This window comes from Humulus lupulus, chromosome 4, assembly GCF_963169125.1.
Source record: "Humulus lupulus chromosome 4, drHumLupu1.1, whole genome shotgun sequence".
Taxonomy (NCBI): domain Eukaryota; kingdom Viridiplantae; phylum Streptophyta; class Magnoliopsida; order Rosales; family Cannabaceae; genus Humulus; species Humulus lupulus.
The window spans coordinates 191,497,575-191,569,663 of NC_084796.1; the positions used below are offsets into that span (position 1 = coordinate 191,497,575).

The 72,089-nt window shown below is 38.3% G+C and overlaps 3 protein-coding genes and 1 non-coding gene across 4 annotated transcripts; 2 read left to right on the forward strand and 2 right to left on the reverse strand.

Moving 5' to 3' along the window:
* Positions 1–26,917: 26,917 nt before the first annotated feature.
* Positions 26,918–27,959, reverse strand: LOC133832755 (uncharacterized). The gene is made up of 3 exons (XM_062263062.1): positions 27,657–27,959; positions 27,449–27,575; positions 26,918–27,372 (listed from the first exon to the last, which is right to left on the reverse strand). Exons 1-3 carry the CDS (start codon positions 27,957–27,959, stop codon positions 26,918–26,920), a joined length of 885 nt encoding a protein of 294 aa, XP_062119046.1.
* A 648-nt stretch (positions 27,960–28,607) lies between these two features.
* LOC133833378 (small nucleolar RNA R71) lies at positions 28,608–28,714 on the forward strand. Its single transcript, XR_009892759.1, has one exon. It is a non-coding gene; the product is annotated as a small nucleolar RNA R71 (small nucleolar RNA).
* Positions 28,715–59,286: 30,572 nt separating this feature from the next.
* Positions 59,287–61,483, forward strand: LOC133831076 (putative serine/threonine-protein kinase). Its single transcript, XM_062261245.1, has 6 exons — positions 59,287–59,672; positions 59,760–59,875; positions 59,980–60,196; positions 60,318–60,549; positions 60,657–60,807; positions 60,907–61,483. The coding sequence occupies exons 1-6, from the start codon at positions 59,603–59,605 to the stop codon at positions 61,228–61,230; spliced, it is 1,110 nt and encodes a 369-aa protein (XP_062117229.1). The 5' UTR covers positions 59,287–59,602; the 3' UTR covers positions 61,231–61,483.
* A 1,378-nt stretch (positions 61,484–62,861) lies between these two features.
* Positions 62,862–65,497, reverse strand: LOC133831075 (serine/threonine-protein kinase-like protein CCR1). Its single transcript, XM_062261244.1, has one exon. It carries the CDS (start codon positions 65,370–65,372, stop codon positions 63,018–63,020), a length of 2,355 nt encoding a protein of 784 aa, XP_062117228.1. The 5' UTR covers positions 65,373–65,497; the 3' UTR covers positions 62,862–63,017.
* Between the last annotated feature and the right edge of the window lie 6,592 nt (positions 65,498–72,089).

Sequence of the window (72,089 nt, forward strand, 5' to 3'; positions counted from 1 at the left end):
ACAACTAACGAGGTCGATACACTGAATGTGGTCCCAGTGGAGTTTCTTCCAACCTCGAGTATTAGCGAGCCTGACGAAGAAGACGTATGCATGATTGACTCATAACCAACCTGGATGACCCCAATAGTTGACTGCCTAAAAAACTGGAAGTCTCCCAGCACACCGAAACGAGGCTAAGAAGCTGATGTATCAGATCCCAAGATATGCTATTGTGGAGGGATGGTTGTATAGAAGATGGTACTTTATGCCATTACTCTGATGTGTAACTCCACCCAAGGCAAAGAAAATTTTGGAAGAAATTCATGAAGGATTTTGTGGAGACCACACTGGGGGGCATAGTCTATCCCAAAAGGTGATACGACAGGGGTATTTCTGGCCCACAGTCAAGGCAGACTCGTTTGAATATGTCAAATGATGTGATAAATGTCAACATTTTGCCTCAGTTCCACAAGCTCAACCTACCAAACTCACTATGATGAGCTGCCCATGGCCATTCGTAGTATGGGGAATTGACCTCATAGGTTCATTGCCACCTGGAAAAGGTGGAGTAAGGTATGCTGTGGTCACAGTCGACTATTTCACAAAATGGACCGAAGCTGAACCATTGGCCACAATTACCTCAAAAAAATTCTTAGACTTTGTTGTAAAAAATATCGTCTGTCAATATGGGATGCCCAGAAAAAATAGTATCAGACAATGGAACCCAGTTTGACTGTGATCTTTTTACCCATTTCTGTTAGAAAAATGGGATAATAAAAAGTTATTCCTCCGTGGCCCATCCCTAATCAAATGGCCAGGTCGAAGCGGTCAATAAAACCTTAACGAGATCCATAAAGAAAAGTTTAGAGGAGGCAAAGGGGAAGTGGCCCGAAGAGTTGCTGCAAGTCTGTTGGGCTTATAGAACAACAGCACGAACTTCAATGGGACATACTCTCTTCTCCCTAGCTTATGGATGCAAGGCCATGTTTCCAATTGAGGTTGAAATCCCTACAATATGGAGCCATGCAACAATGAGGCCTCGAACCAATCCCAGCTTGAAGAAAGTCTAGACCTTATTGAAGAAAGACGAGATGAAGTGCAATTGAAAAATGGTGCATACCAGCAACGAGCTACTAAGAACTTCAACAAGAGGGTTCGAGATAGAAAATTCGGATTGGGAGTTCTGGTGTTAAGGCGTGTATTTTTAGCTACACGAGACCCGTCCACCGGGGTACTTGGACCTAATTGGGAAGAACCTTACCAGATCAAGTCTATCATTCGACCTAAAGTGTACAAACTGGCAAGGTTAAATGGAGAGTTGGTTCCACGAGCTTGGAATGGAGAACATCTATGACCTTATTATCAATAATGTAGGAATGATGTTTTCATTGTAACCAAGCATGTTCATTTTTTCTGCTTTTTATCAATCACAATTCTCTGTTTTGTTCAAAAGTTGTATTATCTTTTAATGTTATATTTTTTGCAAACCCTCTTATTTTATTAACCTATGATCACACTCATAGGATATTAAGGGGGGCATAAGTGGTATATGAGTCATACCATAGATTTGAAAAAATAAATAACATAAAATAAAATTTTTGGATCATTAACCCGGCATGAAAGTGCATAATTGTACACACGAGCTAAAAATCTCTGGATCATTAACCATACATGAAAGTGTATAAATGTACACACAAGCTAAAAATGTCTGGATCATTAACCCGACATGAAATTTTATAAGTGTAAACATGAGCTAAAAATTTCTGGACTTAACCTGAGCTAAATTAGTTTGGAACAAACCAACCTAATCGACAGTAAAAAAGTTGGAATTTAAGATAAACCAACTGTGAACTAAGTCGATTCCAAGGCTGGAAAGTTTTGCAAATAAGTCTCGACCTCGTAACCTCGAGGATATACTCGATGAAGAGAAAAATGGACTAGGAAAGCAAGATATAACTAAACTACTTAAATTACATGGCAATTAAGTACTTTTAAGTACATGGTGAAAAGTAAAGTTTGACCTTGATAGTAACGAAGTCGAACATGGATACTTTGAATAAACTGTGCATGAATGCATTGAAATTCAAGCTTAAATCCAATAGATATATTTGTACAAATAAACAAATATAAAAGCAAGATTTTAATATAACATGCTCGAAATATTTCGACCCAGAAATGTAGCATAATATTAAGGCAAAAAGCTGAAAATCAAATCAAATGCATAAAAGATTTTCGAGCCAGAAAATTGTATGCATAAAGATTAAAGTTACTATTTAATAAAAACAGCTCTAAATCAAGCTATATATTGTCTTCGCCCCAAGGGCGCATATATAAAAATATATATATAGAAAGATAGTTACAAAAGTTTAATGGGACGCAACCCATGAGCTCTCCTTCACGAAGTAGACACCTCCCCACCCGCAGTGCTGGGTGCCTTCGTCGCCTCCTCAGCCTTGAGCTTAGCCTCCTCTTCCTCAAGACGAGCTTGCCATTTGTCAAAAAATTTGACCTCTATGTTGGCCAAGAAGCTGGTTTCGAGGTTAGGATTGTTCAACCAGATCTGATACATCGCCATGTCTATGGCATGATCTTTCTTGGTCTTGAACTCCTCAAGAAGGTGAGCTTTCTCACCTTCGATTATCTCAAAGGTCTCCTTCTTTTCCTCCTCGAACTTGGCATTTAACTCTTGAAGTTCCTTAATCTTGGAGTCTTTCTCCTTGATCTCAGAATTTTTGGCCTCGACTTCTTTCAAGGTCACTGCCATTGCTGACTCAATGTGAGACACTCTCTGGGCAGTCTCCTGGGCAACCTCCAGCTTCAGGTCAAGTTCGAACACCTTAAGAATGGCTACCTCCCCTGCTGCCACCTCCAACTTCGCTGCTCTGAGCTTGTCTGCGAGCTTTAACTGGAGGTTCTTGTCTTCTTGAGCATGTGCCCTGCTCGTAGCCACCTCGTTGTTCAACTTAAAGTTGTGTTGAACAAATGCAGGGAATGCTTGTACACAAAATTGAATACAAGGTATTAAGCATGCGATGTAAGTCAGTATGACAAAGTCACAGTACAAATGACTTACCAAAGATAAAAGCTCGCCACCCTTGTCGAAGATGGTGTTGGCATCGCGACAGGAGGTGAGGAACTCCCATTGAGGGGCGCCGAGGTTGTTGAGACTTTGGCCAAAGCGGGACAGGACATCCGAGCCTAGATTGACTTCGTGCAACCCAGCTGCCTTATCCAGCACATACTTTGGGACGTGAGTTGAGATCGACCAAAGTCATTTTCGTGTGGGGGCTTGTCTCTTTTGGGCAGCAGGAGTTTGTTGGGTGGCTCGGACTGAAGGAGGAGGCAAGGGGTCTGTGGGCGCCATTGACTCAATTTCAGCAGTTACCCTTATCTCGGGATTAGGGTTAGCATCCTAGCGTGAGCCCTGAATAGCCAAGGCTAGAGGGATTGCCTCAGATTTCTTGGGAATTTTGGAGGGACGCCCCCCCTCTTTAAGACGCCCTTTGGCATTTGCTTGCCTTGGCCACCAAGGGACAGTTGAGCATGTTGTCGAGATCAGAGTCCATGTCACCTGCAAAAAACACGTCACACTTTAGTGATCGAGCTAAGGTTATTAAAAGAAATAAGACCAAGGATAAAAGAAACCTAACTGGTACACTCGATCGTGCTTGAGCTCGGCGACCAGAAAATTCCCCTATCTTTTGAGGACGCTGGGGGAGTGCCATCTCTATATGTAGGAGATAGCCTTGAAAGGTCTCTATACATGTTGGTTTCGTATTGAATGGCAACCCCATCCCAGACCTCATTCAGACTATACATGGTTTGATACTGACCTAACCAGCTATCAAACCTACGCACTCTATAATCTACCCATGACCACACATAAAAATTATCCTTAGGATCTAGAAAGAGGATAAGTACATCGGGTTTGTGCTTAAGCATAGAAGGAGACCACATAGAGGAGTCGAGCACAACTTTACCTCCATCACTCGAACTTGGTGAGGCTTTGTCTTGGGCTTAGTTTCCCGAGGAAGGTCAATCATGTCGGCGAGCCACCGGGCCTGCAAGCTCGAAGACCTCCGCCTGGGGGGAATCTGTCACTGGGAAGTGGCACGTGGTCCCACCTCAAGTACTTACGGTAAGCTGAGTTGTCCGTAGATTGGCCTTCCTCTAAGAGGCCGTAGGCTCGGAGCCAGTCTTCGTGGAGAAGGTAGGACATGGATCTCCGACCATAGGGCAGTTGGAGCAAGGCTGCCCTATGCTCCACCATCATTTCTCATGGAGTGGGATGATGGTAATTGGCTGCAGGAACAACTATGTATCAACATTCCAAGCCTAACTATTTAAAAAAAAAAAGAGGGGGATAAGTTTGGTAAGGTACTTACGGATACGTTGAAAAGAGTAAAATCTGGAAGAGGCGAGACCGTCCATCCAGAAGAAGGCGAGCTTGAAATTCGGGGGCTGATTTGCCATATCTTTAAAGAGCTTTTTCTCCTTCGGGTAGCTCGATAGATAATAAAATTCATGCCCGCCATGAGCTCGAGATGGGCTGCTTTTGAGACAAAAGAGATATAGTATCTCTTGAGGCGAAGGCCCTTCCCATTTCAGCTCGTGGTATAACGACCTGAGGGTTGATAGAACCCTAAAGGAATTGGTCTAGAGCTTGAATGGGGCAAGCCCAATGAAGTACAGAAAATCCTTGAAATATGGTTTCAAAGGTAGCAGAGCCCCTGCCCTCATATGCTCGCAAGCTTGATTTTTTCTATTGGGATTTCCATCTCCTGCGGCAAAGCAACTCTGTTCGTTCGAAGCCGCAGGCCGGCACATCAGGGTGCCAGAAAGTTTGAGTCCATGGAAAGCTAATATCTCGGATATCTTGCTGGTAGAAGTGATTGAGATCCAATAGTGCTCAGACTCGAAGAATTCTTTTTTCTAGGTGGGAATTGATGCGACTTAGGAGGTGGAAGGACTCTTTGAAAGATCTTCCATCATTTTAAATGAAAGCGCACCAGGCTCAAAGGCAACAGTGACTTTGAGCTTGGGATCTAGTGGAATAGGTCTAATTTCGGGGTCCGGATCTGGATAAACTACGACTCGGAGTATTTTTCTCTTTCTCTCCTCGACCTCGTCTATTTGGCGTCGAAACTGATCTCAGATATCTTCTTGTTCGCACCTTTCTCTATGCTCGCGTATCAGACGCTGGTTTCGTGTGAAGGGTGATTCAGGACTGGGAGTTGACGGGTAGTAAGGAATAGCGAGCACATGCCCCCACCAAGTCTCAGAGTATCGTGACATCTAACAAGAAAGAAAAGAGTGAGGGCCCAGTATATAGGAAATCACGTAAATTATAATTTTGACGATTTGACCTCGAAAGTTCGAGATCACAAAATTACCTTAATCGAGACTGAAGTCTCGAAAGGGTAAGATGAATTCGATGGTGAGCCCCGAACTACTGTAAAGTTCGGGCTTCAAGTGTGTACCCACACAAGAGAGTGGGGAAGTGGATACCAGTTTGAAGGAATCCCAAATTTTTAGGGATAGAGCTGACGGTTACCCAAAAAGGTGATATTATTGGGATTTGTACAGTTAAAACTCTAAACCAAAACCCTTATTTCTTGGCTTACACGAAACGCTACTCCTAACTAGAATAACCATATTGTTGCATTTTTTGTACTAAAAAAATATGGGTTAAATAACCGTGATTCCAAAACTTCAAATCCAAGCATTTGCTTAATATCAAATAAACCACCTTTGCAAAAACTAGAAACGAAACTAGTAAACATATTCATGATACAGAGAAGTACGTAAAAACATATGAAAAACAAAATGTGAGAGCCAAGAATAGAAACTTACACACAGAAGCTTGCGGATATAGAGAAATCGTTTATTGGAATATTGGTTGCAAGAAGGACCTCACGGAGTCGAAGGTACAGGAGTTGCTTTGTTCCTTCAGTTTAGAGAACATGCAGAGAAAAAAAAAAGGGGGGGGGGAGGGGGGGAAGAGGCTCTGGTTCGTTTTCTTCTCTCTGAAAGTCGGAATAAAAAAATGGGAGTGATGAAGATAAAGTGGATATATATAAACCTCAGGGGAGGTCAAAGGTCAAACAAATCATGACCCTTGATTTAATTTAAAGTATGATCTAATGGATGGGGTGCAAATATGATTATGGCGGCAAAAAGGAGATACGAAAAGACGTGGGTAGTGATAAAAAGTACTCAAGTACTTTGATTGGGAAACACTTGGCTGACACGTGTCCACACTCAAGTGTGGTAGGTGGCGCGATTTTTGAAAGTAGCAGTTCAAAAGTTTCCTTCTCATAGGATTCGAACCAATACTATTGAGGGGGCAAAATGTTATACCCAAACTTCGAGAATAGAAATTATGATCTCGAAAGACAGGCTTGTAAAGTGTAAGCTCGAAATAAGCAAATTGGTCATGTGATCAGCGTTAATGTGAATTGAGTTTGATAGTATCGCTCAATACTAAAACGACGATGTCGGAATTGGCGAGCTCGGAACCACGTGATCCTGAGGATGTCTCGAGGTTACAAGTTAAGCTCGAATCTAAAATGACAAGGGTTCAACACTTGTATAATTTTCCTAGTCTATTTTATTAGTATCCGTCGAGAAGGTTCGAGCTTGAGCATTGCGAGCTCGGAGAAGACGATCTCAATAAAGTCACTTGTTAAGACCGTGACAAGCCGAGGTAGCGAGCTCGTGATAGTTTGTCGATCCTGAAGATATGTAAGTTAAATGTTCGAGATCGATAATCTAGTGTGAATGCGGTTACTGTTTGAAAATCCATATATCTAGGGATTTGTTGTAATCTGTTAATAATTCCCAAATATCAGGGGATATTTTATATTTTATACGCTTTTAATTGCATTTATTTGAAAATTGAATAACAAATTCCTGAAATGTGAGGAGAGATATTCTGTATACCAGTCTATAAATAGACTGGAGAAATTCATTTGTAAGAGGACTAAAAAAATTGGCACTGGGAATACTCTGCTGAATTTCTTTTTAAAACCGAACAAACGTTGTCCGGGGGTATGATAAAAAGGACCAAGGCTCAGGCCTGGTACCGCCCCGGACAAACGTTGTCCAGGGGTATGATAAAAAGGACCAAGGCTCAGGCCTAGTCCCGCCCCGGACAAACGCTGTCCGGGGGTACGATAAAAAGGACCAAGGCTCGGGCATGGTCCCGCCCCGGACGAACGCTGTCCGGGGGGTAAAAGTATCTAGTAGGACGTATGGGCTAGCTCGTATCCTAACTGTCAGTCGACCATGCACGGCCCCAAACAACCGAGTACCCGTCCACGTCACTTCTGCAATAGCTCATGACTGCTAGGGCGCGGGTCCTAGGTGTAAAATTAGTATTATAAACGGCCTAGGCCGTGGGAGCCTAGTCTAGGTTTCGAAATAAGCTAATCGACTAAACCCTGATGGTCCAAAGCATCAGATTTTCAACATTTGGGACTGGACGACTAGATTCAGTGATAATTATCAACTCCCCAATGGCCCAGGCCATTGGAACCTGAGCAGTAGGGTTAGAGTGGGTTGATAAATTAAAGCCAGGAATAGTCTAGTCCAAGCCATTGGAACCTAAGCAATAGGGTTAGAGTGAGTTGATAAATTAAAGCCAGGAATAGTCTAGTCCATGCCATTGGAACCTGAGCAGCAGGGTTAGAGTGAGTTGATAAATTAAAGTCAGGAATAGTCTAGTCCAGGCCGTTGGAACCGGGACCAAACACTCGGCTCATTCATACATGATGGTGAAACGGGAAAGCAATAAGAAAAAAATAATAATAAAGTGGATAAAACACCAAAAATTGTCTTAGACGCATACGCGTCCGTAAAAGTATTGTAAAATTATAAACAAAAAAAAAAGATCCAGGTCTAGACTTCGCCAAGTACTGATGCCTCCGAGGTAGCTCCATCCGCCTCTTCATCATCCAGGGGCTCCGCGTCAGCTCTCTCCTTGGCCTCAAATTCGGCCCTCATCGCGGCAGGGTCAGGGTAGACCAAGAGGTTCATGCTCTTGTCCCAGATCCAAGCCATATAGATGGCCTCATCAAAAGTGACGCGCAGCATGTCATCCGCCTACTCTTTTTCGCGGCGGGTCTCCTCGTGCGCCTTCACCTCCTTGTGAAGCAAGTCGTCCAGCTCATGGATCTGGGCCTCCAGACCTTTGACCCTCTCCCGGTCCTAGGTGGACCGAGTCATCGCCGCCTCCTGGGAAGCCTTTACTCGGAGAAGCTCCGCCTCCAGATTGGCCATCCGCTCACCAGCCTCGGCTTCTTTCCGGGACAGAGCCTCTTCAAGCTGAAACTTGACCCGGTCAAACTCCGCGCAATCCGCTTTGGCCTGAGTAACCGCGTTGGTCAGGGACACTTTGGCCTGGGCTGTCTCCCTGGCCAAGGCCCCCTTGGCGGCTTCTCTTTGATTCACTGCCGCCTCCAGCTCCAGCTGGAGCATCTCCATCTTCATGGCAGCCTCGGCCACCAGGTCGGCATTCCGATGGGATAATAGAGCATCCTGGAACAAAGCAGTGTTAGAAGAGTCCTTGCTAAGCAAAGAAAAGGAGAAAGAGAAGATGTAAAGAAAACTTACAGCAGTGGCTTGGTCGCGGAGAGCTTGGGAAATGAATGGCATGTCCTGGTTGGCGATGGTGGCGTATCGTTTCAGTTGAAGATTAGACATGGTATTCCCCACTTGATCTAGCAGATCCACCGCGAACGGGGTCGTGTCCTGCCCCAGATTGGGGCGGAAACCTGTCTCGGCAACTAGCCGATCCACGATTGGCTGAGGGGCACTGAAGGCTGCCGAGCGATTAGCAAATTCAACCTGACGAAGAATCATCAGGGCCTTGTAAACCTCCTCCTTCCTTTCCTGGCCACTCTCTTAGGTCCGGGAAATGAGTTTGGACTGCTCGTCCTGCAAGACGGCCTCCCCCTCCTCAGGCAAGGCCGGGTGGACGGGAAGAGTCAGTGCTGCTGGAAGGTCTTTAGCGGCAATGTGACTGTCCCCGAATGACTCCCCAACCAAACCAGCCCGCCTCGTCTGGGTCCTCTTGTTTCTTGGTTCTGCCTCCTCTGTGCCCAAGTCCGCAGCTCTTTTCTCGGAGCTATGGCTTGCCGCTGGTGCCAGCTCCAGGTCAATCACCGGGGGGTGAGCGGGAAGCTCGAGGACAGTGGCCAGGTCAACGACCGCAATCGGAACCGCTGCCAGGGCCATGTTGCTGGGTTGAGGCTCTGGCCCTAGCGTCTCCTTGCTAGGTTGAAGCTCCGGCCCTGGCGCCTTCTTGGACGTTTTCTTGGCAGCCTTCCTGGCCGCGGCCCTCGCCTTGGCAACCCGGATCTCGAGGAGCTGCTTCATTTGGTCCACGGGATCAGACATATTGGAGTCTTCTGAAATAAACACAAATAAAATAGTTAGTACAATAAACAAGCAAACAAGGAAGTCAAGACTAAGAGTGACCCGGGACGAACCCTTATTTAGGCCCCGGACCTGACTCAATTCATCTAACGCGAAAGAATAGACTCGGTCCCCCATGTCATTCGGGTGTAGAAAGTTCCCGTATTGGAGAAACCCATACAAGTACATGAGGACTTCTGAGCCTACAAGAATGGGAGACGAAGGTCTCATTTCCCCGTCAGCCCCGAACACGGGGCCTCGGTGTACTAGCCTATCCCTAGCTAAGTCTCTAACTTGGGGAGCATAAGTCAAAATCATAGGTGAGTTACCTCGCCCTAATGCACTAGCCCCGGGGGACCCCGTATTCGGCTGCCCCTCGTTGAAGAGGACTTCCAGCTCCTTGGAGGTGGCCGCCTCCCTCGGCTGAACTTGGTCCCTCTTTCGCTTGGCTGTGTCTACCAACACCGCTTCCTCTACGGCCCTGATGTGTTCCTGGTCCAGCTCTTCCCCCAGCGCGGGGTATTTCTCGCATTGTATCCCCTGGAGGCTCGGGGCCTGGATCGTTTGGTGGGCTGCGAGCATTCCGATCACTCGGAGGCTGTCAGTGTTGACATAGCCCATGTCCAGGTCCTCTGCGCTTAGCTAAAGCTTCTGCCGATCCAGGATGAACTGGGTGAGGGGATTCTGGGAAAATGGTCCTGCCACCTGAGATGGTGTGGTGAGAATAAAAGAAAGAGGAAGAAAAGAGGACAAAGACAAGGAAAAAGGACGGGAAACCACTTACCCACTCGTTGGAAGTCCAGCATCAGTGTGGGGTTCTTCTCTATGAGGAACCCGGACATCATGAACCAGTAGTGTCGGACGTCCGGGGGATGCTTCCAGGCGCTAGTAGGAGTGGGGTAGTTGCCTCGCGGTTTGAGCCTGTAGATGCCGTCCAAGGTCTTGTCCTTGACGTTGTCCTGCGGCTCCATCTTGTAGAAGTACAAGATTTCTATAGGGGTCGGCTCTGGGATCTCCCTCGCGAAGCAGAAGACGCGCCATCCTACAAGAAATCGGTATGCTTGGGGCAGAAGCTGGAAGGGCGCGATCCCCATGAATGTTAGGAACCACATGAAGTAATCATGGAGCGGGAACGTAGCCCCCACGCTAATGTGGCCTACACTCCAAGCCCCGAACCCGTTCAAGGAGGTGTGGGCCGTCTCCTCTTTCCTGGCCAGGCGGTTATGGAACAGCCCGGGAGTCGACTCCACGCCCAAGCGCTTCTCCAGGGCGTACAGCATCCGATAGTTTCGGAACAAGTTCGGCACCACATCCATCTCCCACCTATTGCCTTTGGTGGTCTTGGGCCTGAGGAGAGTGACAGGGGCCTTATTAACTTCCTCCTCCGAATGAAGGGTGACGCCCGATGTCATGGCTGGTGATCTAGGGGCAAAACAGAGAAACAAACCAAGCAGTCAGTACCAAAACCCAAGAAGGTTGGTTAAGGTACGGGGGCTCTCCTATGAACTGATTGGAAGAGTCCCCTCTGGATCAGGTCCGGGATCACCAGGGATCCGCAAGAGCCTAATTGGGAATGAACAGTAGGCTACACTCCTAAGCCGGCCCATCGCCGCTTATCTGGGAATCACCCAGACCTGAAAATGGCCCAGAGCGACCCAGACCAGGTTGTCTTTCCTTAACACTAATTCTAAATGCAGGCAAGGTCTAGCAGCCTAAGCAGATAAGCAAAATGACAGGGATCCTGGTGCGTCTTCCTTCGGCCAGCCTGTCATCGAAGGATGTTAGCAAAATCACAAGAACTAGAGGCTCGGGTTGGTCAAGCGAACTGATTCATTTAATTCTTCGCCTAGTCTTAGCACCCACATAGTCAGAATGAGAAGGTTTTGATTCTGGGGTCAGCTGGGATCAGGATTTTACACTAAACAAAATAGAGTGCGAACATTATTAAAGTCACGTTTTCCTACGTATAAGAGTGCAAAGGCGAAAGGCAGAAAAACTTATTGTAAGTTGCTAATCATGAAAAATGGTGGTTGTTCGGTGGCAAGGACGGCAGAATCTCAGTCTTGAAATGGTGGAGACGATTCAGCAGCTCGTCAAAAGGGCAGGCTGGCGGCGTCTGCTCGGGAAAGGGTGCAGATATCAGAACCGTTGGAAAAAGGCGTCGGCGCTGCAGAGCAGACGGTGGAAGATATCATCGGCAAGCTCGGTCATAAACAAATCCTTCGAGTTCTTTGACTGACTCGAGAGTGTAAAGGTTCCAAATGAAAGCCTGGGGTATTTATAAGAGCCCAAGCGATGAATTTTGATCTAGCGGTTGGGATCGATCCACCCATCGGACGGCCCAGGATCGTGCAGGGGCATTAATGGATCCACTCGAGTGTTGTATCAAGGTACCCCAGAGGCGCGATCCGCGCCACTCTGATCCGACGACCCAGAGAAAGAGGCTCTTTAAAGGTCGCCCCATCCTACGGTCTTCCTTGTCGCAGAAGTAATAATGGAAAGCGCCCGTGCGGATGGGACGCCTCGTGATCTGAGCTGACATAATAGCCCTAGCCTAGTGACCCTTGAGGTGGTTTTTGACCTTTCAGGATTAAGTGCCATCGATGCAACAGTTTTTAGGAGACACATGTACCCCTCGTCATGAACCGGGGCAGTGGTAAATGAACCCGGACCCTGGTAAATGGTCCAGGCTCCACAATCGTCCAGCACGCAATGCCCCTTGCCGCGGACCAGTTGCTCTGAGAAGGAACCGGGAAGAATGCCGAGAGGATCCGGGACAGATACAAGCCTCCACCGCGCAAGCCCGGATGAAGTCTTGCGGGGTAAATGTTATTCCCGTTTCCTGTCAGGCGCCCGGATCCGCATTTCAGGCCCACGGGCTGGCCAACTGAGTTTGGGCCCAGCCCAAGCCCATTTGGCAAGAAGTATAATAGATATCTACGGCCCGATTCTGGGCGAGGCCCGAAGGGCGTCCGGGGAGTATTGTCCGGGACGGTCATCCCGAAAGTGGTATGTTTGGCTTCCGGATAACAGTCGAGATCAACGTGGGTGATCCTGAAGCCTAGTAAACGGTCCGGGCTCCTGGTAAATGGTTCGGGCCCATGGTAAACGATACGGGACCTCGACAAATGGAGAGGGACAGAGGTAAACGAACCTTAGTCGGTTCTCCAAGGTTGGCAGGAGAAAGCATCAGTGACCTTGACTTCGTCACAGAAAGTGTGGGAGTTGTCCCCTCGTTTCCCCGGTAGAAAAGGCCACCTCGGGATTGTACGCCATTGGTTCGGACCTGTGCAGCCACTGGTCTAACCGATCTTGTCCCCTGAATCTGCCTCGCAACTCGAAATGCTCAGACCAAAGCTCTAATTTGTCGCATGATAGATGTGGTTTGGGCTGGCCCAGTGGGTTCAGATTAATATTTTTCTTTTATGTTTTAATCCTTTGTATTGGGCTTTCGATAGAGGAGACAGCAGTATTTATACCTTTATTGGGCCCGGGTCAGCCCGTCCCAAGCCCAGTGCACCTGTGAACCTATAAATACATGCAACAGAGCACTGGAGAAGGGATCTCCTTTTGGCGTGTATATAGTTACTCTGCTGAAACTTGTAGAAAACTCCATTGTTTTAGATTCTCTAAGCTCTAATACAACTGTCTCGTGGACTAAGGCTCATTAACGCCCCAACCACATAAAAATTTGGCTTACAACTTCTAAACCCTTTCTCTCCAGTCTCTCTTAATTTTTATTATTATATTTTCCGAAAAACTCGGTAAACAAACCTATAGTTTAAGAATATTAATTATAACATAAGGTTTGATTAATATAGCTGATTATAGAGATGATATTTATTATACTATAAGGTTTACATAGAACTAATAAGATCATGACACTTGTCATGTGCATGTTTATTGAGAAATTAAGTATTTTTTAGGAATAGTTTTATAAGAGAAATATTTGAAAACCCCAGAATCTGCCAGCAGCTTTAAAATCGTTATATGACTCAGTCAAAGCTATTTATTCAATTCAAATTAGGCTGACAAAGTGCAATTACGTGTATAATATTTCAGCGTATGCCGATATTTTGCAGCTCTAGGGGCGATATATCGCCACACGGGGAATACGAAAACACGTAACTTCGCACGAACGCTTCGACGAGCCTCGAGGATATAAGCCCAGGCAATATATCGCCTACCATGGGCGATATATCGGCTCTAGGGCAAGATTTTTAAATGGTTTTCAAGTAATATTCATTATTTTTTATTCAAGCTAAAAGAAGATCTTTACACTCCTTGAAACTCTATAAAAAGGACCTAGTACCCAGCCATTTCTCTCATTCTTCAAGCTGAGTTCAGAGCCTTCAAGCTGCTAGGTTTACTTTAAAGTGATAAACACTTGGGTTGGGGTTATAAGCTTTATCATTTGAAGCTTTAAAAACACTTGGGAAGTAAGGTTAATTGTGTGTTTTTCGATATCAAGGTGTAGTTCGGTTCTAGTGCATTCAAAGGTATTCCTATTCCTAGTTTATTATTGTATGTTTCATTAGTTTCTTATAGTTTTCTTTACTCAAATCCTAACTCAATATTTTCCATTCTTGGTTAGGCATTTAAGTTCTTTGAACTTGAGGTTTCTTTTCGATAAGCTCTTCTTCTCGGTGGTTTAGACTCATTTCTTTTTCATTTCCTTCTTTTAGAAATACTCACCTTCTCATTGTTAGTTTTAGGAGTGTTCCAAAATCCCGTCCTTGTTCTCACATTCCGCTATTGGTAAGGAAAATATGATAGTTTTTATATGCTTATGTGTTACGTTTATGTATAATATGTTATGGTATGATTATGCTATATGTTATGTTTTTATCTAGGGCTCATAGTTGCTTAGTTAGAAAGCCCTAGTGTTTATCTTTTTCATGTGTTAGAGTTATGATTTACCCTACCTCAGATATTAGTCAGAGGACCTAGATGGGTTATCATATACTATCATGTGATCTAACCTACCTCAAATATTAAACAGGAGACGTAGATGGTTTATCACATGTCATAATGGCCATTAATATTGTATTCCTATATGGTATACGTCTTTATAGTCATATGTTCATATGTTTATGTTTATGTTTTATGCTTTTAGTATATTTTCCTTGCTGGGCATTAGGCTCATTCCTTTATTTCATATGTGCAGGAAAATAGTTATGGCGGCGGAAAGATTCTTGGCAACTTGGGATTGTGTATTGAGGAAGAATGGATTCGGTGGACTGCAAGAACGATTCGAGGACGACGTTGTTTCAGTCTTTTTATTATGTTTCTATGTATTTTTCCGCACTTGATTTTGTAACAAATTTATTTAAGTTAAAGCTATGTTTTATTTTTCAAACAATGGGATCCCATACCCCGCGTTTATATATATTTCAACTTTTACTTTATAGTTTTTAATAAAGTTATGAATGTTTCGTATGTATGTTTTTTTAAGAATAGTGTCTATGTATAGTAGTTTTAATGGTCCAAAGTCTTAGAATTAGTTGGGTCATTACAAACAACTAAATCAATATAAACCTTGTAAGTAACATATACATCAACCCTTAAAACTACTTGAGGAACCCTTAAAACAACCCTTGAAACTCCTAAGCAATCCTATATAGCAACATGTTAAGAAACCCTAATTCTAATACAACTGATAAAATAATTTGTTAAGAAACTTTTGAAACTCCTTAGCAACTCTATAAAGCAACTTATAAAGCAACATGTTAACAAATCCCAGATACCAACTTGATAAACAACTCGTACAACAACATGTTAAGCAACTTTTGAAACTCTTAAGAAACACATTAAACAACATATTAAAAAATTCTTGAAACTCTAAAACAACCCTATATAGCAACATATAAAGTAACCCACAATCCTCATAAATGAACATGGTAAGCAACTCTTGAAATTTCTAAGAAACCCATAAATCAACATGTTAAGCAACCATTGAAACTCCTAAACCAATCTTATATAGCAACATATAAAGCAACCCATAATCTTTATAAGTAAACATATAAAGCAGGCCTAAAAACTCTAAAAGAACCTATATAGCAATAAATGAATCAAATCTCAAACACCCTAGCACAAAAATAGAGCAAAAGAAGTAAGAACATAACAACTTAAGCTTCTAATTGATCAAAACAAAGAACAAAATCAGATCTACCTCCTTTCAAGCACTCCACCTTAAATCCCAAGAACTTGCAATTGCTTGTTATCCTACGAAAAGTCACTCTCTCCCAATTTCTTGTTTATTAAATATTATTGTAGCAACCCATTCAGATTCAACCAAATCAAGCAAAAAAATTTTCAAAAACCAAACTTCAATGGTGGGTGGCAGAAGTTTATTCCAATTTACATATGTTTTGGAATACATTATATGGTATTCATTTAAGTTGATTAATTAAATTAGATTTATAATTGAATTGAATTGATTTATAAGCTTAAATAGATTTTAAGCTTAGAACGTACCTGAAAGTTGGTGTGAGAGCCGTGAGATTTGAATGGTTGGGTTCAATTTTGAAGTTGAAATTCAATAGTATTGAAATCGTAGCAGCCAATTACATAGGTTGTCGATATTAGAATGGTTGGTTCTTTAAAAAAAATAGTTACAAACTTGGTTGATTTTTTTATTTGGGTTTATTGAGAGATTAATTTCTGGTTGTGAAGGTTAGCAGCTCTGAAAATGGTTGTTGAAAAAATGATCATAGGTGGAAGAGAAGATATGCCGTGAAAGAGTTGGTGGAGACTGATTTTAGTGCAAAACTTATTTTCGAGAAAATATTAAAGTTTTATATTAATGAATCAATTTATTGAATACCATATTTTTGCAATAAAACTTAACTATGTATATTAATAAAAAAAAAAACCAAAATTTTATTCCTAGATCTTCACTAAAAAATAAATTAATAAATAAAAGTACTAAATGAATCATTTAAAAAATCAAGAAGAAACTGCAGAAACATAATTTACCAAACTACACAAATTAAAAGCATGGATAAAATATGAATTCTCATTTTTAATGAGTAAAATAAGATTAACATATATTTGAATGAAAAAGCTAAAACAAAATTTTAGTTATGTAGTTACTATGATTATTATTTTAAAGCTTATGGTGGATATTAATGAATTAATTTTTTTCATTAAAAAAATGTGGATAATAATGCAACTTTATATAAATATATGGAAAATTATTAGGTAGTGATTGTATATAGGTATTTTTAGTATTTTTGGTACATGTATAAGTTGTAACTCTTTTTTTTTCACATGACGGTATATAATGTATTTACAAGGGACCTCCCACAAATTTTTAGAAAATTCTGAATAATTTAGGATGTCGAAATTATGACAAATAGCATGTTGCACGCGCGTATAAATATTGCAACAAGCACGCATACAACAAGCTGTTTGAATCTTGATTTTGACATTTTAAATTATTCAGAATTTCTTGAAAATTTATGGGAGGTCCCCTATAACTAAATTATTACCGTCTTGTTAAAAAATTAGAGTTGCAGCTTATCTATGTATCGAAAATACTAAAAATACCTATAGGTAGTGAATAAAAACAATCATACTACATTGGTACTCTATATATATATGTGAAATGTATATAGCAGGGGTGCCACTTTTGCTCCAACTAGTGATTTTATTACTACTTACTTTATTTTTCTCTATTAATTGATGACTTAGTAGATACGTGTCGGTTTCTTATTGATATGTGTCTCTATGTTAATTACAATAATGAGTTGACACATGTCTGTTGAGTGATTAATCAACATAGAAAAGTAGGAAGTAGTAACAAACTCAATATTTTGGTAACATTAAATATTTTTCTAAAGAAAAATTGGGTATATAACTACTGAAAACATTGGATATTTATGCCACTAATTACCTTATTATTATCATGTTATTGATCTTTAAAAAAAATTAAGTACATACTTTAGTTTTTAATATTGTGAGTTTACAAATAATTATTATTATAATATTATGTATTTTTATTGAGGTGTTTTTTTAAAATAAAACTAAACTAATCTATCCTTAAAAAGGTTAATATTATTTTTAGTTGCCATTAAATGCTAAAAAGGTTTTTATTTTTTAGTACAATTTTGTTAAGCTTTTATATATATATAGACACATAAGTCGTCCCTAATGTACCCCATTAGGTGCATTTTATTAGGGGCGACAAATCAAGAGCGACTTTTATCGTTGTTAGGGTCGACATGCGTCGCCCCTAAAAATGATTTTTCTTGTAGTGTGTAGCGCACCAATTTTTTGTATTGCTTGATTAATTGTTTTATTTTGTTTAATTAAATGTTAAGTTGAATAATTGTTTTATTTTTATTGTTTGTTCTTGAGTGGAAGTGTGTTTGATTGTGTGTGGGTGGGTGCATGGAAAGTAAGTGAACATGCATAGTTGTGTGTGTGCAAGTGCATGACAAGTAAGATAAGCATGCAAGAGAGTAGACTTTAACCTAGAATAAATTGTGGGAATGAGGATGTTTCCTTATTTGGAGAATTCTAGCAATTAAGGGGAAGGTTATAGAGAGACTTGTGTAGCGTACTAATTTTTTTTAATTTATTAATTTGTGTCCTTTATTTTTATTATTAATTGTTAATTGTTAGGAAATTATTTTTAATTATTAGAGTTGTTTGGTAGGAATTATGTGAATTTAATTTTTGTTAATTATTTTATTTTAAGAGTTTTCTTGAGTTTTGATTGTGTGCACCAAGGTGCATGGTTAGTAGAGATGCACGTGAGCACTTGTATGTGGGCATGTGCATGATTGCATGATGAGCATGCAATAGTTTGCTCATGCATTATTAAATCTCATTTATTTATTTTCCTTTTTTTTTATTTAATTAGAGAAAATAAGAGATTTAAGAGGTAAGGTCTTGCACCAATTTTGGAAAATTGGGAAATTGAAAGTAATAGAAAGGGAAAGAGATTGACGTGAGAAAGAGAGGGAATTTCTTTTCTATTTATTTATGAATTTAAATCAAATGATGATAAATAGAGTAGTAGCCTATGAGATATTAGTTGTCTTGTGATAAATTTGGAAGGTGACAAGTTGAAGATTTGGTGTGAGTGTGGCCTTGTTTGGCCGAGTGGTGAGGAGAGAGGGAGATTTAGGGCGTTGGTCAACTAGGGAAGGGACTTTCCCTTTTTTATTTAATTCATTTGCTTGATTTTGGTGAGGGAATTAAGGAAGGGAAATCAAGCCATTATTGGGAGATTAATCCTTTAGGGTTTCAACTATAGGTGATAAAAGGATAAAAGAGGAAACCTCAAGCTCATTTTAGGTTGTGGCCGACTGCATAGAGGAGCAAGGGAGAGTGAGAGAGCTCGTGAGGTAGAGAGAGAAGGAGAGAAAGAAAGGAACAAGGAAGAAGGAAGAAGAGAGGAATTGGGAATTCGAAAATCCCTAGGGGTAAGCCTTGGTTCATGAGGATTTCTTTTATTTTCTTCTTCTCCGTCATAAATCTAAGAGCATTTTTGTTGTTTTTCTTTTCTTTATTGATGTGGGTTTCGAAACCCTATGTTGATCAAAAGTGGTGGCTATTTTGAGTCTTTGATTTCTACGAAGGAAGGTAATGGATTTCTCTCAATCTATGGTTGTTGGATGAATTGATTCTTGGTTATGCCTTTGTAATATTTGATGGTTGGTCAAAATATGTTTATGATGGTAAGTTGTTGCTTTGGTTAGGAGATTGATGATTTGATCATGAGAATCCATGATGAAATTGATGGTGATATCTATTTAGAAGCATACTTAGAATGTTGGTATGAGTTTGGAATATTTATTTGGGGTTCCAATTGCCTATAGGTTTCGGCAATGGAGATGGTCATTGATGGTGTTGTTGTACCTTGGTTTAATCTTGTTCTTAGAAAGTATGTTAGAATTACTTGATGTTGTATTTTATTTTGAGTTTTGGTGTGTGTGTTTCGGCCTTCTTTCCCCTTAGCATGTTTTTTTTCTTCTTTGTTGTTACTTGTAATCTTAGAAGCATGCTAAAATTGAATTATTTAGATTATGAGTATGAGTATGAATATGATATGTTTTGCCCTGAGTTTATGATACGAATATGCTCTTCTTGCATTTTCTTTGATATTGTTGTATTTGTTTGTACTTCCTTACTAGGCTTTTAGCTTACGCCCTTACTTTTCCCATTTTCAGGTAAATAATAGGTTTTCTCCTTGGCATGCGCAGTGATGTGGGGAGTTCTGACGTTTGAGTATGTATGGTGTGGGGTGTCCTATGAATGAATAACGATCAAGATGAATGCCAAGAATAATTAAGAAATTTGTGTAATGAACTATGTTCAAATTACGTTAGTGGGACTATATATTTTATTTTATTTCCAAGTACTGCATAAAGACATAATATTTTTATTTCAAACTATTAGGCCCAAATTACATGTTTTAACAATGCCCCACTGAACTTTTCCTTAAAATGGTACTTTTTTCTAATTCATGTGAGATGAGCGACGTTTTATAAAGTAATAGATTAGGGCACGTTTTACAACTTGTGTTCACATAGAGAAAAGGGAAATAAAGGAATAGTGAGAAAGTAAAGTTGCCATTTTTTTTTAGTTCCCGTAACTTTGGACCCAACCTCAGTAAAACAGCCATAACTTGAGTTGTAGATGTTCAATTTATAAAAACTTAGTACCGTTGGAAAGATAATTTGATAACCTACAACTTTGTAGAAGAAACTAGTCTCTAATGCACAAGATATCATGGTTAAAAACGAGTTCCAAAGTGGCAGGATCTTAGAGCTATGAAAATTACACTTTCCTTATTAGTGTGGAAAGCCAAGGAAAGAAAGGGGGAGTGGACATTTGCAGCTGCCATTTTGGATAGATCAAAATTTATTTATTTAATTAAATAGTTTTTTTAATTAAATAAATTAATAAGAAATTAAGTTTTTTTATTATTTTATAAAACCTAGTATACACTATATATATAGAACCTTAGGACCCTGGAGTGCATTTTTCTCATCATTTCTTAGTTGTGACTATCGAACCCTAGAGGGAAAGAGAAGATAAAGAAGAGAGGAAGGGAGGGATTTCAAAAATTCTAGGAAGAAGAGAAGTTAAGTGCTCTTGTGTTTGTGAATTCCTTAACCTATTATTCTCTTCTTAATTCTAAGATATAGTTTTTGGGTTTTTGATTGAGCCTAGGTTATTGTGGTATCAAAAGGCTTAACCATAGTGCTAAATGTTGTTCTACACCATCAAGAGATAATGGAAATTTTGTTGTTTATTTCTTTTCTTGATTGGTGGATTTTCATAGAAAAGCATTCTAGAGTGTGGTTTGATTTTCTTTTTGCATAAAGGTTGTGTTTTGATATTGGTACTTTTGACTTTGAAGATAATTGAATCAATTATTGTTTTGGAAACGAAAATGTGAGTTTGATAAAATATATGTTCATATTGATATTGTTAAATTTTGGTGATTTTGAAATGGCAATAAGGATATGTGATCTATAGGGAGCATGTAATAGTCTTATATTGATAAATCTATTGTTTTATGCTATGATTTTATGTATGGTTTGATAATTTTAATGGCAAGCATATTAGGGTCCAATCTCTTTTGAAAGCTATGTTTTGATTTTGATATATTTATTTTGTGTTGCTGGTTTAAATTAATTTGATGCCTTGGTTTTATGTTTGATGATGCAAGTTTTGGTATTAAGAACATGCTAGGTTTGAATCTTGAAATTTTGTTAAAATTTGTGAGTGTTTCTATGCTAGGGATTTCGGCCAAGAGAGAAAGAAATAGGTTCTAATTGTTGTTGTATTTTCATTAATTCTCTTTTGATGTGATGAATGAAATGCATGATAAATTTTTGGATTTATTTTATTAATATAGTGTATGCATAATTTGGCCAAGGGTATTAAAAAGGATTTTAGTGTTTGTTTTGTTTCATTATCTTTATCTTGATTTATTAAGTGAAAATCATGTTAAATTTGTGGTATGTTTTGTTACTCCACTATGCTAGTTTCGGCCTAGACTATTGCATGTAATGTGATGTTATTTTTAAATGTGTAAATGAGAATTAAGGATATTAGGGTCTTGCTTAAGATGCTAGGAAGCATATGTTAAACCTATCCGAGTATTGTTGGAGTATTGTTAAGTGTTATTTGTTATTTTATGATTCCATGTTACTTGCTGAATTTTATTGTTAATATGTTTATTTTGCAAGCATGAGTAAAATAAGTTTTATGCCATGATTTCATGATATATGCTAAATATGAAAATATTAGTTTTACATATTTTATTCTCTCATTTATTTAAGAAAATCTATGATGTTATGTGAATTTGTATGATTAAAAGATAAAGGTAATAAAATGAGTTACATGCTGATTTTGTTATCAAATTTATGAGAATAGCAAGCATATGAATGTAATAGTAATTTTGTGCCATGAAGATAGTATGTGAATGATCTATAAAATTGTTAACAAGTTTTGAATTGTTATGAATACCATTATTTTATGTGATTTGGTGTTCTAGAAAGATAATTAAAAATAATTCACGTTTTATTTTTAATTTAGAAAAAAAATATGTTGTTTCTTATTTTATGGTTGAAATTGGAAGCATGATTAAAAAGTTGAGTAATTATTTTGAATTATGGTTTCTAAAATGAATTATGATTATTAAACAAGTTTATGCCTTTGTCAAATTGACCCATGAATTGTTGTGAGCTTGAATGAGATTTTCAAATTTAATCTTGATGCTTATTGTTGGAATGATTTTAAAATGACAAATAATAGCAAGCATGATAGGAGACTAATGGGAAATCAATTTCAAGGTTTAATTAAGCTTGCTGAATTTTTGTGAATTTGTCAAGAAATAAAGAGCATGATAATTACAACTTTGACTTAGTTTTCAAGAATGGTATCACGTATGCATGTTACATGCAAATGCATTTTTACGCATAATTATATGTTATTTGAGTAAATCTAAAGTCTCTGTTTGAAAACCATTAAGTCTTTAGGAGTAAAATGACATTATTTTTCATGGTTCTATGTGAGACTTGCAATCATGATTTTATGTATGATATATGCTAGGAGTTAGAAAGTGATGCAACTTATTGTGAGATAAGTTCCACGTGTGTATGGCTCATTCACACGTGGGATATGTTTGATGCAAACATGTGTATTTTACATGATATTAAGACAAGTGTTTCATTGTTATTTTAGGCTCATTGTGAAGTTGTTCCACTCTTGTAATTGCTTAGACTTGAGGTAAGGAAGTTAGATAGTACTTATTCTTGGATTGATATATTGTTGCTAATATTTTATGATAATGTATATGTTTGTGTGATTGATGCTAAGGCTACAACATAAAGGGCAGACATGCCTCAAGAGTGACCAAAAGGGTGTCACAAAAGTTGACCAAAAGGATATCATTAATGTTTTATGAATGTGCTTTTTGTTTTATGAATGTAAGGAAGTTATCTAGATTTCTATTTTTTTTAATGGAGTCTAGTTATGAGATATGTATGGATTTATTTGTGTTTGCTTACCCTAGTGCTACAACATTATTGAAGGCAGACGTGCCTAAAATCTGGACAATAGGGGTGCCATGTAAGTGACCAAAGGAGAGTCACATGTGATCTTGGACAATAGGGGCGACATGATCTTATGTTGTATGATTATGCTTATGTTTATGATTATGACTTACGTTGTTATGGTTTTTTTTTTTACGTGATGTGACATGGACAATAGAGGTGCCATGATCATATATTGCATGTTAATGCTTATTTTTTATATAATCTTATGTTTATGTTTATGTTTATGATTGTTACTTACGTTGTTATGGTTATGTTTTCACATGATGTGACATAGACAATAGGGGTGTCATGATCATATGTTGTATGTTAATGCTTATGTTTTATATAATCTTATGTTTATGATTATGATTATGACTTATGCTATTATGGTTATGTTTTCATATGACTTCTGTTGATAATGATTGCTTTAAGGAAAATATGTTAAGAATTTATGAGTTATGTCGCTTATGTTTTTTATGTTGTGTTTTCTTTTCTTGTTTGTACTTCCTTACTGGGTTTTTATCTCACCCCCTTACTTTCCTCCTTTCAGGTAGATGTTTGTAGCGCACCAAAAAATAAATTTATTTATTATTTAGCTTTGTTTTATTTAATTGTTAAGTGTTGTGAATTATTTTATTTATTTGTTTAAATTAATTGTTAGAATTTTTTGGTAGAATTTTGTGAATTTATTGTTAATTGTAATTCCATGATACCATTTGTAACACCCCATGTTGCGAAAATTAAAGCTACGCAAGTATACGTAATCGCTTTTGTAGTTTATTTCAGTAAGACCGATATCGTTCCCACAGAGATTGATTATCAAGTACCAATCGCCTATTTTATTTTCTATTTGGTAATCAAAAATTGGAATTTTTAAATCTAAAATAATAAATAACACAATTAAATAAAAAAAATAACAAAGAACAATAATCTTGCAGTAAACTTGATTCAAATATATATAAGAAATTAGGGATTCTAATCTCCTCTACTATCCACTTTATTATTCATTAATGCAATCACAAAGATAATTCTTCTCATTAAGATGAAAGACATGCAAAAGTGTTAAATATTCAGGTTAAGAAATATAAAACTCGACCTAATGCGAATTCTCTATATTTCTATGAGAAATCTAAACAATAGGAAGCAATGAACTCAGCCCTAAATCACATAGACTAATTTGATACTCTCGTTTTAAATTGAAATCTATGTCTATTCAATTTTAGCATATCCAAATCTCACTTCTCAGATTTTGATTTGAATTCATAAATAGCATGTAAAAGGTGCGCAATCAATCACATACATAATAAATACAAATTGAATAGATCTTAGATGAAGAAGAAATTAAAAACTTGCATTAATTCATAATAAAGATTCAAGAGATTCAATTAAAAACCCTAAATAGAATTTAGTTCATGTTCATCACTAAGAAATCCATAAACATGAAATTAACATAAACTAAAAATAAAAAGAGAAGAAAAAAACTCTAAATGATAGATCCAATCTTCATCCCAAAGCACTCCTAAGTCTTTTCTCCCAGTCTAGGTCTGCAAAAAGTGCCTCCTTTTCTCTCCTTAATCGTAATTTAAACCTAATTAGCAAATTTTTAAACATGAAAGGACCAAAACACCCTTAATTAAAAATCTGTGTTTTTCTCATTTGTAGACGTATCCTGCGGTCGCAGGATGTCATTCCTGCGATCGCAGGAATGCCCTGGAAATGCCAATTCTCTTCTGGACTTGCAGCCACAAGACACCCTTCCTGCGGTCGCAAAAAGTGCTCTGAAACACCATTTTCCACCAATTTTTGTCATTTTGTCGATTTTTCCACCATATTTCCACACCTAAGTCACCTAAGCCCTTCGACACCTGAAAACATACAAAAACCAGCATAAAATAGAACAAAGCAAAATGAACACCTGATACTTTACTTGAAAAACACATGGATAAAACAAGTCTAAAACTCGTTTATCAAACTTCCCCACACTTAACATTTGCTCGCCCTCGAGCAAAGAAAACAAAACTTAAGATAAACTAAACAAATAAATACAGACACTAAACAAATGAATCAAGATAACTACAATTTTTAAGCCTCAAAATTTATGAATGACAAGCATATATAATTGTCGAAAAAAAAAATTTGACAAATAATCCAGATTTCAATCCAACCACTTCTTCAATTCACCATAACCCACTGATCATTTTTGTCTACTCGACCATGAATAGTAAATAAACCATATTTAAAATAATTTACACATGTTGAACTCTCACCATTAATCCATCAAATCCCAAATTTCCATATGCTTGCTAACTTATTATTCTCCACTAATATAAATCAATGCATGTTCAAGAATCAAAAGGTCTTTTAAAAGCTTGTATTGAGAGGCTTAGGTAACGGTAGATAAGATAGTCATTTTGGCTCAAATATACCATAAGCACATAATCCAAACAACCCAAACCTGATTTCCACATTGTAATCCAAACAACCCCAAATTTCCCTTTATTGTCCAAGATTGAGAAAAATTCACACTAGATGTATCTTTTTTTTTTTCTTTTTTTTTTCAACTAAACTTCCCCAAACTTATGTTTTTCAATGTGAACAAACATAAGAAGTGTAGTTTATTTTCAATCTCTTTTTTTTCGAATTTTCCTCTCAATCTTTCCTTTTATTTTTCTATTGTCACAACCAAATCACACAATAACACCCATTACAAATCAATCCCCATTTATATGTTTATATGCTCATGGTATAAATCAAGGGAAAAAAATAATTAAGTGTTCAATTAGGCTCAAAATAAGTGGTTAACAATAAAAAGTTATACTTTTAGGCTCAAAAAAGGGTAACTAAGGATAAATTAATCAAGGATGGCTTTAAAGGCTCAAACGTTCCGAAAAAAAAAATCGCCTAAATCATTTTCCTAAACAAGCATTGTCTATGATTTTGCCTCAAATAGTAAGCAAGCAAGTTCTAGAATTGTTCATACATTCTTTCCCCATTCAAAATTCAGCAAGTATAAATACATTTAAATGCAAGAATTTACCAATCATGATCAAATATTTAGTTTTACAATGAATTAGAATAGCCCAAAGAAGTGGTCAAACCAAGCACACGGATTGCTTTTTTTTTTTTACAATCAACTATATTTTTCTCAAATTATATTACAAGTCATTCACGTATTCTCATCGACTAATCATTGTTATCTTAATTCAACAGACTCTCTAGATACCCTACACACAACACAATTACACACAAAACCAAACACAATTTAACAGAACACAAAACACCAAACACCAAACGAAACAGCAACTTGACTCAACTAACTTAACACAATTAACGAAAAGAAACCCCCCTTCCCCAAACTTACCAAAAACATTGTCCCCAATGTTTAAATAAAACCTAAGGAAAGGAAACTTACCTGACTTGACTCACAATGAAGGACCTGCCTCGTCATCCCCCTCAGGTGGAAGATACCCAAAGTTGGGTGGTTGTGGATATGGTGGAAATCCACTAGTGTCAATGCCAAAATGAGTGGCGAAGGCTTGGTTGTAGGCATATTGGTTCTACGCTTTTTTTCGATTTTTTTTCATCATTTTTCTATTTTTTTCACGTATTTCACGATTCCATAATCACAATATTTACAAGAAAATTAAAATTAAACAAAAACTAACTAAAAAAAATAAAAATTGTCTCAACTAAAATAGCTTAAAAACTTAACGAACTTAAAGAATTTTAAATGAACTTGGGATGCCTCCCAATGGCGCTTTATTTAACGTCTCCAGTTGGACGCTCACTTCCTTCATTGAAATTTAACTCGGGTCAAGTCCACCCCACTCATCCTTTAGACCCATAGTGTCATAAGCAAAAACTCGTCTTTTGATGTTGCTAATTGTTGGAGCCTTCCATCGCTCGTGTAACCTTCAAGCCTTTCCACTATAGAACTGTTTCAAAAAATTATGAACTGCTCAACTAGAAATTTTAGCATTTGTTTTTCTCTTGGTGGTTTCCAAACTACTACCACCACTACATACCACATCCACTCTACAACAAGTTGGAATATCAGTTGCTTCAAAAACATTAAATGTTACCTCTTCGTTTTGCACTCGCAGCTTCAACTCCCCCTTTTGTACATCAATTAGTGCTCTCCCTGTGGCTAAGAATGGTCTTCCCAAAATAATGGGAATGGTTGCATCTTCCTCCATAACTAGAACAATGAAATCCGCTGGAAAAATAAACTTATCTACCTTGACTAGCACATCTTCAATAACTCCCCTTGGGTGCTTGATTGATCGATCTGCAAGCTGAAGAGTAATAGTAGTAGGCTTTGCCTCACCAAGACCAAGCTTCCGAAATATAGATAGAGGCATGAGATTGATACTTGCTCCAAGATCACAAAGAGCATGTTTGCATTCAAATTTCCCTATAGTACAAGGAATAGTAAAGCTACCCGGATCTTGAAGCTTTTTGTGGAAGCTTCCTTTGAAGTATTGCACTACACTCTTCAGTAAGTGCTACTGTCTCAAAGTCCTCCAACCTCCGTTTCTTTGATAAAATCTCTTTCATGAATTTCACATAACTTGGCATTTGCTCCAAAGCCTCAACAAATAGGATGTTAATGTGAAGCTTTTTAAACACCTCAAGAAACTTTTAGAATTGTTTGTCTAGAGAAGTCTTCCAGAGTTGTTTTAGATACGGGATTTTTACATTAGAATCAACAACTACCAGTTGAATCTTCTCTTTGGTTGCAAGGCCTTCAGTAACCTTTTCCTCCACTTGGGGCTCAACTTTCTCACAACTCTCCTCTTCTTCTGCCTTTTTTTCTTGAGTCCCTTTTAGAGAAGGACCCTCAATTTCTTTCCCGCTCCTCAAAGTGATAGCTTGACACTGCTCCTTAGGATTCACCACGGTATTGCTAGGAAAATTCCCTTCAGGCCTAGTATTCAACATATTGCCCAACTGCCCCACTTGCATCTCCAAATTTCTGATGGAGGATCTACTCTCAGTCATAAACTGAGTTTGAGTGTTGGTGAGAGTCAATAGGCAGCTTGCAATTCACTAGGCTGTTCTGTAGGAGCTTGTGGCCTAGGTTGGTGAGAGATTGATGCTTGTGGTGGAGCTTGAGTCATAGGTTGTTGATACTGTGGTTGAAATGGTTGTTGTTAGTCCTGATTATTTCTCCAAGAAAAGTTAGGATGGTTTCTCCACCCTGGAATATACGAGTTAGAGTAGGGGTTGTTGTAGGGCCTCTGAAAATTACCTGCTGCTTGAACTTGAGCTTGATCTAATGGGACATTGTTGGGATCTAAAGCAGCTTGGCATTGGACAAAAGGATGAGGCCCCCCACACAATTCACACGTTACTTGGGCTTGCACAACATGGGCTAACATGGTATTTTGTTGCAACTGCTTAGTTAGAGACGCAATTTGAGCAGTTAAGGCTGTGAGTGCATCTAGTTCATGAACCCCTGCAACCTTTTTATTACTGCCCGCTCGTTCACTTGGCCATTGGTAATTATTAGTGGCCATTTCCTCTAAGAGTTCATAAGCTTCATTAGCACTTTTTCTCATAAACGCTCCTCCCGCTACTGCATCAATGATTGTGCGAGTGGTACCGCACAAACCATTGTAAAATTTGTGGACCAACATCCACTTCTCAATACCGTGGTGGGGACATTTTCTGATCAAGTCCTTGAACCTCTCCCAAGCATCATACAAAGATTCTCCCTCAAGTTGAGAGAAGTTATTGATCTCCCCTCTCAGTTTAGCAGCCTTAGCAGGTGGAAAGAACTTCGCTAAAAACTTCTGAGCTAGAGCATCCCAAGTGGTGATAGTATTGGACTTAAGTGAATTCAGCCAACTTTTCGCTTGCTCCTGTAGTGAGAATGGGAACCAGCACAATCTAATGGCATCATCACTCACCCCATTCATCTTGAAGGTGGCACACAACTCCAGGAAATTGGCTATGTGCATATTGGGGTCTTCAGTGGGGAGGCCACCAAATTGAACGATAGTTTGGACCATTTGCAAGATAGCAGGCTTGATCTCAAAATTGTTTGCCTCTACTACTGGTGGACGGATGCATGAGTGTACCCCTGTGACAGTAGGGAGTACATAGTCCCATAGAGCTTTTTGACCAGTAGAATTATGATTTTGTGGTGCTCCCCCGCTCATGTTTTCCACACTGTTGTTATTAATATCTGCTGTAACAACAGTGGAACTTTCAGCCCTTTTGTTTGTTCTGTTTCGCTTGCACTCTTTCTCGATCTCAAGACTAATTGGAACTGGACTGTCAACTCCCCTTCTACTGCGCATATAAGGAAAGTACTTGAGATAAAGAACAACCGCAGCCAAACAAATTAGAAATTATTTAAAAGACAGCCAAATTAGAAATAAAATTAACTATTTTAATAGTGATAATTTTTCAATCCCCGGCAACGGCGCCAAAAACTTGTTGCGAAAATTAAATCTACGCAAGTATACGTAATCACTTTTGTAGTTTATTTCGGTAAGACCGATATCGTTCCCACAGAGACTGATTATCAAGTACCAATAGCCTATTTTATTTTCTATTTGGTAATCAAAAATTGGAAATTTTAAATCTAAAATAATAAATAACACAATTAAATAAAAAAAATAACAAAGAACAATAATCTTGCAGCAAACTTGATTCAAATATATATAAGAAATTAGGGATTCTAATCTCCTCTACTATCCACTTTATTATTCATTAATGCAATCACAAAGATAATTCTTCTCATTAAGATGAAAGACATGCAAAAGTGTTAAATATTCAGGTTAAGAAATATAAAACTCGACCTAATGCAAATTCTCTATATTTCTATGAGAAATCTAAACAATAGGAAGCAATGAACTCAGCCCTAAATCACATAGACCAATTTGATACTCTCGTTTTAAATTGAAATCTATGTATATTCAATTTTAGCATATCCAAATCTCACTTCTCAGATTTTGATTTGAATTCATAAATAGCATGTAAAAGGTGCGCAATCAATCACATACATAATAAATACAAATTGAATAGATCTTAGATGAAGAAGAAATTAAAAACTTGCATTAATTCATAATAAAGATTCAAGAGATTCAATTAAAAACCCTAAATAGAATTTAGTTCATGTTCATCACTAAGAAATCCATAAACATGAAATTAACATAAACTAAAAATAAAAAGAGAAGAAAAAAACTCTAAATGATAGATCCAATCTTCATCCCAAAGCACTCCTAAGCCTTTTCTCCCAGTCTAGGTCTGCAAAAAGTGCCTCCTTTTCTCTCCTTAATCGTAATTTAAACCTAATTAGCAAATTTTTAAACATGAAAGGACCAAAACACCCTTAATTAAAAATCTGCGTTTTTCTCATTTGTAGGTGTATCCTGCGGTCGCAGGATGTCATTCCTGCAATCGCAGGAATGCCCTGGAAATGCCAATTCTCTTCTGGACTTGCGGCCGCAAGACACCCTTCCTGCGGTCGCAGGAAGTGCTCCGAAACACCGTTTTCCACCAATTTTTGTCATTTTGTCGATTTTTCCACCATATTTCCACACCTAAGTCGCCTAAGCCCTTCGACACCTGAAAACATACAAAAAAACAGCATAAAATAGAACAAAGCAAAGCGAACACCTAATACTTTACCTGAAAAACACATGGATAAACAAGTTTAAAACTAGTTTATCACCCCACGCCACTATGATTGCTTCCTGGAATGATGACTAGCCCTGCGAACCAACACGAGTCTTTCCAGCATGTTTTGTCCTCACTCGCACGCTTCCTAGGAAAACTTCCCAGGAGGTCACCCATCACGAGACTACTCCAGGTCAAGCACGCTTAACTTTGGAGTTCTCAAGGGATGGGCTACCAAAAAGAAGATGTATATTGTTGGCATAGGTAGTACCCATCAATCTATTTAAGTCTTCTTCAACCGTGTAGTCCCATACCTACACAGTCTTAGAATCATCACACTTGACATTCCCCATGCGATGTGGGATTGCACAGCCTTTACCCGCTCTTTCCCCTACAGATCACGGGATACTGACTGTCACAATGTTAGGTTCTTTTTGGCACGTATGGTGAGCTGAGAGTTTCCAGACTCATAAGTATGTAAGTCACGGGGAGCCTGTGGATGGGGACAATCTAGAAACGTCATATAACATTTACTGGCCTAGTTATTTTATTCAGTAGGATTGTATTTATTTTCTCATGAACGGCATAAAGACATTTTATTTTGTTTTAATCTAATGGGCCCATATTGCATTATTTTTATAAGGCCCCACTGAACTTTTGGACTATTATTGGCATTTTTCTAAGTAAGCATAAAATTGACATTTTGCGAAGTTAGGCAAGATAGGGCGTTTACATATTAGTAGTGAAGCACATATAAGGTATGTGCTGCAATTATAATATAAATAAAAAAAAAAGTGTGATTGATAAAATCTAAATATTAAAATAGTTATATATTTTTTCATTGTTAGAGATACATTTTTTACAATATAATAAAATAATTTACAACTAAAATTTAATACATTATGAAAAAGCTACATATACAACGTAGTTTTATTTTATCATTTATGTTATCTTATTATTTTTATTTAATCGCATAATTAAATACTTGTAACGACCCTCAAAATGTACAAGACCAAAATCATGCATAAATTTAAACTTTTTTACTTTTAACTCATTGTAGTTTAGAAAATCCAAATAAAAAAACTTTAAAAAAGATCGTGTGCACACACTTTTAGTTTAGCAAACATAAATACAACTAATCTTCCATTGAATTATAACTAAACAATTATATCAAAATAAATAACCAACTTCCACCTTTTTCTTTTCAAAATGGTATTCCATCAAAAATCTCCCCTGGTCAGGCCACATGTACATATCCACAAGCAGACTCCGGCGCTCACTGCTCCACTTTGTTTTTGCACTTACCTACAACATGAAACAACTAGGTAAGTGAAAACGCTTAGTAAGAATAGCCTTACACACAAGTATACTAAACCTAGTAACAGGTTGACCTAAGGTAGTTATCACTACCGATCATTAAGGTATTTGATAAGTTCCAACCCTATCATACAATTCTCAAATAATAGCCAAATCATAATCAAATACTTTGATTGTACCTAACAACCAACGTTACACATAACATGATAACGAGCACTCAAAAAATCCCAGAATATTCGAGATATATATCATTACACAATTTATTCAACTCAACAAACATAAAGGATCTTTGCTCCAACTCAGATTCCCTCTTAACGTCCTGGCTCCAACCAGGTCTAACTTACCATGTCCTGGCTCCAACCCGGACTTTATCTTACCATGTCCTGGCTCCAACATGGACTATAATTTCACTATGTCCTGGCTCCAGCCCGGACTATAATTTCACCATGTCTTGGCTCCAACCTGGACCATAATTTCACCATGTCCTGGCTCCAACCCGGACTATAAGTTTACCATGTCCTGGCTCCAACCCGGACAATATTACAATAAGGTTCTAGCTCCAACCCAAACTCACTTGCCATTAAGCTACAGAATGCATAAGCATTGCAAAGGTGGGTATGAAGCATACCCTAGTCTTAATGACCCAAACAAAACTAGTGTAATCTACTACTACAAGCACACACTAGTATATTCATGTTGTAGCCAAGAAAGAGAAATGCTAACTTACTTGGAGTCCTTAGTTCCCAGGTGGATCTTTAACACTGCTACTCATTTTCCTTTTTTGCGATTAATGTAATTAATACAATGTACTCGGATTAAACTATGGCATACTCTTATAGCTAATATTCTATGATAGCTAAATGCAATAAAGTTCTCTTAGAGACTCTATACTATAGCCTCTTATACATCTTATAGTGTATAAGGTAGGATTTCGTTTCAGTCTTTACAGTATCATGAGAAAATCGCCCTCACCTCAACACGCTCTCTATGCCGTGCATCTTAATATTCTTTAACTGAAGAACTCTCTTATCGGATAACTTGTATTTTGGTTTTAGGAAAAAAAAAAGAGTTCTACTCAACTCATATCTTTAGAAAAATACCAACTTGTCGTCATCTTACGGAAGTTTACCGTTTTCTATCATTTACCAAAATACCGCTTTTTGACCCTTTACAAATAATATCTGACAATGTTATCCCGATCTCTTAAATTTTCCACAAAACAAAAACTCCCATTTTTACCATTTTTGTCCATAACCTAGGATCTTTTTTTTATGTTATTTTTGAAAAGAATGGAAATTGGACCCTTAATTTATAAAATGGTAAAAATCAACTTTTAAATTAACTCAAGTTGATTTGGGATTGGTTGAATCTCCAAATCCTTAGTTATCTTTGTAAATTATTGTTTCTTCTAATTTATAAAACTTTAATGTCATTATATGTTTTAAAGTGACAAAGTCACATTTTGAAGCTTTTGCCCTCAATTGAGTTTTTTAACCAAAACTCTTAAACTATCGTTCACGTATTCTGTGTCATACGGACGGGAACTTGACAAAAGTATCACGTCAAAACTTGTTTTAGGTTATGACAACTAACCTCCCAAAAATCACTTTTCGTTAAGGTTCAAAATTACTACCTTTCAGTTTTTAGGTCAAATTTAGAAAAATTATTTCTTTTAAACTGTGACACATTTTTCTCTAACATTTTACAGGGGTACTTATACACATCTGAAATAATTCCCTTTAAAATATCATAATTTTTGAGATGGCCAAACCCATTCAAATATTTAAAGAAATTTGGGCAGTGCTGCCGCCTAGAAGTTTTTCCCAGATTTTAAGGTAACTTTGAAAATTTACTTCTCTTACACCGTAGCCCAGTTATTTCTGAAATTTTACAGAGATATTTATATATTTCTAAATTAGTCTCCTTAAAAATTTCATAATTTTTGGAATAATAAAAATCATCAAAATGTTTAAATAAATCTGGGCAGTGCTTGCTGTCCAGAAGTTTTGTTTCCAGATTTTAGGGAAAACTTTGAAAAATCATATCTATTATATCTTAACACATTTCCTCTACAATTTTACAGTGACCTTTATACATGTTTAAAATAACACCCTACTAAATTTCATAGATTTTAGAATAGGAAAATCCGTTCAAAAGTCAAAACAATCTGGGCAGTGCATGTTGCCCAGAAAATTTCCATATTTACATCAAAATGCCAAAACGTGCATAAGGTGGGTTTAAAAATACATTTTTACAATTTTCCAAAGTCTATCATCAAGTACTCACAAATAAATATGCAACTACACAAATATTTTTCACAAAAAGATGCAGTGGAGTGCGATCTGACCTTTGGAAGCCAGACCACGAAATTTTGGCAGCAAGCATTTTTACACAACCTAACAACAATAAACATTTCTATCATAACCGTTGACCGCGTTTTTGGCCAACGATGTGTGAACGTCAAAAACGATAAAGCCTTCAAGAGAAAATAAACGACACAGACGATTTTTATAGTGGTTCAGCCCCAATGTGTTGGTAATAGCCTAATCCACTTAGAGTTGTGAATATAGATCTGCACTCAAGATCAAATGAACCTGAGCCAACTGAGTTTCTTCAGTGCAGATTACAAGAATACAAGAATTCTCTCAAATACAAGTACTCTCTCTCTCTAGAAAATTAGAATTCAAATCAAAAGTTCCCACTAGTCCCCTATATGATGCCATAAGCCTTGTATTTATAGGCTTAGGATCGCACAGATGATATCCCCCATAATCGGGATATTTTATTATTCACATTTTATTTAAATTACAACAATATTCAAAATGTAACAATACACCATATTCGTGGGATAAATGAGAGATTCCCGCGTATGCCAAGACCGATTCTTGTTGAAGCTGTTTCTGGGAATCTTGACGTAGTCCTGCTCTATCTAGTTGATCCATATCACCTTCAGTCTGGTCGGCCACACCTTGACTGGGCAGTCATGCACTTGACTGGGCAGACATACACTTGACTGGGCAGACACGCACTTGGCTGGGCAAACAGGTCATGACTGGTCGCTAATGGTCATGACTGGTCGGACATGGTCATGACTGGGCAGACAAGGTCATTCCTAGGCAGACAAGGTCATGCTTGGGCAGACAAACAAGTGACTGGTCGGACAAGGTCATACCTGGTCGGTCATGACACTTCTCAAGCCAGTCAAAATTCTTCATCGGTCTACTGGGTTACTCCTAAGCCAGATCGCTTTATCACAACTCTGAGGAGCCAATATGCTTATTGACTATTAATGTGTTGTTTATGGACCATGCACTGCCACTTGTCACCTCTATTGCCACGTCATCGATCTCCAATTTTTGGGGATAACAATAACCATAGTCACATGCATGCATGCAAATCATCAAATCACACAATCTCAACCTTAAGCATGAAATAAACTCCAAAAACCATTAAAATAACCTATACAGCCAGATCTACCAACATAAATCACAAAACTCAAGAACAACCATAAATTTCTACCTTTGATAGTTCTAGCTTGGAGATAAGTTTTCCTTAGCTTCTCCAACTCCCCCTTGTGCTCTACACTCTCAAACCGAGCCCCAAAGTCCCACATTCAGATTTTTAAGAGAATGTTAGGGTAGAAAGACTTAGATGAGGGAGAAAACATGCAAACTACCAAGATCTCTTACCTTGTTTTCACTTTATCACCAAAGTGCTAAATCCTTGAGATCCTACTCGTACAAGCTTCTCTTGAACCATAGAACACAAGATCAATGTCATGCATGGAGATTAGATCACATGCATGCATAATAAACCCTTAGGGATTCAGGTTTGAAGAGGAAAAGAGGAGAAAAGGTGAAGTAAGTTTCGAAACTTACTCTACACAAGTATTTTCTTGAGCTTCTCCCTCCTTCAATGGGGAAATGAGTGTGCTTAGCTCATGGAGAGAAAGAATTGCATAAATGGCAAGTAGAGGGACTTGTGGTTTCGGCTTTGGGGAGAGGAAATGGAAGAGAGTATTTTTCTTGAGGAAAAATAAATTTTGAGAAAATGATTAGAAATGTAAGAGAATGATTAGGGTTTAGCTTGTGAGTGGGGTAAGACTCTTACTCTTCCCCATAGGGTAGGTGTCCTAGGCTCTTGAGAGCCCTAGGCATAGCCTTGCCGCCCCCCATTCTCTCTCTCCTCCCTTGGAAAAGAACTTTATGCCTTTGCTCCTTTTTACCTTTCTCCTTAGACACTCAAGGGCCCTTTGGTAATTTTACTTATCTAAAATCCTCTAAAATTTTACCCTATAGTTTTTAAATATCTCCAAGATTAATTAATTAAATTAAATGTGACCAAAAAAAAAATTTCACATATCACATAATTTTTGTAATTTTATCAAATTGACCAAAATGCCCTTAGAGACCCGAGCAAGAAATTCTCATTCTTAAGCCAAGTTGATTGGAATTCAAACATCATCAATTTTTCTTAAACTTATTGGCTCGACTGTAAAGTCTCAATTGCTAGAAAAAATAATATTTTTATGCCATAGTATTTCCTTTTTTTTTTTTAATTCAAGATTTTTCTCCCATTAGAGTTTATTTCTTGGTCTGAGACCAAACTTTCTTTGCATAAAGCTAGATCATTTACCGGATCATTACAACGGCTATAAAATTCAATAATCAATACAAATTCATTTAATATCATTTATCAAAATAATATTCCACATTATTCTTCACTAGCTCCAATCGGCTACTAATAGGTGTTCAAAACACGGGATGTTACAATACTACACTGCATAATTTATTTAAGAATTTAAAGTTATAAATTTTATACTAATTAAATAAAATTTTACGTGTATTTAGGTAGTAATTTTTAGTTCTAAAACTAAGACAACTAAACAAAATCTAAAATAAATATTAAAAAAAATATTTTTTTCATAGCAATAATATTTATGAACTCATTGTTGGGGTTTTATGCCCTAATTAAAACTCAAATTCTTTGTAATCTCATTTTATTATCAATAAAAGAATAGAAATCATTTTTTGACTTGGTTAATCACTTTGCTCACATGTTTTATTTTCATGATTATTTGTTTAATATAAACTTCTATTAAATCCCGAGCATATAGCTAATCTTATTTATAGTGACGTAATCATAGTGGAATATAAATATGATTATATGTTCAAAAATAAGTTAGTCCTAAGATTAGTCAGTGCACCAGATTTACACTGACTTGCCAATCTACGATATGATCTACTTACACATTACAATGTTATGTTCTTTCCAGAACATTAGCAAAGTAGATAAGATCGGATGTATTTGTTACATCGGACAGAACCGATATTGACAGTTGATAAGATAAGTAAACATACTGTTATTATCTATTCTAGTCATATCATATAGTTGACCATAGGTCAATTCAATCTCAATTCTGAGTAGTTAGTATTCTAACTGATTGTATTATTTGAGTTCTTTGACTTGTTCGTTACCAACTTACCCTACGGACTAGCCCATACTTACATCTTGGGAACTCGGTAGTATAATTGAGTGGGAGTGTTAATCATAGATATGAACATCTATAGCTTCTGATGAAGAAGTGAAACGATGGTTTCCTTTTAGTTTGGTTCAAGGTGTTAAATGATAGAGATCTCATTTCAGTAATTAAATTAGTTTACTGAAATATCATTTACAAGGAACTAAATGTTTTAAGGATAAAATACAATGAGGGGTAAAACAGTATTTTAGTCCTATCTCATTGTAGACTGTCTATAGAGGATTGAGTGAAAATTATGGTTGTAACAATGGATAATTAATAGCGTATCTATATTTGTTATAGAGCGTTCTATGAATTCAAGAGTGCAATTCCAAGTCTATAGTGGAGTCACGAGGAATTAATAAGTTAGTAAATTTATTTGTTAGATTTATGATAACTTATTGGAGCTTGATTTCATAGGCCTATGGTCCCCATTGTACCTTGGATAAAATCATCTAGATAGTCTCAATTAATTGATTTAATTATCAATTAGAATTATCAAAGTTGACAAGGTCAATTTTGGATAGTTTTACAGAGTTGTGTAATTTTGAGAAGAAAAGATAAATTATGGCAGATTTATTAATTAAGATAAATTGGTATCTAAATTAATAAATAAATTTAAATCAAGGTTCAAATTATAAATAATTAATTTGATAAAGGATTTAAATAATTATTTAATTAATTAAATCAATAGAAAATAATACAGGCCTTGATTTTAAGTCCAATGGGCTTATAATCAAATGGGAAATTTCACAGGCCTATAGCCCATGATAATTTCGACCTAGGGCTTCAAAATAGCTATTATTTTATTGATTTTTTAATTAAATTAAATGACCTAATTGAGTCTATAAAAGGAGTGCTTAAAGAGAAGATTTCAGAGACGGCAGATAAGTCACAAGTCAGATTTTCTGATTGTTTTATATTCTCTCTAAACACAAGTCCTTTTCTAAGCCACTTTGTTATTTTCTCTTCTTCTCTCTATATCTATCTCATGTGTTGAGAATTGCCCACACTAGTCTAGGTGGTTCTAAGGATACATTGGAAGATCGTGAAGAAAATAGAAGATCGGTTCAGTTTCTTGATAATACTCTGCGACAGAGAGGATACAAGAGTTAGAGAAACTGAAGGAAGGACTCTTAATTCCGCTGCGTATACTGTAAGTATTATATTATTTGTTTCTCTTTGAATTCAATTTTAGAAACATGTTTTAGGCTATCTCGTATTAATTTGTTTAATATTAGATATACATGAAAATAAATAAAGATCCTGTATAAGCTTTTTCCAACAACTGGCCTCAGAGCCTTTGGTAATCTTTATTTTCATGCATGAACATGTTTAAAATTGGATGATTTGATATGTTTGAATAATTGGATGGTTTTTCATGTTTTTATGAACATATTGATTTTATGTGAATTTTAGCAATTTTTAGGTTATCTTGTTGTGTTTTCTATGCTATTAATTTTTATATATGTTTTATTTTGTGTAAAACATGGTAAAAATTAATTAGAAAATGGTTTTGATTTGAAAAATTGCTCAAAAAAAATTTGGAAAATTTTTGGCCTGGCTGCCCATGCGCGCGCGCACGCCCGCGCGCCACCACGCGCACACCCGCGCGCATGCACGCGTGAACAGTACCGGTGAACAGTACCACGGGTACTATTCATCCAATAATTTTTTTTTTTTAATTTTGTGGAAATAAATTATTTATAATCAAAACTAAAAATATCTTTTTTGTTTTATTATTTTTTTTTTAAAAAAAAAAAAGATATTTTTGTTTGTTGAGATTTAAATAATTAGATATTTTCTACAAACATTCAAATTCAAATTTAAAAATAGACTAACAACTTAATTTTAAATATTTTAATATATTAAAATATTAGAATTATGATATCAGATATTTAAGATATTTTCATTTAAATTCTTGATATTTTTATTAAATCTTTATTTGAAAATATAAATATCTTTTTATTCTATAGTTTTTTTTTAATATCTAAATTATTTGAAATTTGGACATTGTTAGTTAGATATTTTTATGGATATTTGAATTTGTTTAACTATTTGCGATATTTTAGGGTTGTTATAACTATTTGTATTTTTTTTTTTTTAAATGGTTAAAATATTAGATAATAGTTGTAACAACACAAGATATTTTTTTAAAATAATTTAGATATTGATTTTAAAATTTAAAATTGGTTAAATTTTGAAAAATATCAAAAAAAAAAATTCAGCCAATTAATAAAATATTTTTTTAATAAATGGGATTTAAATTAACTTTGGTTAATTGTTGATAAATCCTATTTAAATTAAATAAAATATGCTTTAATTAACAATCAAATTATAGTCTGAGCATGAGTATATTATATATGCTTTTTTTTTCTTTCTCATTTGATATATTAGCTGAGTTTCGGTTACACTATTATCCTATTATTAGAGACTAAGTGGAATTGATTTCCTAATTAAAAATAATAAAGGAAGTACGAGAGGATTTTCTTGCGAGAAAGCTTTGCCTCAAGTTTGGAGTCTGTCGAAATGGACTTGACTTTATTAAAACTTGATCGATTCCTTTAGGCTCTCGAAGACTCTATAATCAAAAATTAAGAAAGTCTAGTTTATTGATGGAATAATTCTGGCTAAGTCAACTTTGATTATGTTTTGACTTTAAGAAGACTTTATTATTATTATTATTATCTTGAGAAATATTATCTTCACATAAATAGTAAATAGAACATAATCTTTTCATGTTTTTTTATATTACTAGAAAAGGTAATTAAAATGTTTAAATTAATTAAATTATCATTTTTAATACGAGAATAATATAGAGTAGTGTGGGGTGGAAAATTCGTCAACTAACAAATTATAATAAAACTATTATATATAATTTACAAAGAGTGAAAGTTAACCGGAAAGAAGAAACACAAAGACCATAGTGATTCACCACCAAAAAGTTGGCCTATGTCTAAGTTTTATTAAGCTTTTCTTTTCCTTTTTGGGCCAAAACTACAATGATTCAACCCCAAAAGACTGGCCAACATCTACCGATAAGTTTTATCAAGTTTTTCTTTTCGGTGACAAATTCTGTAGCATTTTGCATACAAAAACTAAGCTTACGTGCAGTTTTTATTGTGGCTCCTTTATTCATAACATGGCAGGAGCACTTAATTTATTACCCAATATTTATTACAACAAATATTTAAATTTAGGTAACTAAATATGTTACACTTAAATGTATTTTAAAAGGAACTTCTTATTTCATATAATAAGATTGTATCACATGTTTGATTATTGAATCAAACTAATTTTGGCCTCCAATTTTATGTTGACTGATCTCATGCTGCTAGAGATTACACTGTTATTTTCTTGTATGTGTTCCTTTAAGAGCTCTCCACACCGTCTACTATTGGAATCCCATACAAGCTTAGTCACCAATTCCCACCTCCTCCGAGCATCTCTTCCAATACGTAAAAGTGCGTTGCAAGCAGTATACATCGTTGCACCTTTTTTCAAGCTCTCTTTCTCTGTGATCGAGTTGGGCATTTTTCTTTTTTGTTCGTCTAACCTAATAGGAAATACACCTTTTCTTATCCTTGATTATTGTATGTAAACTTTGTTGAGTGTAACAAGTATTATTTTGGATTTGGTGAGATAGATTTTTAAATGACAAAATTGTTTTTTAATTTTTTATTATAAAAGTAAACTAAAATAAGAAAGAAGTTAATTATTGAGAGTAATGATATTCCTTATGATGGTCAGGGGAAAATTATTTTCTCTCTTCTCTCTTATTGAATATGAACTCCATAAAAAATTTCTATTCTTGATTTTGTTAATCATATAAATTTTGTATTCACTTTAATCATTCATATTATTGGTATAACTTTAACAAAAGGGGAGCAAATAGAATATATCATATTATCATGGCTTAATATTGTCAAGTGAGGGAGAGTTGGAGAGTTTTGGGTTCGAATATTCTTGCCTTGTTTTAGTGTTTGAGAAAACAAATTATTTTAAAATAATGATTTCCTTAAAATACTATATTTCAATTGGTTAAGGTTGAGTCTATTATTATATTTCAATCTATTCTTCTCATACTTAATAATATTTTTCATGGTTTGATTTTTTTTTTTTTTTTTAGTAAGTTTGAAATTATATATTCATACATTAGTACTTAAAAAAGTTGTTGCATGTTTAAAACTAAAATTCTGTAATTTATGATTACCAACTTTTTAATTAATTAACCAAATTAATTAAATGCGAAACAAACAAGTTGATACAACAAACGAGTATTTTGTAGCTACAGATCAAGTTCCTGTCACTACAGAATATCAAACCAATGTGATAAAATAGAAATGATTGAATAATGAAATGACACAAGAGTTTTTACGTGGTGTCAATATCCTTTCAGATATTACTAGTCCACGGAGCCACGCCCAGAGATAAGATTCATTAGTCAAATTTCACAAGTACAAAGTAATTGATTTAAACAAAACTTAGACTCCCTCTAATGGTTTTGCCGCAAGCTTGATGTACTCTCTCTTTGCTGAATAAATCTCTTTAAGACACCAAGGTTTGAACTCCCTTCAAATTGCTTGATGAATGATTGCTTCCTCCCTATGCAAGACTTTGATGAACCTTCCCCCGAAGGTTGTTATTCACGTTCTTCTCTTTGAGATTTTACTCAACACATAAGTAATTACAAAGACATAAAATAACCAAGGAGTATCAAAACAACTATCATTTACAAAAGAAACACTCTTCCAAAAGTATAAGAAATTAAGGAGTGGAAATAGATGCTTAGGGCTGATGTTTTGGTTCGTATTTATACACAAAATACTTACCCAAAGTGAACTTTACACAATTCTAGATGCACAACACACACTAGGAAAGTTTCCAAAAAAAAACTTTCAATCTCAATCAATGCAGTTGATATCGTAGGAACAGACAGACATTCTGTAATTGCAAAACTGTACGAATGTGGACTTGTTCATGGTCAAGTTCATCATTTGACTAACTTTGAGTAGTTACCCATTCTTGACCGATTGAGATTTGTCTAGAGATATATTCGGTTAGCTATTATACGCCCTGATTTTCCCACGGGCTGATTAGTGAGCTGAGCTGCGGCCTAATCATGATTATCTCGTGGACATCCCCAAAACTGGAGCTTCCGTCATAAGGTCGTACCTCCTTAGATCGAGATAACCCAAAGGTCCTCCAAGATTGCTTAAGACTTGAGTCCGGACTCTGGAGGCCGAAGGTCGAGTTAGGCATCCGGCTCGAGGTACAAGCTGGATTTGGAGGCTATGACTCTTTGTAAAGTCAACACACGCAAGGTAAACGTGCACATATCAGACATCACGTGTCTGATATGCCCCTGACTTCTCGAACACAGAGCAGGAACGTGCATATTCAGACACCCACGACTGGGTTGGGCCGTGCGGCCCATTATCTCCTTACCTATTGATTTGACCACACTTACGTGTCAGGTTTAGGAATTAATCATGAATGTCACAGAGTTGATACGATAGGTAAGAAGGTCACGGGATGACCTTCTTACCAACTCCCAGGTGCCTTCTCCTATAAATATGGAGACCCTGGGAGTTGATAGGGGTTGGATTATCTCTTGTAAGAAATATCCTGTAATCATATACCCAGAATAGAGCAATAATATTGACTAGTGGAGTAGAAGGATTTTAACCTTTGAACCACTTAAAAACCGTGTCTTGAGTCACCATTTCATTTTTCCAAGATCACATATCTGTTTCGGTTCATTATTAGCACTAATCCCTTTCTCTTCTTTTCTAAGATTATCTGTTGGCGAAGAACTGCGTCAACAGTTTGGTGCTTTCATTGAGAGCAAAGTTCGATTAGTGCAGTTGCAAACATCCAACTATGGTGACTACTCGATCCAGGCATGATAACGAGAAAGAACAGCATGATGGGCAGGAGGCTCATCATACTGCCACCCCTGGTGAACAAGTTCCTGAGGCCCAGCGGCGGCCAGGAAAGCAGCCGGTGGGCCAAGATGACACCGGAAGTTCGGCCCCCCGGCCACCTAATCCAAACCCGTGTTATTACACGGCGGTGGAGATGGAGAACGCTCAGTTGAGGAGCCAGCTAGCAATAGCTAACCAGCAGATCAAGGATGTGCTGGCCCGACTACCCCCTCTCACAACCGACGTTAGCGTCGGAGAGAGGCAAGGCGAGGCTCCTAAGTCTCGCCGGGGTAACCGGTCGGATAAACTTCCGACAGCCAATTCCACTCCTTCATCACATCACCGAGAGGCAAGCTTCGAAGAAATGCCTGAAGCCAGGCAACAACAATACAGCCGTTCGGTCAGAACGTCAACTCCTAGCTCCCATCCATCCTTGAGAGCGCCCAAGGGAGCTCGAGGAAATTCCCGAAGGAGATCCGGGGAGGGCTCGCAGCATCAGCCCGTCCCCAACAACCGACCTGCGCCTCGTCCAGATCGTCAAACGCGGGACCAGCACGTTGGCAGGGCCGAAAGGCCGCCACCAAACTTGATCCGTCCTGACGAAACTAGGATCGCCTCTCCAGTCAGGCATCCTCCTTCCCCAATCAGATATCCGTCTCCTCCTCGGCCCGTCCGAGATATCCCAACCTATGGGAGTAGTAGGAGAAACCTGCCATCAGCTGGACCTTCCCGGCGTAGCAGGGCGACAAGGGAAAGCTCAGATCCTCACCACCAGAGGCGGACTCCAAGCCTATCCAGCAGGAGCCACTGGACTGGCAGTCGCCGGAGTAATCTCTCTGGGGGAGACCTGCGTCAACATTTGAGTTCGGCATAAAGTCATCAAACCACGTAGGGAGGTGACCTGCGAGATCGCCTCAACTCTCATAGAGGGGAACAAGCAGGAGGAGATGGCCATGCTCGCTCAGGGGGGGCTCTGTCCGAAGTACGTAACGGAGGGAATGTCCCAAATAACCTATCTCAAGATAGGAGGGGCAATAACCCACCAAATATGTACAATGGATCCGAAGCTGTTGAACAACCCCGGAATAACCAAGGACATCAGGACCAAACCCTCGAGCGCCTGACTCAAATGGAGGAGCTGATGAGGAAGCTCCTGTCAGAAAAAGAAAAAGACAAATATGATTCAGGGGATGAGATGGAGCTCTTCGCCCCCAGTATAGCAGCAACGGCGTACCCATCTGGTTTCCGTATGCCACACTTGTCAAAGTTCAATGGGGACGGAGACCCATCGGACCATCTAGGGATGTTCAACACCCTAATGATGGCCCACAACATTGGCCCCTAGCTGAGATGTTTAATCTTCCCTTCCACACTGACTGGACCTGCCAGGAAGTGGTTCAAGAAAAGTAAAAGACAGTCAATTAGCTCCTGGAAGACTTTCTCGGCAGACTTCAAAAGGGCATTCCGAGCCTCCCAGGTCGCCCGTGTTCAGGCCGACTCCCTAGCTAACGTGAGGCAGCAGCCCGGTGAGACTCTGAAGGCCTACCTGAGCAGATTTGTGAATGTCGCTGCTCGAGCCAGAGACGCAGATGATAGCTCCAAGCTCATGGCCATGAGAACTGGAATCCTCGTTGGAGGAGATCTCTGGAAGGATATACAAAGAAAGGGAGTCAGCTCGGTTAACGAATTCCTTAACAGGGCCCAAGAATGGATTAACTTGGAGGAGGCCGAAGCCTCAGCTGCAGGAACCAGCCAGGTCCCCGAACAGCTCGCTGGAGTAGGGACGGAGGTCGTGGCAGCGACCCAAAACGTCACACAGAACAACCAGCCCGGTGGAGGCAAAAGAAAGGGAAATGGCGAAAACAGTCAGCACGCCCAAAAGAAGAATAAGTCCGTAGACAAAGTCAAGCCCGTCTTCGCGACTTATACAGAGCTCACCCAGTCTAGGGAGAACATCTTCCTAGCCAACTCTACTCGAGTCCCCTGGAAGAGGCCGGAGCCACTAAAGCATCATAAGGGGAAGAGAGACACCTCCAAGTTTTGCCGTTTTCATAACGATGTTGGCCACAATACCGACGATTGTAGGCATCTAAAAGATGAGATCAAGACTCTCATCCGAGCCGACCCCTTGGCTCAATACGCGCGGAATAGGGTTCCAGCAAGTCGACCTGCTCCAGAAGTCCCGGCCAGTTAGCCCGAGCCTCGGGTAGATCAGGACGTCCCTCCTCCCGTGGTTAGAGGAGAGATATCCACCATATCTGGGGGTCCGCACATGGCCGGCACGAGCAGGGGTGCCCAAAAGAGATATGTGAACGAACTAAAGGCTCATAATGGAGTAGAGTTTGTCCCGGAGCAGCGCCAGTCAAAACAGCAGCGGTTGGAGAGACAACCGATCATTTTTACGGAGGAAGATGCGGGCCATGTCCAATTCCCTCACAATGACCCTTTGGTCGTGGCAGTTCAGCTCGCCAACCGGAGAGTAAGGAGGGTGCTGATCGACAACGGGAGCTCGGTTAACCTCCTGTTCTGATCCACATTAGAAAAGATGGGTTTAACCGTCGCTAAGTTGAAGGCGACCTCCATGGTGCTGTATGGTTTTTCGGGAGAGGGATCAGCAGCAATAGGGACGATCGAGCTGGTGATCACCCTAGGAGAAGGATCATGGACAGTCTCCAAGCTCCTCGAATTCGTGGTCATCGACTGCTCTGCTGCATACAACGCGATCTTGGGGCGACCTACGCTCATGACGTTTGAGGCCGTCACTTCCATTTGCCACCTCGCGATGAAATTCCCTACTTCCACGGGAATATGCACTATTCATGGCGATCAGCTCGCTGCCAGGGAATGCTACAACATTTCTATGAAGGGAAAATCTAAACCCGGGCAGATGGCAATGGCCATTCAAGGTGGTGGAGAGGAATCTCAGGAACCCTCAACGAATCCTGAGATTGAAAAACCTCAAAGCGCTGAAGGGGAAAATGTCGTCTTAAGTGAGGATATTGGCCCCCGAATAGGCGAGGACAGATCCGAGCTCCAGGCGATTGAGGAGCTCGAGGAAGTGAACGTTGATCCACAGAATCCATCATGGATGGTCAAACTCATAAAAAACCTCTGTAGCAAGAGGAAGGCAGAGCTGACTAAGTTTCTGCAGGATAACCTGGACGTGTTTGCATGGTCCCATGAGGACATGGTGGGAATCAGCCCGAGTATCATCATGCATACACTTCATCTGGATAAAAGCATTCCCGCCAAGTCCCAGAAGCAAAGACGCCTAGGAACAGCTCGAGCTGAAGCCTTGAAGGAAGAGGTGACCCGACTCAAGAAATGCGGCTTTATCCGTGAAGCCAAGTTTCCAATATGGGTCGCCAACCCCGTGCTAGTTCCAAAGCCTAACTAGAAATGGCGGACCTACATCGACTTCTCCGACCTGAATAAAGTCTGCCTCAAGGATTGCTTTCCATTGCCCAGGATTGATCAGTTGGTGGATGCCACGACAGGGCACGAGCTCATGTCCTTTATGGACGCGTACTCAGGCTACAATCAGATCGCGATGAATCCGACGGACCAGGAACACACCAGCTTCATGACCCCGACTAACGTTTATTGTTACAAGGTCATGCCGTTCGGCCTAAAGAACGCCGGAGCTACCTACCAAAGGTTAGTAAACAGAATGTTCGCAGAAAAAATCGGGAAAAACATGGAAGTTTACGTTGATGACATGCTAGTCAAGTCAAAGACTGCCGATAATCATGTTTCCGACCTGGAAGAATGTTTTAAGATACTGCGGGAATATGGCATGAGGCTCAATCCACAGAAGTGCACTTTTGGAGTCGTGTCGGGGAAATTCCTGGGGTTCATAGTCAATACACGAGGAATCGAGGCAAACCCCGACAAGATCAGATCACTGCTCGAGCTTCCTTCGCCCAGGTCGTGAAAAGATGTCCAAGGCCTGACAGGAAGAGTGGCAGCCCTCAACTGGTTTATTTCCAAGTCCACCGATAAGTGTTTGCCATTCTACAACCTGCTCCGAGGAAACAAGAAGTTTGAATGGACAGTAGAGTGCGAAAGGGCATTCCTCGACCTGAAGGCACATCTAGCCGAGCCGCCCGTACTATCCAAACCCAAGGCAGGAGAGCCTCTTTTTCTCTACCTGGCTGTCACTAAGGACGCAGTTAGTGCCGTATTGGTACGAGAAGAGGAGTGAGTTCAGAAGCCAGTCTACTACATCAGCAAGAGACTTCTCAGGGCTGAATCCAGATACCCGCTAATGGAGAAATTGGCGTTCTGCCTTATCACAGCTTCGCGAAAGCTCAGGCCGTACTTCCAGTCCCACTCGATACATGTCATGACCGATCAACCTTTAAGGCAGGTTTTGCAAAAACCTGAGGCATCGGGACATTTGTTGAAATGGGCAATCGAACTCAGTCAGTTCGAGATTTTTTACACTCCCCGAACTGCTATAAAAAGTCAGGCCCTGGCCGATTTTATGGCAGAGTGCACGGGATTCCAGAAGGATCCCGCAGAAGACTCACCCCAAATCAGCTCGCCCCAGGCTTCGTGGAGGATCTTTGTAGATGGTTCGTCCAACGAGAACGGCTCCGGAGCTGGAATCATTTTGATATCCCCCGAGGGACATAGATTCCACTCGGCGCTGAGATTCGGATTCAAAGCCTCCAACAACGAGGCCGAATACGAAGCTTTGCTGGTCGGGCTGAGGGTAGCCCAGGAGTTGAAGGCGAGCTTCGTCCAGTGCTTCAGTGACTCCCAGTTCGTGGTAAATCAGATTCTGGGCGAATATCAAACGCGGGGACCCAAGATGGCTGCCTATCTGGCAAAGGTAAAAGCTGAGCTGTCCGCGTTTGAGCGAGGTTCGATCGAACGGATACCTCGGGAGCAGAACGCTAACGTAGATGCTCTTGCCAAGCTTGCCACGTCTGGGGAGACGGAGACCTTGGTGTTAGTACCAATAGAATTCTTGGAAAAACCAAGCATAGAAGATGTCAGGACGGAGGTCGAGATGATCGATGCCAGGCTGACCTGGATGACCCCCATCCTTGAGTATCTCGTCGAGGGAAAGCTTCCTGATGAGCGTAATGATGCACGGCGAGTCCTGTATCAAGAACCGAGGTATACGATGGTGGACGGGATGCTATGCCGACGTGGGCACTCCCTACCTCTCCTTCGATGTATTCTTCCAGACGAAGCAAAGGCCATCTTACAGGAGGTGCACGAGGGATTTTGCGAAGACCACACCGGGGGGCAGAGCTTGGCCTCAAAAGTCCTAAGGCAAGGGTACTACTGGCCAACTCTGTCCAAGGACTCGATCTCATACGTGAAGAAGTGCGACAAGTGTCAACGATTCGCCGCAGTTGCCCGAGCTCCTCCAGTTGAGCTAAAGATGATCTCGTCCCCATGGCCGTTTGCCGTTTGGGGGATAGACTTGGTTGGCGCCCTCCCCACTGGAAAAGGCGGGGTCCATTACGCCGTGGTAGCCATCGACTACTTTACGAAGTGGGCTGAGGCAGAACCCTTGGCAACGATAACGCCCAAAAAAGTACTTGACTTCGTGGTTAAAAGCATTATCTGTCGATTCGGCCTGCCCAAGAAGATCTTTTCCGATAACGGAACTCAGTTCGACAGCGACCTGTTCACCAAATTTTGTGAAAGGTACGGAATTGTGAAAATTTTCTCCTCCGTGGCCTATCCTCAGGCTAATGGCCAGGTCGAAGCTGTCAACAAAACTCTAAAGGCGAGCCTCAAGAAGAGGTTGGATGAAGCGAAGGGGGTCTGGCCGGAACAGCTCCCTCAGGTCCTATGGGCATACCGGACCTCGCATCGGACTCCTACGGGTCATACTCCTTTTTCCCTGACCTTTGGGAGTGAGGCAGTCCTCCCCGTGGAAGTTAAGGTGCTTTCGCATAGGGTCCAATCTTGTGACCAGGACCGCAACCACGAGCTACTGTGCAATTCCCTTGACCTAGTTGATGAAAGGCGAGAAGATTCGCAACTCCAGCTCGCCCATTATCACCAAAATATCACTCGCTATTTCAACTCCAAAGTCAAAAAGCGCGCCTTCAACGTTGGCGACCTGGTCCTAAGAAGAGTCTTCTTAGCCAGTAAGGACCCCAAAGATGGAGTTTTGGGACCAAACTGGGAAGGACCATATCAAGTCATCGAGGTCATTAAGGAGGGAACTTATAAGTTAGCTCGGCTTGATGGAGGGGCAGTCCCGCGGACTTAGAACGCCATCCATTTAAAGAAATATTATCAATGATTCGCTTGTAAGGCCTGGAAGGCCATTTTTTATGTATTAATGAGAATCAGCTTTTTATGCATGTTTGCAAGTGTAATCTAAAGTAACCACGAAAGACCCTTTCCCAGTTACTTGGGGGGGCATATGGTACCTGGATATAACCAGGTCTCCTTAACGACTTAGAAGTTGATTCATATCGATTGACCGTTGTTTTTCTTAAAAAACGCGAGATGTTGATAAGGGTTAACGCTAACTAAGTCCTATCCTGGATATAACCGGGTCATAAAACTTAGAAGTTAATTTAAATCTATTGATCGTTGTTCTTTCTAAAGAGCTCGAGATATGGATAAAAGTTAACGCGAACTAAGTTTTCAAATTAAGTTCCTGGTCCTAACCGGGTCATAAAACTTAGAAGTTGATTTAAATCTATTGATCGTTGTTCTTCCTAAAGAGCTCGAGATATGGATAAAAGTTAACGCGAACTAAGTTTTCAAATTAAGTTCCTGGTCCTAACCGGGTCATAAAACTTAGAAGTTAATTTAAATCTATTGATCGTTGCTCTTCCTAAAGAGCTCGAGATATGGATAAAAGTTAACGCAAACTAAGTTTTCAAATTAAGTTCCTGGTCCTAACCGGGTCATAAAACTTAGAAGTTGATTTAAATCTATTGATCATTGTTCTTCCTAAAGAGCTCGAGATATGGATAAAAGTTAATGCGAACTAAGTTTTCAAATTAAGTTCCTGGTCCTAACCGGGTCATAAAACTTAGAAGTTGATTTAAATTTATTGATCGTTGTTCTTCCTAAAGAGCTCAAGATATGGATAAAGATTAGCGCAAACTAAGTTTTTCAAGAAATTGTAACCAAAATGCATAAGGGCGAGAAAGAGGATCAATTAAAAACGTTAAATCAAATTGTCTCGAGGTGGAAGCACCTCATGCAAAGGTTACACAAAAAATATTAAAAAATAGTGAAGGGCACAAGAGAAGAAACGCCCTAGGCTCCGCCAGGTGGCCCCTTGGAGGTCGCCGTCTCGCCTTGCTTAGCTGCGCCAGAGCCTTCCCTGGCCTCGGAGGGCGCTTCCTTATCAAGGCGAGCTTGGAACTTCACCAGCAAGCGCTCCCAGAGGCTCGCTGACAGGAAGGAGAAGTCAGCGTCTGGATTGTAGGCCCAACAATGGTAGAAAAGGTCTTCCAGGGACTTTTCCAAAGTTTTCTGCTCGGCCTTTATGGCGGCCTGGGCAGCCTCAGCCTCAGCCTTCGTGGCATCTAGGTCTGTTCGCGAGGTGGCGAGGGAGGTCTCGAGCTCTTGGACCTTCGAGCGGGTTTTTTCCAACTCGGCCTGCGAGGCCGCCAAGGCATCCTTAGCCGCCTGCAGGGTAGTCTGGTGCTCGCTCCTCATGTCCTCGAGCTGAGTTTTGGTCCTGGCGATGCTCCGGTGAAGGGCAACGGCGCTCTGCGAAGGTGAAAAGACAATTTCCTTAGAAAAAATAGAGAAAAAACAGGGCAAAGTGCAGTAATAAAAAGCCATATAGGGGTAAAGTCAGCTTACCATTAGGGTCATGCCCAGTGAAGAATCCAGCACGCCCACTGGGCTCATTGTCTCGATGGCCCGGAGCTCCTTCTCGTTGAACTTGTATATGTGTCTGACGGCGTAGTTCGCCGACTCATACACCGTTCCCCGGAAGGCCTCTGGGATCTTCTCCAGGTCCTGGGGATTGACTGGGATGCGTACCTTGGAGGGCACAATCGCCGAGGTCCCGAGCTCCGCTCTTGCGTCCCGGGCGGTGGCAGGAGCTCGCGGAGGAGGTGGAGGCATGTTGCTTCCCCCTGCAGCAAGAGGGACCGCTCCCACGACCTGAGCAGCTGGGGCTTGCTCCTTCTCCTGTGCAGGAGACTTGGTGGGGGTCCCGGCGGCGTGCTTGGACGTCCAGAGCCTCTTCATTTTTGGCCCAGCGGCCCCTGCTGGGGGGTTCCCCCCGAAGAACGCACCTCGCAGGCTCTCCTCGGGCTGAGACATCTCTTCTGTCAAAGCAAAGACATGATTAGTACAAGTTAGCAATCACACAAACAAAAATAAGGAGGGAAAAAGAAAAATTCAAGTATGTGTATACTAAAGGGAATCCTACCCCCCGGGCTAGAAGAAGAATCTAAGTTGATTACTTCCCGAGCTGGCGCAAGTTCTGGGTCCGAGGCTGACTCAGGGCTAGATTCCTCTACATATTGCCTAAGCCCCGGAGCTACGGCACCCCTCTGGAGTGATGGCCTTGACTGAAAGTTGGTCCCATACTCCTCGAAAAGGATCGACTTAAAGGCTAGGGTGTTATCTACTACTACGGTACCCCTAGGCCGGCTATCTTGGTAGTCCAGCACGAGCCGGTCAACACAGTGGAGCAGGGTTGTGTTCAGGTCCGGATCACTTCGGTGACGGTGGATGAGCTGCCTAGGATTGAACCTAGCCAGCCGGGGCTTTGCTGTGGCCCTATCTAAACTCCTAAACATGTACGGGTTACCTTGGCCAGAAGGACCCACGGCTGCTCCGGATTGGATCCTCTCCTCGCCCGTCCTCGGGGCGACCTCCAAAGCCCGCTTCCTATTCCTCACGAGGGGAACTTCGTCGCCCTCATCCTCCTCATCTTCATCTCCCGCGACCTCCTCCACGATGATGGGTCTGGTGTTGCGAGCTGGGGGAAGCCCCCGGGGCCTCCTGAGGTTCAAAGTCTGATTTGGGAAAATCAGCTTGCAGGCTACCATCGTCTCGTCTGTTACGAGCACGCGGTAATCTTTCTCACTGGGGGGCAGGCCCGCCAGCTTCTCGTATTGGGCCCCGAGGGTCACGGATTTCTCTGTCCTCGCGAAGATGGCTGCAGAATTGGTCTAAGTCAGAAAGGGATACGGGAGGAGCTAAAACGACACTTAACTTACGAGCTAAGGATAAAAAAAACACTTACGAGGACGATTGAAGTAATGGAGCTCGCAGTTTCTGAACCCCGTCGACATGAAGAACTGATCCTTAAAATCGTTGGGGTGGCTGGGCAGCTCGATGATCGTAGTCGTATTGGGAAATCGTGTCAAGTAATAAAACCCGTCGCCTCGCCCCTGCTGATCCGGGCTGGCCTTGAGGCAGAAGAAGTACAAAATGTCCGCTGGAGTGGGGACCTCCCACTCGTTCTTCAAAAATAAATATCTCAGCCCCGCCAACAACCGGCAAGAATTGGGGGGGAGCTGGAATGGGGCCAACTTCACATAATTTAGGAAGTCAGCGAAGTATTGGTCCAGTGGGAGGAATGCCCCCGCCTTGAAATGCTCGCCGCTCCAGGCCGCGAATACCTCGTCGAGTGGCGCGCAGCTCCGCTCGCCCTCCGCGGGGGGTCGGGCAACCACAGATGTTCTCCCCAGGGCGATGTTGTGGGAGAGAAAGATTTTGTTGATCTTTTCCTGGTCGGTGACCTTTGAGATGATCCTCTCCGCCTCAAAGAAGGCATCAGGAGCGACCTCGACCTCCTGCTCCATGGCCGGCCCAAAGTTGGGGATCGGGGAATCCGGCATCGCCGCCTTTCCTTTGTCTTGCTGAGAGGCCGAGCTGCCGACGGTCTTCTTTGGAGCGCTCCTCTTCGGTGCCATCTGGTCGCCTAACGAACAAAAGAAAATATTTCAGAAAAGGCGACCCTAGCGTGAGGAAAAATCAAATGTTATTTGCACGAGCTGAGGTAAGCCCAGCCTGTGGAGAGTGGGACCACGCGGTTCAATGAACACGCGCCTGTGCTCCCAACAGATCCCCGATTACTCGGAATTCGTGTGTCAGGAGGGTCAGGATAGAATTTGCCTTGGGGGGAAAGTTTCAGTAAGCAAAGATTGCAAAACCGCCTGTGAAGCGTGTCCCCTAAGCTACCCGGTTTTGCACCCAAAATTCCAAAACTCCTACCCAGAAATTTTCCCCAGAAAATGCATCCTATAAACCATACTCCTACACGATTCCCTACAGCAAAAAATACCCTAACCTAAAAGGCTTTCACCCTTCATATCCACAAAAACCAGTAAACCCTTGCATGTGGCTACAGTAAATATTTACCTAAGCTACAGTGAAAAATATTTTCAAAACACGTATGGTCAGGAGACTTACAGTGTTTGGTTGGGAGGTGAATGAAGGTGTCGCCTAGGTTGGAGCTTCGTAGGAGTTGCTGTCTCCAAAGATTCAAAGGAATCCTCATGCCTGAGCTTCTTGAATGCTGAGAATGGCGGTCGTAGAAAGGAGGGTTTCTTTTTCTTCTGAAATGAAGAGGGAAGAAGGAGAGAAGTTCTGAGAAATTTCAAATGAAAGGGTGGCCCATGTGTAGGGTGGCCACCCCTTTTATATATAAAAAGGATCCCATGTAGAGGGCCGTTGGATGGCCCTGATGTGGGATCCAAGGCCCTCCACTCGGAATACGAAACGACGGCTGGGCATAGGCTATGCCATTAAATGCGGTTCTCATAAGACGTACCGTCACCAACTACGATGTTCCACGTATCAGGCGCCTGCGCAAGATGTGGAATGTGAAGAGTTCATGGGGAAGCCTAAAAGCCCCTACTGTGGCCTTATCCGACGTCGTATACCACGAGCAGGGGCTTGGGGGGCAGGTGTACGCCCTGATTTTACCACGGGCTGATTAGCGAGCTGAGCTGCGGCCTAATCATGATTATCTCGTGGACATCCCCAAAACCGGAGCTTCCGTCATAAGGTCGTACCTCCTTAGATCGAGATAACCCAAAGGTCCGCCAAGATTGCTTAAGACTTGAGTCCGGACTCTGGAGGCCGAAGGTCGAGTTAGGCATCCGGCTCGAGGTACGAGCTGGATTTGGAGGCTATGACTCTTTGTAAAGTCAACACACGCAAGGTAAACGTGCACATATCAGACATCACGTGTCTGATATGCCCCTGACTTCTCGAACACGCAGCAGGAACGTGCATATTCAGACACACACGACTGGGTTGGGCCGTGCGGCCCATTATCTCCTTATCTATTGATTTGACCACACTTACGTGTCAGGTTTAGGAATTAATCATAAATGTCACAGAGTTGATACGATAGGTAAGAAGGTCACGGGATGACCTTCTTACCAACTCCCAGATGCCTTCTCCTATAAATATGGAGACCCTGGGAGTTGATAAGGGTTGGATTATCTCTTGTAAGAAATATCATGTAATCATATACAAAAAATAGAGCAATAATATTGACTAGTGGAGTAGAAGGATTTTAACCTTTGAACTACTTAAAAACCGTGTCTTGAGTCACCATTTCATTTTTCCAAGATCACATATCTGTTTCGGTTCATTATTAGTACTAATCCATTTCTCTTCTTTTCTAAAATTATCTGTTAGCGAAGAACAGCGTCAACAGCTATAAATCAGAGAATCAATTAGTTAAATTTGGAAAGAAAATAAAGTCTAAAAAGATATAGAGAATAATGAGACTTTATTCTTACCAAAAATTCAAACCTAATAAATAAGAAATATCATAAATTAATAGCAATAAAATCAATGATATTTTTTTTTATAAAACTGAAAATAAACACCCTATATCAAAAATATTTGTCAAATCTTAAATTGTAAAATATGGATTTTACAAAAACAATAGACCAAAAAATAGGATTTCAAATACAATTTTATACTTTTAGATAAACAAAATGTAAAAGGCACACATAATATTTAATTAATAGGCCGTTATTAAAAAAAAGAACTAACTTTAGGCATAAAAATAAAAATTATTTATCTAGAAACAAATGAAGCTTTTAGGGAACATAGAAAGACCCATATGAGACCTAAATGTAAAATTATAAAACTGATCAAAACTTTAATAAGCATAATATTCTTTTCAGATTGAATTTTAAATATGTTTTTTTTTAGTGAACCAGTCAAGGTTTTAAATGTTTTTTAATCTCTAATCTCTAATTTCAAATTTATGGTTAATTAAAGATGTTGAAATTAAATAATGATCTGTAATTTTTTGTAACTTTATATCACTATATGATTCTTGAAATATAATTTATTTAGTATACATATCATATATAAATAACAATTAACTTAAAACAAAATACTACACCCTTAATTTGGGATTTATATATAAAATATATATTTATACATATATATACACTAGTAGTAAGGCACAGGCAAAGCATGTGATGCAATCCTTTTTCTTAACACTAATAAAATAAACCAACACAATAATTCTTAATTTATGCAACAACTTAAAACATAAGATATCACTATATAATATTTAAGTTATTATATATATAGCACGATAGAATTGAATGTTCACTAATAAAATATTACTAAATCTAAAATAGTTTATAAGTCAATGATGGTAAATTATTTTATTCATAATTTAGCATTTTGTAAAATTTAAGTAATAATAATTTATGCATTACATATATTTAAATATAAATACATATTATATAGTATTGTATATTTATATACAATATTAAATAAGACTAATCACTTGCTAAGTTTGTTTTTCTTATATATATATTATAATTTTTCTTATCTTAATATCTTCATTCAAATTTTAATTTTTACAAATTTATAATTTAATTAAGATTATGCTAATAGATATAATATTTCAATTACGTTTTTCATTAATTCTGTTTAATTTTTAGAATTTAATAAGGAAAATAACTTATAAAAAATAAATATATAAAGCTTAGAAAAATTATTCAAAGAAAATTAATTTTAAAAATAACTATGTTTTATATATCATATTATTTTATTAATTAGTTCTACAAAAAATAGTGAAAATATTTTTACTATTATTATATAATATATAATTAATAAATGATTTCAATGAAGGTAAAAGAAGAAAAGAAAAAAAAAAGACAACATTCTTTTTCGCTATCCACCTAATCTAAGAACTCAACAGAAATTAGAAGAAAATAACACAGAGATTTTACGTAGTTCAGACTATCAAAGAGCCCTAGTCCACGAGTCATTGATATTAGTGACTTTGAAGTTTGTTTGAGTCAACTTCAATAGAGTATCAGGCAACGTATATATTGCTCTGAGTTTACAATTGCTTAACAAGTCAAAGTTCTGACCCTAAGGAGATACCTCATCCCTATTCATAGAGGCATGAGTCATTAATGCCCTTAATCAACATTTAATACGCATTCCCCCATTATTTGGAGGAGTAAACTGCTAATTTATTACATATGGATGCACTAACAAACACTATGAGCCCATGCGAATTGCACGAGGCCCATTTGTAGAAACCTGCCCACTAACTTCATGGGAAACAAGTTTCTGACCATGTTAAGATATGGCGCATGTTCGCCCATGTCAAGTGATGTTCCGGGAAATGTCAATTGTCGAGGATACGAACTCGACACCACTAATCGAGGCTCGCCAAAAGTTGTCAGGTGATCTGGTGGGCTGTAGCTGTGGCTAGGGGTGAGCATCGGTCGGTTTGGGCGGTTTTTTCATAACATAAAATCCAGAATTCGGTTTTCGGTTCGGATTGGTGCAATCCAAAAACCGACCGACTAAACTAGTTAAAAGAAAAAACCAACCATTTTGGACCGCGGTTTGGTCGGTTAAACCAACCAAACCGAATTTCTTATTTTTTTAAAATTTTAAAATTTTAATTTTTTTTTTTAAAGTTTTAGTTAAAAAACTAAAATTTTTAGATTGTTGGAATCTATTTTTGTGCATTTTTAAAACATAAATATATAGAACATAATTTCATTTTTTTATTTAATAATTTTAATAATTAATAATTATATAATATTATATTATTATATATTATATTGTTCGGTCGGTTTTGGTTCCGCCGGTCGGTCAGGACAAAATTTTCAAACCGACCGAATAGTGGCGGTTTGCGCCGTTGGCGGTTTTTTCGATATTCGGTTTAATCGGTTTCAGTTTTTTCGGTGTTCGGAAGGTCGGTGTATACGGTTTTTCGGATTTTATGCTCAGCCCTAGCTGTGGCGACTGACACCTAGCACCGACTCTAGTTCTAAGGACAAGAGTCCTATTCCTGGGAGATTGGCGAATGAAGAGAGCGATGGCCATCTGTATGGTCCTTGGGGCATGTCCTCACTTGGAGACATCCATACCGTGGAGATGGGTCACCAGACGTGGCCTCGCCTTGAGACATCTGCGCCTTGAGGACAGACCTCGGGGCGTGGCCTCATTTCGAGATATCCGCGTCTGGCCAAACCAAAGTACAAAACCTCACTAGCGCTCGAGGAGTTTATTAATCCTCTAACGTATGTCACGTGTCCTCTGGTGAAAACATGGACAACAAAATTAAATATTTGCTAAATACACCATAAGAATATATATTATACTTTTATTACTTTCCATTAGTTTATAGAATATGTGGTGTTAGTCTAACAAAAAAAATAAAATCTTCCGTTAAATACATATTTATTATATATAAGATATATTAGGCCGACTAAGAGAGAACGTCATGATTTAGATCATAATTTGCCACTCACTAATATTACTAGTGAATCTAATTTATTTCATTCATGAATTAGTTATTGGTATTAAAAATAGAACCGGTGAAAATAAAAAATTTAAGACATCATTTTGGCAAACTAACTAATTAATCTTAATAATGTTGTTGTAAAAGAGATTTCTGAACAAATTCTTTAGATAAGTTTCGATAATATATTATGTGTGAAAATATTATTTTATATATATACAAAAAAAAAAGAGTGAGAGATACTATTTTAGTACAACATTTTTTGTCTTGAAACCAATTTACTACTCTCTTATCTAATTTAATACTGAAACTAATTTGGTATCCTATAATTTAATACTTGTATATAGTTTAGTTCAAAATTGTACATTTCCCAAAAAAAAATGTGTTAAATTATATTCTATTTAAATTTAAAACATATTTATCATTTTGTTCTAAAAAAATTGGTGTTTTTTTTAACTGATTTACTATATACAAATATTAAATTATAGGATACCAAATTAGTTTCAGGATAAAAAATATAATAATATAATTTTTTTTTCTTCAAAATATCTTTATAAAAGGAGACTAATTTGCAAAATAGGCTGAAATTGAATTAGGTAGGCAGCCACCTTATGTTAATTGGTCATTTTAAGCCAATCTTATCTCAATACTTTGGTTTCTTTTTTGTAACAGTAGAAATTCCAAGGCCTTTTGACAAGTATTTTGTCTCAAGAATCTTTGACCATTTCATATAAACCCCCATTACTCATATTTAACATAACAATAATTTTGTTTTTCTTTCCATTTCTAGAATTTTCAGCCCAATGGGAAAATAGTTCTTAAGCCATGGTGGAAATGAAATTTTTTTGGACTAAATTTATGTCATGGTCCAACTCTTCGATCCCTTATCCTTCCCAATCCTATGTTGAGATTAATTTAAGTTTTTCAAAGGTTCAATTCAAAGTTGCTGGCACGCTTGGGCACCATAAGTCTGTGAAACCGAGTTCACATTCTCCAAATTTTCTATGATTATATTACTTTTCCCTCAATTGACACGTTTTAGTTTAAAAAAAATAAAGGGTACACAATAAAAGAGTCTGATGTTGACTCATTCAATCTGGATGCACAAGCAAAGGTCTTAGGTTCTTAACTATCCAGTACATAATGATATATAAGACAAGGTCTCAAACATGGTCAAATATGTTTTGTTTCTTCAGTTAGTTACCTCTAGTTTTCGTTTGGTTCTTCCAAAAGTTAAGAAGTTTCTTCTGATATTACCCATGATAATAAAATATAGTTAGCTTGGGGTCCCCTCCATGAATTATAAAATATATTTGACAATAATAGAAAATTCATTATTCTGTGCTTGTGGGCTTTAGAGTTGAGGTCATTGGGGGAAGAAGTAGAAAGTTTCAAGTCAAAAACTCAAAAACGCATTTAGTTTGCCGTGTCCTCATCTAATTTCCCATCTTCAATATTTTCTCCTTTGATGCTTTCTCTCTCTATAATGTTGTCTAACTCGCCATTATTGAGTTGAAGAAAAATACAGCTACAGAACATGAAGTTCTTTTTTCCTTGCACGACTTGCTTCTCTTCTCAAAGAAACGACATTGATAATAGCTGTTATGGTAAGTGAAAATTTCTGGGATTCTTTCATTTTTTCATTATGAGTTTTTGTTTTTGGTTACTCTTGATGATTTTTGTGCAAAACCCAGATGAGGAAAACAATGAAAACTTCCGGCTATTCACTTATAATGAATTGAGATTAGCCACTAATGGATTCAGCTCGTCAAACAAGATTGGTGTAGGTGGTTTTGGCACTGTCTATAAGGTTAAGAATGATATCACTTTTGGGTCTAAATATCTTTTGTTGATGATGATTTATGTGTAATTATATCATATGAGTTGACTTTTTTTTTCTTTTTTTTTTTTCAGGGCCGGTTTAGAGATGAAAGTTTAGTTGGGATAAAGGTTCTTTCTATAGAGATTGAATCCATGAGAGGAGAGAGGGAATTCATAGCTGAATTAGCTGCTCTTTCTAATATCAAGCATGATAATCTGGTTGGTCTTAGAGGTTGCTGTGTTGATGGAGCTACCAGATATTTAGTCTATGATTACATGGAAAACAATAGCCTTTCCCACACTTTACTTGGTAACCAGCCCTTATATATATAATGATTATTCATCTAAAAATACTTTATATTCCTTGTTGTTTTAGTAAATTTCTATCTGGGTATCTTGTGTTTATGAAAATTCCTGCTTCGGTGAAATAGGTGGAGAGCAAAATAGGCTCAAGTTTAGTTGGGAAGCAAGAAAACACATTTCATTGGGGATAGCACAAGGACTTTCTTATCTTCATGAGGAACCTCATATAGTCCACAGAGATATTAAAGCAAGCAATATACTTCTAGACAAAAATTTCACACCAAAACTTGGCGATTTCGGTTTATCAAAGATTTTAAGAGAGAACAGTTCTCATATCAGTACACGAGTTGCTGGGACAATGTAAGTGAAAAAATGTTCGTACTCTTTTATTATTGTGTGAAAAAAATGACTTCAAACAAGGAACTTGCTAATGCGGTCTCTCCAAACAATGGCTTAAACAAAAAAAGGGGTTATCTTGCTCCAGAGTATGCCATTAGTGGTCGTTTGACAAGGAAATCAGATATATACAGCTTTGGAGTACTGCTATTGGAGATCGTTAGTGGCCGGAGAGTTGTCGATTTTGACATGGAACATGGAGAGCATTACCTGGTTCAGAAGGTAACAGAGTTAAAATAAAAAACTTGTTAATCAATAATAGTAGACAATGCCAAGTTAATATAATGCTTGAAACTAATGAAAGACTTTCTTTTTATGCAGGCTTGGGAAGCTTACAAGGGTGATGAACTTCTGCAGTTAGTTGATTCTGTTCTTGAAACAAAATTTCCTGAGGAAGAAGCAGTGAGATTCATCAAGATCGGACTTCTTTGTGTGCAAGAACATGCCAGGCTGCGGCCATCAATGGCTACCGCGATAAAGATGTTGGCTAATGAGACTGACTTGATAGATGTTGAGATATCACAACCTGGGCTGGTTACTGATCTCATGTCTATAAAATTGGACCAGCAGCATTCGTCTCAAAGCACTTTCTCAAGGGGTTCCACAACTCTCAGCTTCCAAAGTCCTCGTACATCTTATTTCTGACTACCATATTTTTTCTCTCTTCCTTTTTGTTTGTTTTGTTTTCTTTCTTTTTTTCCTTTTCTTTTTACAGAATAGATTTTTGCTCATCCTAGCTACCAGCTTGTGTAGAGTCCACACATGTATTGTGTACATATTGGGTCTGGATGAGTTATCTTTTTCTCTCCAGATTCATGACAGAGTTAGGATAGAGATTCTTGAATGTGATTTGAGTACATATAACAGTACAAAATATAATTTGTATCTCATTTCTTGACTTCTGCTTTTAACCGTGAATATACAATATAGAAAAATTTGATACCGGTGTCCTAACTCTTATGTTAGAAAAAAAAAAAACAATAATTATTAACTAAACATAACATAAGAACAAAAAGCATAGACAAATCTCCCTAGCCCTGCAACTTGTAAAAGAAACAGGCTTGAATAAATAATCAGTTAGTACATGCCAAGACTTTAAACATGTGAACACTGATTGCTGGTCTATAATGTGAGAGTCTACTTCTCACAAAGTTTACCGTGTCATTCATTTCTGTGATCGACCCCTCAGTAAGAGCGAAACTCGCAACAGGCAGGCATGCATGGCTCCTCGCACGCCATCTAACGATGCCACCAATTTGCTGATGGGCTCAGCAGATGGCATACAGGGAGCCAGGCATACTAATATGAAACTTAACATAATTTGCATTGAAAATTTATATCTCTTACATTATTATCTCCATGAAAGTTTCAAACCAGCTTCATCCACATTGCAGGCTGCAAACAACTTTGTCTGGATTGAGGAACTAATAAAGATGATCTTTTTGATGTATCAGTGTATTGGAGATCTGGGGATGTATTTATTTATAAAGGGGTGGAGCTTTGTGTTCTCAGGCTATAAGATCAAGTCTCAATCAAGTTGGGTTCTAAAAGACTGACCCTTTTACATGCCCATGCTCCTTTTTTTCTTTTCTGTTTTCCCTCAAACCAATCAACTAGCTTTTGAGTTGGTAATTTGGCATTCAGCAAACAGTTCTGGACAAACCTAGTACTCTCTACCTGAACTGCCCCTTCCTTTCTACACTTTTTGTCTCATAACTCGGTTAGGATAGGCGCAGGGGTCGTGGCCTATGGGGTACGACTTATGGTGTGTGGTACAAGCTGAAGAGAAAGTAGAGGAGCATATGACATTTAGAGATATTGTTAAAATGTACCAAAAGGTTGTTGGCCTTTTCCCTCCTGTTTTCTGGATCATAAAGCTAAGCTTCTTTTTCTTGTGAAACTGATTTGTCTGGGAGTGCTTGGATGGTTTGGATTCCATTTTCTCTACATTTCCAAATAGTAAAATTGCCTTTCCAAATTCTTCTTCTTTTTAACCTATCTTTTCATTTATCGCCGAAAAAAAAAACCCCACTTGTGCAAATTACATTAGTATTTCGGAGGGACTCAAACCTTGGACTCTGACAACCCTTACATACCGAGACTGTTAAGACAGTTAAGCAAGGGGAAAAAAAAACTAATGCAGAAATTGTACATATGTTAGAATCAAAGACCAAACATTATTAAAATGAACTTCCATGAATGCAGATTCGGAACTTCAATAATTTTATCCTTTTCACTTTATAAATATCAAGGGAAAATCAAACAGAAACTATGAATAAGACAACGAAAGTGTGAGTAAACTTCATATACAAGAAGCTCATATCAAATGTACAATTGCAGAAGAGCAGCACTCACATGAGCTGCCTTTTTTTTTTTTTTTTTAACTTTTCAATCAATTTATAATTTGTTTAGTATCTCATTCACCATCATAACTACAAAATCAGTACTTCCTTCACAATTTGCTCTAACGAAGATGCTATATCCGAAATGCTAGGACGCTCATTAACATTTTCCCTCACAACCAGTTCTGCTACATCAGCAAGTTTAAGCAAAGGTTCTACATTTCTTGGAAGAGCTACATACCGGTCGATTATTGCAGCCGCCTTCCCCTGTTTGATCAAAGGCACCGCCCACTCAACTAGGCTTGGAGGGTTGTAATCTCTGTCATATGCTTTCCTTCCACTGAGAATCTCTAGGAGAACAATCCCAAAGTTGTAAACATCACTTCCCAAATCTTCACCGCTAAGATCTTTGTCATTTGAAGTAATGAGGCCGAAATCTGCAATTCGAGCACTCCATTCAGAATCCAAGAGAATGTTTGATGTCTTAACATCTCTATGAATAATAGGAGGCACAAACTCCTTGTGAAGATACTCAAGTCCCTTGGCAGCCTGCATTGAGATCTTCAATCGAAGGGTCCAATTCAAGGGAGAAAGGCCACCATGGAGATGGTCATAAAGGGTGCCATGAGGCATATACTCATACACCAACAACCTCTCCCCCATCTCAGAACAATATCCCAACAAATTCACAATATTACAATGGCGGATTTTGCAGAGGACTTCCAACTCCATTTCAAAGTCTCTACTGTTAGAATGAATGATAGTAGCAGCGTTAGCTCTCTTCACCGCGACTTGTCTTCCATCGGCGAGCACAGCTTTGTAGACAAAACCATAGCTTCCTCTGCCAAGCTCATTAAACTCCTTGAAACCATTAGTGGCATCTTTAAGCTCAGAGAGTCTAAACACTTGAGCTAAACCAGGACAAGGAGTTAAAGATGGAAGTGAGTGCATATCTCCATTGCTATCAGTTTCCAATTCGGGGTTTTTGGATTGCTTCTTCTTTGGTCCTTCCTTTTGTTTAGAAGCAATCAAACGAGTAACAAGACAACCACCAAGTAAAATCAAGAGAAGGACCAAAGCAGAAGATCCAATTATGATCACAATTCTATGCAAGTGATGCCAAAGCCTTTTCATCTCAGGAGGAGAATGAAGACCACAAATATCATAACATGACCTGTTTTGGCAAAGAGAACAAGCTGTACAAACTCTATCAGAATTCTCAGTACATGAACTAGACAAGAAGAAACCATCGGAACAATTCGATCCACATGGGGAACATATCTTAAGATCTTTCCTAACACACAGGTTTGTCAAATCTACCTCATTTAGAATACTTGCATTGAAAGTAAATTCTCTTTCACTACAAGGACCAGGACTACAAAGCCCTGGACTACAAAGCTCCAATGGTGGATCATACAACAAAGGTGGTGAATCAGAAGAAGAAGATGAAACATTATAAGCCCAACAATCAAGTACTAGATCATCTTCTCTAATCCCACAAGTGGTGAAATCAGAAGAAGCTATGGCCTTAAACCCAGAACCTTTTGGTATAGAAGATGAGTTAAAACTACCCCAACACTCAACTCCATGATTATCTTCTCTAATCCCACAAAAGTGTCTAGAACCAGCAGAAAGAGAAACAAAACGAGACCCATTTGGAGGACCAGTATACCAATCATTATCATCACCCCAACATTTGATTTCCATTGATATATCTGAGATTCCACAGAGGGAAACTTTCCCTGAAGCTAAAGCTATGAAATTTTCCTTGACATCAACCACTTCCAAACTCGATGAGTTTGGTCCCCAACAAACGAGTCCTCCTTCTCTAATTCCACCACAGCTGAATCCTTCACCCGAAACTAGATTCTTGAAAACCATATTACTAATATTCTGATCGTAAAATAGAGTGGACTCTTTAGAAGTCAAACTAGTATTGTTCGAGGTTTTGATGATATCTATATCCCAGCAGTCAACGGTACCCATGTTATGATCGGAGTAGTACGGTCCTCTGATAGCACAGACGTGTTTGACGCCGGCGGCGACGTTGGAATAAGCAGTGGTCTTGAATACGGAAGGTACGAGATCTATACCGGGTCTGATCGAGCTCCAGCAGAATGCTTGCGAAGTGTTCGCTAAAATGCCACAAATAAAGCCTTTACCACCGGAGAGTGCAGCCATAGGAGGAATATCACTGAAATAAGCGGAGGAAGAGGAAGAAGACGAAGATGGAGACGATGATGACGAGCTGTTCTTTCCCCAGCAAACCACGTCTTGCTTCCCGCTCGCGTCTATGGCACAGAAGAATCCATCTTCGCCGAACGAGGCCGAGATGGGTCCCATTGATCCGAACCCAGATGCGGAAATGAACCAAAACGGTAGAAGAAGGAGAAGAAAGAGTTGCAGAGCTCGAAAGAAGCCATGAATGGCGAAGTGGGCTTGCATGGTTTGGGTCTGGTTTGGTGTGTTGGAGTTAGATCAGGTCTGTCATGGAGTGGTTTGGAGGTACTCGTCGTTGGAGCTTTGACGACTATGGAGGAGTTAGAAATACGAGGAGAAGGAAGGTGACGATGAAAGAGGAGGTACATGTGTTGTTGTTGCGCAGACATTTTTACGGTTTTTGCTCTAACCGTTAGAAAATCAAAAGTACTGAAAAGTAGTTACCATTTAACTGTAATCTACGGCTGATATGATGAGCTGAGAGAGTTCGATCTAAGATTGAGTTAAATAAATATGTTGTGTTGTCTGTTATTGATTTTATCTTTGACTTTGGTCAAAATAATTTGGTTTGATCATTTAATATCATTGTCTCATAATCTCAAATTTTTTCTTTTAAAAAAAATAGGCTATTTTATTCATGTAATTTACTTAAACCAAAGTTTTTTTTTATCAAAAAATAAATACATAATTATATTTTTTTGACAAAAAATATATAATTATAGGGACCTATAAAACTCTTGTGCAAAATAATTATTTTAAAAAAAAATTCGATTTCTTTTAAACACCTTTTATACAATATAAACAAATTAATAAAATTTGATGATATATATTATGAGTTATGGATAAAATTAATAAAAAATAATAAATTTATAATCTAAAATTAAAAATATATACATAGTGAAGGTAACTATTCTAATTAACATTTTTATTTATTGAAATAAATTGGTTTAAAATTATACAATACTTGCAATGAATGAGATAAAATATGTCTAAAAGAATATGATATCAGTTCACTAAACACCCACTCGTACCAAGCATATTGATATCAATAGTGTGAATGATAACAATTTTGTATAGATTTTATTTCTGTATTAATTGTATTATTAAACAATAATGTTTAAATTTTCGTTTAAGAAAGTTAGATGAAGTTTTTGGTGGGATGAAGCATACAAATTCTTGTAATGATAACATATACAGTTCAATTGCTATATTTTCTCATGAATGAATAAGCAAGTGGAGTGGATGAGTATGTAAAGGCCAATTGCACCGAAAGGTATTAAAAACATAGTGAGTGCCAACATAGCAAGCAGCCCATTTAGGAACAAGACAAATTTGCTAAAGACACTTTTTTCTTAAAAAGAAATGTCACAAAGGGGATACAATAGTGGCCCACTACCAAGCACAAATTAATAGCCGAAAACTACCTCAGATTTTGTTTTCAGGAGAAATCACACCCTAGATTTTTGTACTTTTCCTTTCTAAAAAAACCAAAAGAAAAAAATAAAAAATAAAAAAAGCTACAACTTAAAAAGGGCAAGCTTTATCTCCAACTTTGTCCTAAATCAGTTAGGTCTCTCATTTTATATGTTTATTTTTTAAGGTTTTAACTCCTAAAGTTACAATATACTGGTCCTTTTTTTTAGTGTTTTGATAGTCTAAAATATACTTTACACTGTGTTGATTCATGTTCGTGATTTGAAATGCATTGATTACATGATGATGATAAGAAGTGTAAATGTTGTCCAACTTTGGAACTGGACAGATGTAGGGAAATGTTAAGGGTAAGTCATATGAAAATTTAATACGGTGGGATTTGATTGAATTACTGTACGGTGTTCGACAACACATGTAACTTCAATTTGAAAACTGATGCTCTCAAATTATCTTTTAAGTTACCAAAATGTCCCTATTGTTTAAATTAATAAAATAGCTCAAGACAATTTCTTAATATAATAAATTGACCAAAGCATTCTTTTCATCTTTATCTCATATCTTTATATATTCATATATATATATATATATATATATATATATAGGGGAGACTTCGATTTAGACATTTAAATAATTTTTTTTCAATTTTTTTTATGACAGTGTACATTGTTGTCATTTAAGATATCCTGCAAATTTTCAAAAAATTCTAAATAGTTTACGGTGCCGAAAACAAGGTTGTTGCACTCGTGTCTATTTTTTGTATGCGCATGTAAAATTCAACTATTTGAACCTTGTTTTCGGCACTGTAAACTATTTGAAATTTTTTGAAAATTTGCAGGATGTCTTAAATGACAACAATGTCTACTGTCATAAAAAAAATTGAAAGAAAAATTATTTAAATGCCTGAATCATATCCTAGCTGCACCGAAATTCTACCCTATATATATATATATAGGCAAAGGATTTTGTGCCATTTTTGTAAAAGAAGGAATGCATCTCCTTATGTACTACAAGCTTTATTTTATGTATTTTGATTAATGTCTAATGTACTCTAGGCTTAGTTTGATGTAATTAACTTCTAATTAAGGGTAGCAAAACGAGTTATGACTCGACAATATGACACGAATTTTGCGGATTAAGATTGGGAAAATTAAGTGCGGGTAAAAAAGGGGTGAACTTGTTTGATACAATATTTTTTTGGGTTGAGTTATGGACAATTCATGTGATACGAAATTGACACGAATTGACTCGTTTATATTCAGTATATCATTAAAATTAGTAATTTATAGTTAAAATATTATTTATTTTCCATAAAAGATAAATCTAAAGTAGAAAGAAAATTCCTTAAAATAATAAAGTATTACTAATCCACACTTGATAATTAATGGGGTATTAGCGGCTAAAGTCTCTCTTCTTTTACAAGTATAATATTTAAGTCCCTTATCTTTTTCTTTTTGCTGGCAAAAGTCCCTAAGGTTACATAATTGTTGCACTATTTCCCCAAATTGTTATCTCTCCGTTAAAATGGAGACTAAACATGAATGTTAGAAACAATTGTTAACGAAAAAATAAGAATATCTTTTTATTCTAAAAAAAAAGTGTTTGATTTTAGTTTTGTTTAGCATTGAAGAATATCTTTTTATTCTAATTTTTTTTATTTTAGTATGGCACTAGTTAACAAAAAAAATGAAAATGCTAGCTAGCTTTTGAAAAGTTGTCATCAAAACATATACTTGTAGATATTTCTAACTAAAACTTTCATTATTGGTGAAATTCCATTTTTTATGATTACCAACTTAATTATTCATATTAAATAATTAATTGCAGAACTGTTACAGAAATGTTTAAACAGACACAGAGACTGTTTGAACAGAAACCAGATATGTTTAAACAGTTTATCACCAGAAGATAAAAACGAACATAAGGTAAAGAACACACGAAATTATACGTGGTATCAGCAATCTTTACAGATTGCTACTAGTCCACGGGGCCACGCCCAGAGAATGAAATTTATTAGAAAAATATCTAAACGATTACAAAACCAAATTGACTTATACAAATAAAGAGTCCCTATTGAATTTATCACAACTGTTGTAATCTAAACTCCTAATCAAATTTCTGAAGTGCTAAGATCTTGAACTCCCTTCAAATCATAACACTTGCACTTTTCCTCCCGAAAAGTGACTCACGAACAAGACTTCTCCCGAAGCTTGATGAACAATGTCCAAGTGTGTTCAACTTTCACTATTAACACAAAGGAAACAATACAGAAGTACACTGTAATAAACCACTACGAACTTGCTGGACTCAAGTTCTTCACATAATAAAAAGTCTCTCTAAAAACTTGAAAAATATTTGGAAAATAATACACCAAGAGAGATAATCAAAAAACCAACAACCTAAGGATGATTATATACCCTTTAGAATCCCTTTAGGTCGTGGAAAACAAATCAGAAACCAATAAGCCAATAAATGGAAAATCTTCGAAACAGGAAAGTCAGAATCTGTTCAAACAGACTAGAAATCCCTTCAAACAGATTCATTGAACTTGGACAGTTTTTAAACCTAGTTTCCTTAAATAAATAAGGAAACAATATATATATTATCTCTGCAAGCTGTACACGGTTTCTGGATAACAAAATCAGATCAAGAAATAAATACCAATAATTTCCATATATACAAGAGTTAAGACAAGATAATCTTTTATAGGAAATTATATATTTATTCTATTAACATATATAGAATAATCTGATTTTAGAAAACATTTCTCAACAAAACAGGAAACTACCCATTTCGAAAATACCATACAATATATTTTGAAAATGCATTCCATAATTAACTTTGTCAATTGTATCAAATATGCCAATAAAGGATTTTACAATCTCCCCCTTTGGCAATTTGATAGACAAAATTACTTCAAAAAACTTGCAACACAAATGTTAAACATGCATTAACTTATAACAAACATATAAAGAAACTAGACTTAACTCCCCCTCAAAATAAGAAGGTCCAGAGTTAAACAAAAACAACAAACAAAGCAGGTTTTTGGAAGTAGATACTCTCCCCCTTTGTGTCTTTCAAAGAAGCAAAAGAACCATAAAACAAAAACAAAAGAGAGTAGCAATGTTCTTAGGACAATAGACAGAAAAATAAGAAAAACTAAACGACTGGATCCTTGGATAGAGTTTGAACAACATCCAACACAGAACGTTGCAGTCCTTCAATTGACATCACTCGAGCAGCCAAAGAATCAACAGAGGCTCGGACAACAGCTATTTCTGTAGCAACAAGTCCTGAATTTGTGGCAACAGAGGAGGATGCATGAGGAATGTCATTAGAGGAAAACTTCAGAGATTGGGGCTTGACTTTCTTGGTTGATGGAGCATCGGTGGCTTCAGTAGGAGGAGCAGAGGCCTTGTAGGAAGCAGCAGTAGTGGGAGTCACCAAGTCTTCTTGATCACGTTGGAGATCTTTTTTCTGCATACTCAACACTTTATAAATAACTTGAGGAAAATGAAGATTCAAGTTTTTCCTATTACCTTTTCGAAATCCAATGATTTGATCATGGATGACCATAGCCAAGTTTATACCAATACCGGTCCCCACCTTGTACAAAAATGAGGCCATGTCAAATGAGATAGTTGCGGTGTGAGAAGTTGGTTTCCAATTCGTTGTGGCAAACTTATGGAGGACAACATAAGTGTAGGTGAGATTAGAGACCGAGATGACTATATTAGATGGCCATACCAGTTTTTGCCCTACTAATTCAGTGATAACCGTATCCTTGTCAAGAGTGGCAAGATCATCATCATCCTCGACATCAAGAGGAAGATGCAAAGCATGGGCAATGTCTTGAGGAGAAAAAGAGAATCAATGACCCCTAACAAACACTTTACAATACATAGGAGATTTAGGTTCAATAATTTCATTAGTAAGATTGGCATAGAATTCCTTGACTATTCTATCCACAAAACCAGTAAATTTAACCAAAGAACCTGTCCATTTTCGATCTTGAAGCATTGTTAGCACACCATAAGGCTGATGATCACTCAATACATAATTTCTCTCAATGATAAATTTCCTTTGAGCATAGAGAACCATATCACGAGCATTATCATTATAACAAAAAGTTGAAGAATAAGGTTTGAAATTTACACCTGAACGTTTTGGAGAGGGTGTAGAATCAGAAATAGGTCTCTTGCCTTTAGCCTTGGATGACAAGGGAGATGCAACAGGCTCTGTGTCAGATTCGGCTTCTTGTTCAGAGGGGACAATGTCTTCTTGTTCTGGTTCATCAAACTCAGCCTCTGATTCTGCATTGTCAGGAACAGTGTAATCAGATAAGGTGGTATCACGGGTTGCTTCAGACTCAGATTTTCCTTCCTCAGGGTCAGATTCGGAGGAAGACGGAGAAAGGGGATGAGCCTTCAATCTTTTCTTGGCAGCAGTCAAGGGGGAAGAAGACGTGTCCAACCCCAATTTTCTCTTTGGAGCCACAGATTTTTTCTTGGACTGGCTTGGCTTCAAGGGCAACTTGAGTAACCCAGCAGCAACAGCTTTGGAAGAAGATGAAACAAATTTTGATTTTGCCCTAGCCGTCAGAGACGATTCAATCGAAAGAGGAGATAGGTTCTTGGCTCGAGAGGGCACCACCACTTCAGATGGTGGTGCAACATCGACAATATCATCTGTGATATCTGGAAACACCATGGGGTGTTCATTAGAGAGGGAGAACACCTTCTTGCGCACCTTGGATTTGCAAGTTTTCCCAACAAATGTGGCAGGTGCTGGAACAGATGGAGGCGCCATTGACACAGATGGAGGAGGCGATGGAGAGGGAACCTTTCTGAATTGAGAAGCAGGGGTCTTCTTAGAGGAGGCTCCACGAGTTTTCACCATTGTCCCTTCTCTAAAAAACAGCAAACACTTACAAAAAAATGAGAGAAAAAAAAATTGAAGAAGAAGGGGTGGCTTAGTGGGATCGTGGGTGAGAAGAAAAAGGATAGTGACAAGTTTTTTAAAGACAAAAACTTTCCCAATTAGGACACCCACAGCAAGAAGAAGTTTCCCCTTTTTTTAAAAAAAAAAATTGTTTTATTTATTAAAAAAAAATAAAAGGAAACAAACCTTAAAACACACAATCAGTACTAAAAAGGTAACCAAAGAAAAACCCCACACGATCTTCTTATTGACCTTTTCCCTTTTTTTTTATTTTGTAATTTTTTTACAAAAAAATAAATAAAGTACAAACCAATAAAGATACAAATCATGGTATTCCAAATTGAGAAAGAGGACAAAATAAAATCCTTGGAAACAAAGAATATATTAAATCACACAAAATAAATGCATAATTTCACATAATTACCACAAAGATTCGGTCCACCATGAATTTCCTTGTCAATCAAATTTTTATTTTTTTTATATATAAAAATGCACAAAAATAAAACTCAACCAAAAACATCTGCTTTGATCAATGAGTGTCATCCTTGAAAATAAAATAAAATCAACCAA

What these genes read in the sequence shown, in the direction of transcription:
- LOC133832755 (XM_062263062.1), bottom strand. Translation starts at nt 27,959, where the DNA reads ATGACTGAGAGTAGATCCTCCATCAGAAATTTGGAGATGCAAGTGGGG. An exon ending in TGGTAGTTGTTGATTCTAAT is followed by an intron (nt 27,576 to 27,656) that starts GTAAAAATCCCG and finishes GTGTTTAAAAAG; the next exon opens with CTTCACATTAACATCCTATT. An exon ending in AGTAGCACTTACTGAAGAGT is followed by an intron (nt 27,373 to 27,448) that starts GTAGTGCAATAC and finishes CTTGTACTATAG; the next exon opens with GGAAATTTGAATGCAAACAT.
- LOC133831075 (XM_062261244.1), bottom strand. Translation starts at nt 65,372, where the DNA reads ATGCAAGCCCACTTCGCCATTCATGGCTTCTTTCGAGCTCTGCAACTC.
- LOC133831076 (XM_062261245.1), top strand. Translation starts at nt 59,603, where the DNA reads ATGAAGTTCTTTTTTCCTTGCACGACTTGCTTCTCTTCTCAAAGAAAC. An exon ending in CATTGATAATAGCTGTTATG is followed by an intron (nt 59,673 to 59,759) that starts GTAAGTGAAAAT and finishes TGCAAAACCCAG; the next exon opens with ATGAGGAAAACAATGAAAAC. An exon ending in ACACGAGTTGCTGGGACAAT is followed by an intron (nt 60,550 to 60,656) that starts GTAAGTGAAAAA and finishes AAACAAAAAAAG; the next exon opens with GGGTTATCTTGCTCCAGAGT.